A 70,759-nucleotide genomic window follows, 5' to 3' on the forward strand; every position below is an offset into this window, starting at 1 on the left:
GCAGATAACAAAGATTTTTTTTTTTGTTTTTGTCATTTTGAACAAGAAACACGGATTGGGGAAAGGCTGCTTTTACTTTTACTGCGTTGTGTAGTTGTGTTTTCTCCTCTTTTTGCTTCTGTTTGCACTAAATGTCATTTGAAATGAGATACAGCATGAAACATTCTACCTATATGGGTACAGATACTCTCACACCATACAGTACCATCATTTTGTAACCCCCCCCCCTCCATGGGAAAAATAAATAAACAGCTGGTGCCGCTGTACACTTCACTCCAGTGTATTAACCTGCACATTAACCGCTGGGAAAGTATAGCTGCTGTAGGATACTGTGCACAAACATATCAGTGCTTTATCGTGCTGTGAGGCATTGATATGTCCAATGCAGATTGTTACTGTGTGCTTGCAGCTCTGCCCCAGAGGTGAACTCACAGGATAATACAGCCGGATTATGGTTGTTGTACAGCTAAAAAAAAAAAGAAAGAAAGAAAGAAGCTTTTTGAAAGTGAGTGCCTGGGATGTGAATGAACCAAACAGCACAGTAACACAACAGAGACAGAGGACCGTGGCTGCTGATGAGTTCTGTTAAAAGTTTGGGTTTTCTAAAGATCGCTAAGAATCAAGGTGAACACAACAAAAAAGAAGCCGTCAATGTCGACTGCACCGTGGCGCTTCGATACTTGCAACGCCAGTCGTTTTGTCATTTTTTTTCTTTTTAATCGTAGCTGTTTCGCAATCACAAACTGACTACTACAGGTATGCAATTTATGAGTAAAATTCAATTCAGTTTTTAAAAAAATAGCACTTTTCAGAATAAAACCAATGAAGAAGCACATGGAGTTTGTGACGATGAAAATCATTTAACTCCCAAAGTTGCTCTCAATCTTCAGGTGTGATGGTTTAAAAAAAAAAAAAAAGGGTGTTTGTGTGTCTGAAAATAGCAGAAATTAGCAGTTTCACGTCTAACCAAAGAGCTTTGGGAGGTTGTTTGTCTGAATTAACAGATGGTGGCGACCGTGTATTTGCACAAATATGCATAAGATACTTTAAAGGCAATATCTTGTTGTTTGTGCAGTTAGTGGAGAGCATTTTTCCTTTCAGACGTGCTGACTGAAGGCGACGCTGACAGAAGCAGGCGCAAGGGACTCCTAGTTTCCTCTTTTGTACGCTAACAGAATGGTGGGAACGTTTTGATCTCCGCGTTGTTCACAGTGTCGTGTTTGTAGAGACCCAGGTGCATTCTGGGAGTCACGGGGATGACTTCTACCAGCAGTTTTGACCCATTTCCCGTCTACACTGCGTCTACGTGTGTTTATTCTGAGGACTCTGGGAATATCACATCAGTCCATTCCTATCCATTCCCTCTCAGTTACAATATTTACTGTCTCTGCAGGAAGCGCTGCAATGGATCGTGGGTAAAACCAAGCTAGCAAACTTTGCCATGCGAATTTGTCAGTCAATCGGTGAGTTGTAGGGCTGCACATGCTGGCAGACACGACTACAGGGAACCCGATACGTACAGTGTTTGTTGTTAAAATCACTTCCTGGATGAGTTCTGTGTAACACAACAGGTCTTTGCTTTGTAAAAGTCAGGAAGTGCTGCAGAAAAAAGGACAAACAGCTGGAACAAACTGTTGACGTGTAGTGCGGCACGCAGTCTACGTCTGCGCTGCCGATTTGACCGTGAAACCAGAGAAAATGATGAACCGAAGCGAATCGTCTGGCTACACATCGAATAACTGCTCTGTACAACAATGCCAGCTACCTCTGCCTCCTCCGGGTAAAAAAATAAAATGAAAAAATAAAAAAATTCAGTCATCGTTTCGACAAATGATCATTTTGATTTGGAGTAATAAGTCCTTGTCGGCTCAACAAAAAGAGGAAAAAATAAAAAAATAGAGAAACACCATGAAATCCTCCCCCCAAACCAAACACGGTGGTGAGATGTGTCCACTTTGGTGCAAAATCGTGACGTCACAATGTCCTTCGCTCCGTCCACCGCTGCGAGTGGAGCCGTCTGACTTTGTAGCGCTGCGTGATCACGTTTTGTGTGCGTTTAAATTAAGACCATCAAGAGAAACAAACCTTGCCTCAACTACTCTGCAACTCACCGATTGAACTAAATCAATGACCGCTGCTGATCAAGTCACATGTGCCTAAACGTTTTCTGCTACTCTGCTTTCCTGTCGCTCGTCGCCTTGCCTGCTTTTGTTTTTTGTTTTTTTTTTGTTAGTTTTTTAGTTTTTTTGCTTTATGCATGAGTGTGATTTATTTTTGTCTGAGGATCACTGTGTGTGTGTGGGGGTGGGGTTTAGGGGAAGCAGGGTGTCGGTCAGGGAGGGTATCGGGACGTGAAATAGGGCTGAAGAGGTTTAGACAGCCAGGTCGCTCGGCCTGGCCCTGATGCTGCTGCTCTTGCTGGCCCGACTGAGCCGCCGAGGGTCTGTGCTGACCGTTACTGGCGGCTCGTGCATCTCCACCGTGGTGGTGGTGACGTGACCTTCGTCCGGGTCGCTCTTCCCCCCGCCCCAGCTGCCTGCGTTGGAGGGAGCGCCGGGGCTGCTGCCGCTGCTGCTGCTGCTGCTGCTGCTGGAGGCAGCAGTGGCGGTTGTGTTGGTGATGTTGGTGTTACTGGTGGTGTTGCTGGTGGGAAGGAGCAGTGCAGCGTCGACAGGCTGCGGCTGCTGCTGCTCCTTGTCGGCGCTGGTGGAGGAAGAGGATGATGGGGAGGGGGAGGTGGCCTTCATCTCCCGAGTCTGCTGCTCGGTGGCCAGGTTGGCCCAGTTCTGCTGCGTGGCCAGCCTGTGGTTGTTGTTGTTGCTGATGTAGTAGTGGGAAGAGTGGGAGGGCTGGCGGAGGGACTGCTCCTGCTGGTGGTCGCTCATCTTGAACTCCGCCGCTGAGGGCACGGCCGCCGGGCTCATGGGCGGCAGGAACGCCCCGCTGCCTGCCATCACATCCGTGTAGTTGGTAGTGTAGTTGGATGGGGCAGTTCTGGAGGCCGAGGCCAAACACTCAGGCTCCGCAATGTCGACGCGGCGCAGCGACTCGTGGTCGGGGGCAAACTCGTTCGTCATGCCCTGTTTAACTTTCTTCCATCCAAGGTGATAGATCTCTAACAAATTCAGCAAAAGAGACACGCAAGCCACCACAAGCATAAATATGATAAAAATAGTCTTTTCAGTGGGCCTCGATATGAAGCAGTCAACGGTGTTAGGGCAGGGCCAACGTGCACACTTGTACAGGGGCCTCAGCTGGAAGCCATAGAGGAAATACTGGCCCAAAATGAATCCCACTTCAAACAGGGTTTTGAAAATAATGTTGAACACATAGGTTCGCAGCAATGCGCCCCTGATACGGATTTTGCCATGCTCGTCCCTGATTGGCGGCTTCACCTTCTTGCCGCCACCGCCGCCGCCGCCTCCTCCGGCTTCGCCACCATTTCTATAAGGGAGTTCTTTCTCCTCTTGGAACCTGTTTGCTTTACGCATCTCCTCCTCCTTCTCTTTCCGCTTCTCCTCCATGCGGACGATGTGCAGCACATGGCCCAGGTAGATGAGCGTCGGCGTGGACACGAAGATGATCTGCAGCACCCAGAAGCGGATGTGCGAGATGGGGAAGGCCTCGTCGTAGCAGACGTTCTCGCAACCGGGCTGTTGGGTGTTGCAGGTGAAGTCGGACTGCTCGTCGCCCCAGACCTCTTCGGCGGCGGCCCCCAGCACCAGGATCCTGAAGATGAAGAGGACAGTCAGCCAGACTTTGCCGATGACCGTTGAGTGCTCCTGAGCGTTCTCCAACAGCCGCCCCAGAAAGCTCCAGTCGCCCATGCTTCAAGATTTCTAGCCTATGGAGAAAGTACAGGCTGGACGGGAGGACGGGAGGGGAGGCGGCACACAAAGAGGAGGAAGAGAGACAGAAGAGAGAGGAAGTTAAAGAAACGTTTATGGATCTGCTGAAAGTTCGTCTGAACATTTGTCAGTGCAAAACATCACATTATTGGCCTTACCCCGAGGTTAAACACCGAACACACACGGACACACACAGACACGAGGACACTGGAGAGAGTGGAGGCGTCGGCTCGACTCCGACATGTTTCTCTGTTTCATTAAACGCTCAGCGGAACGAGGCCTGTGTAGAAAATGTGCCATGTAGGCGTCGGACATCGATAACAAATCGAAACGACACAGTCGCCTCAAACACACGCTTTTTAGCAGCTCGTACACTGTATAGGCCACCTGTTTGACTGAACCCTGGTTCACTCTCCCTTTCTCTCTCTCTCTCTCTCTCTCTCTCTCTCTCTCTCTCTCTCTCTCTATGTCTCTCTCTATGTCTCTCTCTCACCTGCTCGCTCCGCTGCCCAGCAGGCATGTGCTGAGATCAACATTATAATGGTCGAAAACAGCATTTAGCAGAGATGGGGCTCTGGTGTGGCCGTGCACACACACACACACACACACACACACACACACACACACACACACACACACAAATAAATACTGACACACACACACACACACACACACCCTCCCTCTCTCTCTGTCAACTGTAAGACTAAACCCACGGGGATTTAATAGAGAAAAATTACTGTAACCACAGTAAAAGATCATAATATAATTACTGTGAGACAAAACTCTGAGATTTTAAGCTGTTTTAAGTTTTACAAACTCTCAAAGTGGAGATTTAAATTAGAAAAGACTTGATTATTTTCATTATTAATCATTTTTTGCATTTTTTCCCTTTTTATTATTTGGCCTTTTAAAATGTCACAAAAATAACCGTCATGATTTCCCAGGGCCTGAGTTGATGTCTTCAACTTTGTTTTATTTGTTCAGTAAACAGTCCAAACTTTAAATATATTCAAAAGCAAAGATATAAAACAGTAAAATGAGAATATCCTCACAGGTGAAAAGCTGGAACCAGAGGATTTTGGCCAGTTTTGCTTGATTTTCAGCGATTTCTTTTGACTCTGCAGCGCTACATCTGATCTTTGACATCTTAGATTTAATACAAAAGTGTGGATCAGCCATTTAAACAGACCTTTTAAACTACATTTTACAGTTTAAGTAACTCAGACGTCTATTATGTCCTCTAATGGGACAGGCAGGCGATAAATGGGTTTACAGCAAAGTGCCGCCTGTTATTCTACATTTGTAGACAGTATTATGCATTCAACACACACACACACACACACACAGGGCAGAAACTTACTAAAATATTCTTGTATTAAAGGTAATAAATCCATCGACTAGGGTTCACAATATGTATGACACCTGGAAGAGAAAAACACAAGTCAAACAACAACTCATTTCCTTTTTTTTTTTTTGGCTCTTTGAATGAAAGAGACAGCAGCTCAAAACCAGCCGAGCAAACAAAAGAACACATAAAAGTTAGTTTGGTTCATATTTTGATAAAGAATTAAAACTAATCCACGTTATAGCAATAAAAAACAAACTCAAAACCAGCTGAAAACACTCTAAAAGCTTAATTTTGTGACCTCTGGGTGTAAATAATGGGGTATAAGTGGTAGTGGAGGGTGCAGGGAGACTAAGAAGTGCTGTTTGACCATGTGGTGACTTCATAGTTAGTGGCAAACTTTTGAGCACATTTTTCTCGCAGGTATTTGAGGCATTTCTGTCGGATGGAACAGACAAGTTCAGATACAAAGCCATTCCTGACAATACAGAGTGTGCCAGAGTGCCCAGACTCCCTGTGAGCTTTGTCAGGCTTTTGTCTCACTCTTGTCAAGTAAAGAAGAATCAATAAATGGATCAACTCCTAATTACCTGGTGACAACACGCCGCTCTTCATTAACTTGGTCTTAATTTTACTCCCAGTTTAAGCACAGGGGGGGATATTCACAGCAGTGTGTATCCGTCATACCTTTAGAGCGGAGATGTCATACTTAAAAACGAAAAGCAAATCCATCTGCCATCGTCGGTGCCATCGTTTGAGTGCGGTGAAAAGCGCGGAGACCTCCCTGCTGGCTGCAGCGACCCTCCCTCCTCTGTCTCCCTGATCCCAAACCCGCAACCTGTCTCTCAAACTCTCTTTTTCTCTTTTTAAATGCTGCCTCACAAACTCATTCGTGCACAAGCTGCTCCAGGCGTGCGGTCTCTCTGTCCCGGGCCCGTTTACGCGCGCAGAGGAGACTTCTTTCCCCCCCAACTTGTTTAGTTTTTGGAGGCGGCTTGGAGTCGGAGATGGGGCTCGGACAAACGGAGCTGCCTCCCGTTTCCAGCCATGTCTGGACTGTCACATTGTGTGACCATGCATGAGTGAATCCACAGAGTCATCAGCCTGTCCGGAGTCACACCACGCCCCTGCCAACCTCCCCAAAACCTCCCCAAAATTTGTGCGCAAAAGTGGCCGAAAATGTGCCCCAAACTTTTTTTTTTCTCCCCCCCCCCCCAAAAAAACCCTGGACATTACTCTCCAAAACCACTTGGAAACATTCCCAAAACTTTGCCCCAAATCCTTCAAACTCCAACAGTCAATCTACAATTTAAAAACAGTCATAGCTGTTGTATTTTAAGAGAAAAAACGCACCATTAAATAGTCAAAAAGTCACTTTAAACTCAAGGTTGACCATAAAAACACTCTGTTGTCTCTGTTCCAATAAGATGTCACATTCAGAGATTCGTGAAAACCTGATATCAGGTGACTAAAAGGAACAAAAGACATTCAGAGCTCTCTGGGCAGATTAAAACTTCAGGGCATCACCCAGAAAATTAAAAATAAACGGAGGATCCCACCTAACAGGTGGTGAGAAGGAGGCCTGGCATCATATGAAGCAATGTGAAACACACAGAGAGACAGACAGACAGACAGGCAGGCAGACAGACAGACAGACTGCACACAAAATGATGAACCACCAGGTTTTTTTTAGTTTTTACTGATTTATGAAAAAAAGTTTCAAAAGGCACAAAAGACATCAAGGATCAAAGTGCGGCTGTAATAAAAACATCTTGGGTACAAAAAAAAAACAAAAAACACACAAACCAACATTTAATTTCTTCATTTCGTGCTCAGAAAGCTGTCAGTTCATTAGTTTGCTGTTAATAAAACAATAAAAAAAAGATCTAAACTTCAATTTTTGGAGGAAATCTGAAGAGAAAAACGTTAAAAACATCACACATGTAGCGTCACAACAGAGAGGTCAAAGGTCACTCAACACCACTTTTATAAATCACACAACGTCTTTTTGGATCTTTGGTCAAAAATGTCAACATTACACTTCATCAGTCATGAACAGAATCTCTCCTAACCACCAAATCTCTGCTCCACGTCCACGTACGGTGATTTTTTTTTTTTTTTTGGCTAATTTGCGACTAATCCGACTCGGCTATTCCTGGACGAAGGGAGGACAAAGACATTTTCACTTTGAGACGGGCCGTGGTTCCTCACATTGGGAGGGCGAGCGGTGTGATTAGCGTTGTGGCTAAAATAAGGCACATGCTGAAAGCTGATACAGCCAGCTGGGGTCAGTACACCCTGCTGCAGCAGCAGCAACAACACAGGAGGCGGTCTGAGTCCAGCAGGACCACTTCTGGACGGAGACTCAAAGCAGGACTGAACAATCCCACTACAGGGTTTTTTTTTTATAAAGTTGTGTCTCTCGTCTGATAATCCTGCTTTTTGAAATAAAACTCTTGGAGGCTAAAAGTGTCACCAGGAGGGGAAGAACCAAATATTACAAAATGCAGAAATATTCACTGATCTTCTCCGCATTTCACCACAAGACTGATTTTTGGTGTCAAAATATCGTCTGCGTGTTTGAACGGCACTCAGAGTTCCTGATTTAATGCTTCAGCTCATGCAGCGTTTTGTTTCCTTCTTTAGACTCTGACACAAGTAAATAAAAACACTTCTTATTTTGTATTTCTATGTGCAGACGTGATTAATGAGCAAACTAAAGACACACTTGTATAGTTAATATAGTTAAATGGACTTGACTGCCCTGTTTTCAGACACCATTAACATGCACTTAAGTTTATTTAAGCACAACTTTATTTATAACTTTATTATAAGTTAATCAAAAAGTGAATTATATTATATTTAAAATGTTTTTCACACATTTTAATTAAATTACTACTATTTTTCTCATAAATTTTAAGCGTATTAAGAGTTAAAATAGTGAAAAACTGCTTTGAAATAAACTTCAACTTGTAAAAAAAGCACATTAGTTAAAAGTACAGTAGTACAAAAGACACACTGGAGTATCTGCATCTTAAAGGTGTCTATTCAGTAGCATTAATGACATCATTTACATAATTAAATACATTGTTAGTGCATCAGAAATGGCACATTTTAGTACATTAATCACACGTGCACATGGAAACAACGTATATTTAAAATAAGAATATACTAGAGTGTATTTAGTTCACAATTATGCAACTTTTTTTTTAGACTTTATTGTCCAGATAAACTTCACACTTAATTTAAGTGTACTTCCATGATTAATGTACTCACAATGTACTTAAGATACATTTAAATACAGTTAAATCGCACTTTTAGATGCACTTAAGTATATTTAACTACATCTTTTTTGTTTCAACTGTACGTTTGCCTCAATTATATTTTAATTGCTCATTAAAGTCACCAAAAAGCCAATTAAATTATACTCACTATGTATTTGTTACACATTTGAATTAAATTACTAATAAATTTCTCATAAATTATAAGTGTATTAAGAGTTACAAATACACTTCAACTCCTAAAAAAAAGCAAATATTTTAAAAGTTCAGCATTAGTACAAAAGTTATATTTAAGTTTATTTACGTGCTTCTTAATGGTGTCTAGTTAATTTAAAGTGTGTCTTCAGTAGCATTAATGACTATAATTAACACATTAAATACATTGATCATGAATGCACTAGGAGATACACAAGTTTACTTAAATTAAATGTATACTTGTTTTTACGGGTTCACAATTGTGCAACATGATCTGTTTTTCAGGTTTCTGGAAGATTAAAAACATCTTTTACAGTCCAAACATATGAACTTATCATCTGTCATTAAGTGTGTTTAGGTTATTTAACTCTACATACACACACACACACACACACACACACACCAGTTCAAGTAAAAGACAAAAGACTGATTCTGATTTGATCGAACAGCAAAGAGCATCAAATCAATCAAACCTCGGCGGCCTGACGGGTCAGATTTCACCGCTACTTCTAAACACACAAAGTTAAAAAGTCACAGAAAGTCATTTAACGGTAAATTTTCCAAACTTCACTACAAACTACAGTCACGTGATTCGACAACAGGATCATAAAAACTTTTATCAATTACTGTAAAACTGTAAAATCAAACACCGGCTCTTGTAAACTAGACACTAAAACTTGATCACAAAGGCTCTCTGTGGACCTTCTTCTTCACTTTTTAATGACTCCATCTGTCTTTGACTCTGAATAAACCGTTCAAGGCTTTGGGGGTCTCGTGCTCCGAGCGGTTCCTCTGTGAACCACTAGGTGTCAGCGCACGCTCACTCTTCTTCTCTGCTCCAAAACCAGCAGACTCTCACCACATTCAAGCCACTTCTTCAAACCTGTGAACCAATAAATAAAACCGACAGTCAGCCGACTCACTAAAAAGTAAGGAGACACTTGTGATGATGATGATGATGATGATGATGATGGGGGGGAGGGGGGGTAAAGATGGCGGCTTTAGATGTGTTTGGAGAACGTCTGGCTGCCTTTAGTGCCAAATTTGAGGCCGTTTGTAGGCAGACAGAGCAAAAATACGCTTATTAGAATAAAACAGGTCGCCCAAACTACACAGGCTACCTCTCTCTCTCTGGCTAAGCTACTTTCTGGTGTCGTTTTAAGCTCCCACGGTCTCAAAATCTGCTTCACCTTCACAACTCTGGCGGCTGCTCACATTTAGAGCCTAATTACCAAACTGTAGACACAAACTACGACTGTTATTTGAAGTTTTGACTCTTCAACACATGGTTTTGTTGCTGGACGAATCCGTGGTGGGAGACAGCAGCATCTCGTTCTTCTTGTTCTGCAGAAGGGCATTGTCCCGCGTCACGCTGTCCGTGTTGGTGTACGGGTGGCTCCTCGCCTTCGTCCTGGTGGAGCACCTCAGGAGCGCCTTGGCGATGAGGTAGCACAGCTCGGCCACGTTCAGCACCATGCAGATGGTGGACGACGCCACCATGAAGATGGTGAAGATGGTCTTCTCTGTCGGCCTGGAGATGAAGCAGTCCACCTTGTTGGGGCACGGCCACTGCTCGCACTTCACCAGCCGGGGCATCTGGAAGCCGTCGTAGACGAAGTACAGGGCGTACATGAACCCGCCCTCGAAGATGAGCCGGAAGAACAAGCTGCAGGTGTAGGTCCACCACAGCGGGCCTGTGATGGGCAGACGCCTCCTCTTCAGCGTCTCCAGGTCGGTATCTGTGGTCCTGTCGGTGCCGTTGGAGGCCAGCATGGTTCTCTTATCCCCACGCTTCCTGTAGGCAACGTGCATGGCCACCAGCAGGGCCGGCGTGGACACGAAGATCAGCTGAAGGCACCACAAGCGGATGTGCGACACGGGGAAGAAGTGGTCGTAGCAGACGTTTTTGCAGCCGGGCTGCTGCGTGTTGCACGTGAAGTCCGACTGCTCGTCGCCCCAGACGCTCTCGGCAGCCAGAACCAGGATGGTGATGCGGAAGATGAAGAGGACGGAGAGCCAGATCTTTCCCAGACTGGTGGAGTGCTTGTTGACGCCGCCCAGCTGGGCGTAGAGCGCCCCCCAACTCATCGTGGCGAATACGACTCTGGAAGCTCAGACAACCTGCAGGAAGCAAGAATTTAAAAACAAACACATTCAGTGTGTTGATGGAGGACGTTTGAGCATCTAACTTCCTCACAGAACAAAACAAACACTAAGACCAACATACAGTGTTTGTGTTCACATAGTTATTGTGAAAATATAGAATAGAAACACATTTAAACCCAAAGAACCATATAAAACAGACTTAAAGAAGGTTTCAAGGTGCATTTTTAAAGCCTCAGCAGCCTCAGTGGGTCCAACAGGGACATTTATTGTGGAGAGTAAAATCAGTGTTGAGTCTTTAAATCACTTTTGAAGATGGGGTGGACACGTTTATAATCGATTCAGCACTTTACAGCCAAACAGAGTTGGAGAAACCAGCTTTATAAAGCTGTGAGCTGTGTTTTAATTTGGGAACTTTTGATCCTATTTAAAGTTTTAATTCTTAGTTATTGATACAAGCAGCACGGAAGATGTGTTATTTGTCTTCTGAGAGCAGAGACTTCATCATATTTCACTTGATATGATCACTGCTAATATTAGATTATTATTTAAGAGTCAGTGGTTCATCATTAGCGTCGCTGCCTCTTTGAAAACGTATTAAACTGTGATTTACTCTCAAGTTTCAGGTTTTCTCCAAACTAATTCGTGGCAGTGACTTTTTTTTTTTTAATGTGGCCTACAGATGTTAAAGTTAAATCACAAAAAGGTTTTTTCCCTTAAAATACTAATTCTTCTTAATCCTGAAACACTTTAAAATCTTTCCTGTCATCTTAATCGTCGCTAATCCTCCCTGGCTCAACAGTAACAGCTTTAAAGACGAGAAAAGATTTATTTTAACCGGATTTTACCTTCAACAAATGTAAAATAAAGATACTATTATTTTCCTCTGGGATAATAAGGGAACACATGAGTGTTTTGGTGACAGGACATGTGCCTGTTATTGCCGAATCACGTTTTAATCACGCTGAATTCTGGGATTATCGACTAATTAAGGAGACTGGCATTATAATTAGTGTTCAATATCGTTAAATTGTCATTATTATTAGTTTTATTATTATTATTATTATTAGTCTTCCGCAGAACTACACTGAGAGTTTGGTGCAAAACGCGCACAAATCTCACAGAGATTTCACAAATCTGAGATCACAAATCTGAACATTTGAAGCCCAAGAACTCACCTGTCTGAAGAGGTAATCCAGGAAATAAGATCAATAATCCTCCATGAGGGGAAACAGTCGGTCCTTCGGTTCTCCGGTGATCGGAGGGAAATTGATCCCTGTAGAGTTTCACTCGATAAGTTTGACTCGTCCCGTCGCTCAGCTGACTGAGACTCACCTGAGAGCTCAGAGGTTTTAGACCAAGCAGGCGGGGAGGAGCCAGACCATCAGGAGCCAGACCATCAGGAGCGGGACCATCAGGAGCCAGACCATCAGGAGCGGGACCATCAGGAGCGGATCAGGAGCCAGACCATCAGGAGCGGATCAGGAGCCAGACCATCAGGAGCGGGATCATCAGGAGCAGGACCAGGATCAGGAGCCAGACCATCTGGAGCAGGATCATCAGGAGCCAGACTATCAGGAGCGGGATCATCAGGAGCAGGACCAGGATCAGGAGCCAGACCATCAGGAGCGGGATCAGGAGCCAGACCATCAGGAGCGGGACCAGGATCAGGAGCCAGACCATCAGGAGCGGGACCATCAGGAGCGGGACCAGGATCAGGAGCCAGACCATCAGGAGCCAGACCATCAGGAGCGGGATCATCAGGAGCAGGACCAGGATCAGGAGCCAGACCATCTGGAGCAGGATCATCAGGAGCCAGACTATCAGGAGCGGGATCATCAGGAGCAGGACCAGGATCAGGAGCCAGACCATCAGGAGCGGGATCAGGAGCCAGACCATCAGGAGCGGGACCAGGATCAGGAGCCAGACCATCAGGAGCGGGACCATCAGGAGCGGGACCAGGATCAGGAGCCAGACCATCAGGAGCCAGACCATCAGGAGCGGGATCATCAGGAGCAGGACCAGGATCAGGAGCCAGACCATCAGGAGCGGGACCAGGATCAGGAGCCAGACCATCAGGAGCGGGACCAGGATCAGGAGCCAGACCATCTGGAGCAGGATCATCAGGAGCAGGACCAGGACCAGGATCAGGAGCCAGACCATCTGGAGCGGGAGCCAGACTATCAGGGCCAGGATCAGGTGCAGGAGCAGGAGCACCAGGAGCAGGAGCAGGACCAGGATCAGGATCAGGGCCACCAGGAGCAGGAGCAGACCCAGAATCAGGATCGGGACCAGGAGCAGGATTAGGATCAGGAGTAGGAGCAGGATGAGGGTCAGACCAAGACCCAGAATCAGGATCAGGCTCAGACCCAGGCTCAGGATCAGGTATAGGAGACTTAAAGGGTAGTTCCGTCATTTTTACTGGGCCCAGTTTTTCATATGTTGGCTCCAAAGTGACTGGTAGGTGCAGACTGTTGGTCCAGTCGATCACTTCAGCCAGAACTGCACCTGATCACAGATCACAGATCAGAGATCTACCTGGGAGATCCTTTAAGATTTAACTAGAAATAGCTGCAATAAAACAGTAATTTCACACAGACGCTGATGAAAAAACACTACAAACCCCAAATTAATCCGATAAATACTATAAAAATTAAGAATAAAATTATTATAAATAAATAATATAAAAATTGTCTGCTGTACAAAACAACACACTGTATTCACTTATATATATAATATAGTAATATAATATTCAACCTTTTTTAAGACAGTAATCAGTGCCAATCTAATATATTGATATAGTGATTAACGGCCCCACTCTTCACACAGTCTAGAATTGATCCTGTGAGCTGTTGGGCCTTTGAGCATGTTTAGATTTCCTGTTTTGGAGGTGTGGACTCGCTCGGTACGACCATGTGACGCCTGATGTCGCTGTGAAATGAAATCACGAGCGGAGCAGAAATGTCACAGCAGGTCCAGCAGGGCTCTCGTGACAAGTTTCACTTCATAGTTTCCTGGGATTCAGGACGCTATCGGTGACCAATCGATCAATCGATCGAATCATCGATTTGTTTTGCTGGACTCAACAGAGGCCACGTTAATACTCACCCAGACGGCATTTGAGTTAGATTTGAATCAAACTTACGCTGTGTTAAGTGAATATATATAAAAACATATATATACACGTGTGATTTCCATTATTTTTATTGATCAAAACACAATTTCCACATTTTTCAGACAAATTAATTTACACAGAGCAACATGATTGATTTTAATTCAGCCTCTTAATCGCCTCAATACTGGTCCTGATCGTCTTATCTGTCCGCCACATTTCATGGATTCTTCTTTTCTTATTTTGTGCTGGAATAACACTCAGGAAGCTGAGAAGAGTTTAAAAAAGGACACGTTCACACTGATGATGTGAATTAAAATGGCTCCTGTTATCAGTCGGCGGTCACCGTCGTGTTTTCTTGACTTCGGGCCGCCGCCTGCTGATCTCGGGGTTATTTCTTCAGCTTGGCCAGACCCATGAGGAGCTGGTCCCTCCGCTCCATCCGGGCCGACAGATGCTGCTTGTCGGCGGGAATCAGCTCAGACATCTCCTGCGGACGGCGGGGAAGGAAACAAACCATGAGCACGAGCTTATGTACACCTGAGGTTTAATGAGATGCACGATCAGTTTGAGCAGCAGCTCGCTGAGTGTGACTGATCTTTGGCTTTGTGCAATTTTATTTTGTTTTCATTGTGTTTTATGTCTGAACTTGAAAGGTGCTACATGTTTAAAGTTACTTAACACACACACAAAAACCATTCAGAACCATTATCACAGTTTCTTTGCTGCCTTCAGAGCTTTAATCACAACTTGACCGGCTGATATTCAGTATCCTCGAGGCAAAAAGCACCAGAAAACTAGAGCGGGCACCAGTCCTCTCTCAGCTAGTCCACTTTAAACTATTTATTGCACTGATAAATTCCTCACACGATGACCTTGTGTGGCTAACTTTTAAACCGCCTGTGACGGCATGTGACTGGGTAACGCCTGCTGCAGGAGGGAGCTCTTTAGTGTCCGGTGAGAAGGAACTCTTTGACTTTCAGTCACGCAGAACTAAAGACACCATCAACAAACAATCTCTTCATCCGACTGGATCAGAAGTCATAAAATCAGGCACCATCATCTGCTTTGATTGATATTATTTACATATATTATGTGTGTGCCCACACTCACATCAACGATGCTCTTGGCTCCCTCGCCGCAGAAGTCTGGTACAGGCCCGAAGGAGGTCAGGACCCTCTGTATTCCCTCTCCGTACCGTTTCATATAGTCTCCCAAACCTGTGGGAGGACAGGTGATCAGACGGGGGAGGGGGAGACAAATCTTCGGCCAGGTGGCTTTAACGGTGGCAGTGATGACCTTCTTTAAAGATGTTGATGAGATTCAGACGTCCTCCTGACACACAGGACTGTACAACCAGTGTTCACCTCCAATTAGATTCAGATTCAGGCAACTTTATTCGTCCCCAAGGGGCCAATTAATTTGTAGCTCTAACAGTACATAGATCCATACATACAATAGACTACCAATAAATCAATAAGTCAAGGGACAAGAGACAGTAGGAGGGACAAGTTACTACAAGAACCCTAAAAATACCCCGAAGTATGAAGAACAGTCATTTAAAATGGTACGTTCTGTGTTCAGCAGCTTAATGGCAGAAGAGATAAAAGACTAAAGAGTATTGATTAGTTCAACAGATCAAAATGAAATTATGTGATCTGGTTTTACCCACCTACCCCCCCCCCACACCCCACAACACCCTCCTCTGTGACACAGACAGACCTGCAAACACACAACGTCTAAACACCAACACATTCATCCAGTACAGTCGATTGTAAATTTAAAATATAAAAGCCTCAGTATCTTCCCATCATGGGAAGAATCTGTGTAATTGATTAATCTTTAATAATTTATCTGTGATGTAGGCGACACGGACTTTGGCTGATGAATGATTTATGTGCTGCTCAAATAAACTGTTAAAGATTAGTAAATGAGGGCTCTGGATTTCCTGCTAATGAGCTACACAGAAGGTAGAAAACTAGCACTTCTACTGAAACCTATGGACTAAAACTCTATTAACTGAGCTGCAAATGAATTAAAATTAACGTAAAAACAGTTTTGATATCCCACTTCATAAAATCCTCATATATGTCTGACGAGCCCCATTCATTAACGGATGTTTCTGATAATTAAGACCAGCATGCAACCAAATGATTGTGGGTCAAATAACGTTTGAATTTGGACGTAAAAAGAATGACAAAACACAGCTAATGATCCGTGAGGCGTCTCGGGTCCCCATAACAGCTAATGACCCGACTAAAGATATCGTAAAGAGGGCTCGCCGTGTGGTTTATTGACATTCCTGTGATAAGAAACGCGGCGGGTGAGGACTCAGATCTTTGAGGCCATATAAAGTCGGTGTGGAGCAATCTGGAAAAAAAGAACAACGTCCCCAAATTACTTCACACCAGCTCTTTAATGAAGGCAGGTCAGAGGGCGTCCAGTTAAAGCAGTTCTGTCGCACTGAAATGAAGTTTCACACCAAAGATTTAAAAGTGTGACACATTATTTAAAACATATATAAGATGACGATGTAGCCAGAAAACTGAACACTTAAACGGTTTAAAAGTCATTTCACTATCCCATGTTTTATCCCAAGTGTTTACATGAAACTATACGGTGTGTGACACGGCGGTGCGATAAGTACCATCCACCCTCAACCAAACAACAGACTGTGTGTGGGAGGAAGACGCAAATGTTATTTATAAATGTTTGTGTGCCGTTGGTGAGAATAAAGCATCGAGGATCAAGCTCGGCAGCATCACACGTGGCCACGGTTCATGTTCAGAGAGGATGAGTCCAGTGAACAGCAGACTTCTAAAAAACAAAAACTCTGCAGACGTGAAAATGAGTAAAAAAAATCACAAATCTCAGCTTGTTACAGCTGAGATTCGTTGCACTGATTATGTTTTGTAATATGGCACCATTATTTTGAACGGGGCGATAATCAGAATTTATACAGTTAATGTAAAGAGCATATTTCTCCCAATATGGTCTCATTCCAATTGTAGGAATTTCCGATTATGATGTGAGAGATGCTGATGTTATTCAGGTTTTTGGAGCTTTATTATCTAGTTTATTATCTATTATCTATTATCTAGTTTGGGACACGCAGAGCTGTGACCGTAAACTCGGCCTCTTTCCAGTTTATGGTCGGCTGTGTGTGCCACCAGTCTGCAGGGCTGCAGGTAGAGATGCTGCACAAACACACCTGCTGCTAAACATGGACATCATCAGGTTTTTGGACGTGTGCAAACATCTCAACTCTGACGTTTTCAAGAGGCTGGTTGAACGAGGATGCGTTTCCACTTGATGTGATAAACAACACATTAATTATTCTGCTCGGCTTAGTGGAATATTAATCTTCATTAGCCATGGAATCAGCTTACTGTAGTAGGAATGTTGTGCAAAAACTGGAAGACTTTGTGCATGTAAATGTAGTCAGTGGTTTCCAAAGGTCACCCGAGTGTCCATAAACACATCTGTTCTGCTCATAAGCCTCCTCTCTGCTGTCCAGGATGTTCTTAACATTAGCCGTACTAGCGCTGTTAGCCGTAGCTTCAGCTTTTGCTTGTATTGGCTGACGTCGCTATTCGGTGGAGAAACTGGATCACCGTAAAAGAGCATCCTGCAAACATTTCAGGATTTCAGCATGTTTTTCTGTGGATTAGCCCTTTAAATGATAATACTATTCTGTACAGGTCCACGGTTTACAAAAGCCAAGTGATTCAGGCAGCGTAGAGAGAGACAGACAGGCGGAGAGAGAGAGACGGGGAGCCTGAGTGCTCCGGTATCTGATTGGAATGATTTAAGGACGGGAAGTCACATCAGGAGTAGGTTTTAACAATCTGTAGAGAACACGATCATGCTACTAAAAAAAACCCAGTTAGAAAGTAACTACAGGTAGGGCTGGCACCTGGTCTGAAGGCTGCGATGTGGGCTCTGCGAGTTTTAGATTACTGGTGTGAGGGAGTGCATTCATCGCTTCCCATCAAAAGGCCGCTTTGTTCTGCGTGTGTACACAGCCAGGGTTACTCTGGGTTTCACACTCCCCTTTGATATTCTCCATCTCCCTGAGGTTTCTCTCTCTCTCTCTCTCTCTCTCTCTGTCCGACACACAGCACACGTATGTTGAGCCGACACACGTGAGTCATGTGAGACTCCAGTTTGTTTTGAAGTCATTATTTTATGTAAATGAATGGAAATCAAAGCTGCAAATACATGCTGGAATTAAACAGTTGTGATTGTGTTGGAATAACTGATATTACGACTCGTTATCTCTATTTCGTGTGACATCGTCCGCCCCCTTACCAAGAAAGAAAGATTTTAGTAAAACCTACTGACCCATTTGTTTATTTCTTATTTCACACAGACAGATAAAAAACATGTAAAGGAAACATCTGTAATGGCTAAAATGAGAAACCACATCTCAAAAACAAGCAACAGAAGCGTGGCCTCCTGACCTGAGACCTGAACCTGAACAATGACATTATTTGCTGCTTAGTTTGAATTGGAAGGATTTTTTGTTGCTGTTAAACATGAAATTAAAAGGCCAAGAGTTCCTATTTTTATTAATCAAAAACCTGATTTCATCGTTACGCCTTGGTGATACTGTTGTCGTCTTTCCTTCTCTTTACTGTTCCGTCTCTCAAATTAAGAAATAAACACTCAAAACTAAATATTCAAGAAGTATGTTGGGCGTTGAGCTTCAGGTTATTTGAGCGAAAACTGGGAGCAGAGAGGGATTTTTACCTTCAGGTGCGTTGAGGTGCATTGTTTCCATCGGACCGATGAAGGCGTAGCGCATTCCCAGCCCCTCTGACATCACCAGGTCGATGTCCTTTACGGAGATAACGCCGTCCTGAAAGAGCAGGAAAAAAAACAAATCAAATCAAAACTTACAAGCAAACACTTTGGCTCCTTTTTACCAACTTCATTTACAAGAATCTCCCTTTGCATTCCTGACAAAAAAGGTACGAATCAGTCAGTAAATGTGCGACTGGATCTAAAGACAAATACTTTTGTAGGAGGATTTAATGGTGATGGAGTTAGAAACAAGCAAACGTAACTCTGTTTTGAGTAAAACTGCAGCTCAAAATTTAGTCTAAAGGCTCAAGAGCATATTTTTCTTGGCAGTTGAGCAGAGTCATAGCTTCTTACCCCCCGAGGTTTGTTCCCTTTGATCCCATCAGACTGCTCTCACCATATAAAGTTTCCCTAATCAGCCAATTGTGTGTAATCAGGATTATTATGGCGGAGCAGTGAGGATGGAGGGATGGATGGAGGGACAGACAGAGGGAGCAGTTCAGGTATCTTTGGGTTAGAGATACCTGTTGGCCGAGCACAGAGGAAATCAAAGCTTGGATACGGAGACAGAGAGCGGGGTGAGCAGGAGGAGAGGGACAGGGTCGTCTTTGTTTGCGTCCCGCGTCCAACAACGGGCCTGTTATCTGAGCAAAGCGGCCCGGTGGGTGGGGTCTTTTCTCCACGGTAATCACTGGGGGCGACCGGCCGCTTTCTCAGCCGCTCTGCTTTCTGTCGCTGGCCCTGACTCAAGGCCCGTTTTCTGAGTGTGTGGTTGTGTTTGGAAGGGTGAGGGGGGCGTCCCTGTTACGTAAGACGGACCGCAAGGCCTCGGCGCTCAGTGCCGAACCTCTGGTCACATCTGACGTTCTGAGCTGTAGACAAAGATGCAGCCCTGTTGTTAAGCGCATATCGAACACCCTGAAGAAAGACACATTAGTGACAAAGAAGTTACTGTTAGTGACCGACCACACCAAACAACGGCTTAGTGGAACTAATTCTTACCACATAGGTGGTTCTGGATGACTGGTGAAGGAAAACTAAACTTGCTTTTAATGATGTCAAAATGTCTTGTGGTTCCTACTTTCTCTCGGCTGCCTCGACGAACTGAAGCGGCGCCTCGGTTCTTACGCTCGTGTTCAGTAACGTAGGAGACCAGAGATTAGTGGAAGGAAATGGATGAACGGATGGGAAGGACTAACCTTTTTGCACGTTAAAACATTATCAATATTATTACTTTTTCTAATCTTTCATTTTTCAATTCATCAGTGCTGAAACGTGAATCTGGTCCAGCATATTCTGATAATCCACCTTCTCCCCCAACTACAGTGTAAATACTTTCACTTTAGACACATGCAGCAGGACAGTGAGGTGGAGCTCAGGTCAGCTGGTTCATCTGGTTCACCTGCTCTGTGCTCACGCAGCAGCACAGATTCACAGCTTATCTCTGTCTCCAGTGGGGACAAAAATAAAAGAGGCATGCCTTTGACATCCAACATGACTTTATAAGAGCCGGGCCCAGATACCCGACGACTGAGGCTGACGAATGTTCAGGATTTACCTGTTCATCAACTTTAACAGGGGGAGCTGTCTAAGAGGCAGGAAGGTCATTCCTGTCGCGCAAGTTTGTCAACAGTGCTCAAAATCTGCTTAAAATTCTGAGCAGCAGTCAGGGGATGTTTCTTATGTTAACTAAACCTCTACTAGAGAGTCAGAAACCACAGGATGACCGCTGGTTCTGTTGAAAAGAGGCCAGCAGGTTGTTTATTACGTCACCATGAAGGAATGCTCTGCAGGTTCACATGGCTGTGACGATGACGCCCTTAATATTACTGTGTCACCGTCACCCAAACCTTTTGTTCAAACCTCGTCAGAAAAGAACCAGCTGTGTTTTAGGAGGTCCATGTCATTGGTTCAAAAGTCAGTAAAAACACATTTGAACTGTTCCTCGTCCACACTTGGCTCTACATTATAAAATGACCTCTGTGTGGTTTGATTTGTGATCCTGTTTTTCCATTGTCGCCTCTTTGTTGTCCTTTAGACTTTTTTAGACAGCATCGTAAAACTTAACTGAGTTGAGTCCGTCCCTTAGCTCGATTATTTTGCTCTCAAATAGGCAGCCATTTTGAAAGTTAAACCTTCTCATGTGTGATTTTAAAGTTAAAACTGGATCACATTTTAAATTGGAGTTTAAAGTTTTGGTGCAACAGCATTAAACCTAATCCAGGTTTACAACTGTAAGGAGAGGTCTATATTTAATCCTTCATTTTAAGATAGTTTTAAAGTTTGTGCAACATAATTTAAAGTTAAACCAGGATTTAACCTGGTTTAAACATGAATCCTTGTTAGTGCAGCGCTGCCTTGTGAACAGTTTGAGGTGATCAGGACACCCAGGAGGAGCTCCCTCCAGGCCAAAGTCTGACACTTAAACAGCAAAGTGGCGTTTGTGTCAGGTTGGACCGAAGAGTGCCCTAGGGGGTTAATTCTCCTCAAGAGAGTGATCCGCACACACACGATATGGACTGTCATGTAGCTGTGAGTCTGAGCTTCCACAGGCCCGTGTGAAGACACAAATATCACATGCATGGATGCTATGTTACAGCCAGGAGACTCAGGAGGGCCGGGGACGAAGTAATCTCTGCTTCATTTCCTCGAAGTACACCCACCGCTGTGATTCTCAGAAGAGATGTTATGTTACTCGCAGTAAATGCCGTTTTCTTGGCTGAACTATGGAGGGCTCTCAGCAGACTGTGGACCCACTTGGCTCATCAGTGAACCACAAAGTTCCTCTGTTCATCTGTGCAACACCTGAACTTCCTCTGCAAACTCTCCGCAAACAACTCTTATCGCTTTCATTTTTTGAAAACAGATGTCAAAGACTTTGTCACTTTTCCTCCCATAATGCCCGTTACTCTATAATATCTGTATCTAACAAATACAACCAACAATATGATTTAATAAAACTCTGCCTTAGACGGCGGTCGGCCATCAGCTGATGTGGGGCCGTTCCATGGCTTTGGCTTTTCGGCTGTTCAGCATGTTGAAACTATGAACAAAAGTGGTGTGAAAATGGTTAAGAAACGCTGCTTTGTTTCTGGTTTGTATATCTGCAGCCTCTGGGTTTTCCCTTTATGAATATGACTTAATTATTTGGTGGATTTTAAGTTTTGTAATTTTAGTTGTTTAAGAGATTTTGTTAGTAATTTTATGTCTGGGGAAAACGTTGATACTCCCAACGGCCGCACACTTCCTGCATTAGCATGATGTTACCCACTTGCTAGCTTAAGCTTAATTATTGGTCTCGGTTGGCCTCTGGACGCCGACAGTACCGGTGTTTCAGTGAGGAGCCTTTTGGCGTCCATGTTGCCTAGCGGCGCTGCCTCAATGGTGTTATCACAACATTAGACGGGGACAGACAGACAGCCAGACAGACTACTGCCACCTGCTGGTGTGGAGACTTATGCAGGTGCTCATGTGCTAGTTGGCCATTAGCTGTGGTGTTTGAGGTTAAAGACCAGACACAGGCGACGTGAGGGGGCGCAGCAGTCGGCCTTCGTCACTGCTTCATGTCGGGTTGGTGTGTCAGGAAACTTAAGAAGAACTTCCATGACAGAAAAAAACCATTAAATATTCATGTTCTATATCTAATATTCAGTATAAACAAGAAATGTGTCTATAGATCCTTTTCAGCTGCACACATTTTGATTTGTCCATACCATTAAGTGTACCAGCCATGTCATGTGAGTGAGCATGCACGACACCAGATCCCTGGAACTGGCTCGACTAAATGGAATGCAGCCATGATTGATGCTATGGTTTGACAAGCCAGCATGTCTGCCAGACAAAGGGTCTACTGAGGAGGCTGAAATATTTGATTTGGTATGAAAATACACCTGCGATTAAATAAGAAATTAGTATCAAGCAGAAGGAAGTCAGAGGAATCATTAAAGACGGTACAATTCATCCTCTGAGGACCATGAATGTTTCATGGCAGATCTCTGATAGTCTGGATAAAAGTGTTGGACTAACAGACCAACAGACACACGTCTCTGACAGTCCCAACAAATCTGGAAGTAAGTACGTTTCTCACAGGTAGAATTTACTGCAGGCTCACCGTGCTGAATTACATTTGTTCTTATCTTAAGAAGCCTGAGAAAAATTCACCCTGCAGTCGATAGACGGATATCAGATGTGACTCTAAATCAGCTGTGACACAAACAAAGTGGAAGTTATGGTTTCCCTTTCCTTCTGTGAACACGTTAATGTCATGTTAGACGCATGTTTCCACAGGCTACTGCACAACCTCAGCAGGACATGCTTGTCAGTTTAAGACATCATTCAGTTGGCGAGTCTTGGAGATTCACTAGGCGATGGCTCGACTTTAAGAACAGTATTGTAATGATCCTTAAAGAACGCATGTGCCATAGAGATGAACGTTACCCAGAAGGTGATCAGGTTTACCCGCCTATTCTAACAGTTTGTGCTCTTTCCGATCACGGTTGCGGTCACGACAAGCCGCAGACACGCTCACCTCACTTGTTTGCTTACACAGATTAATTTCACCCACACACATTATCATCACACTTTTTGTTTGATTTGGAAGCTGTTCAATTGCTTTTAAGCTTGCATTGTTTCACATGGAGTGCTGTCAGTTCATGACTTCCCTCAGTGATCTTTGGCAGAGTGGAGTCATTAACCCTTTCAATCACAGAGGTCACTGCAGTGTGCAGCTATTCAAACGCTGTTTTCTTGTATACGCATGACTTTTGATGGCATAGTTGCACATCAGCCACTACAGTGAAGCTACTGCATCATCTCATACACTGACTGCTACCCAGTGGGAAGCCAAGATGGCCGACAGACAGCCAGAAACACCAAGGTGCTCATTTTCTTCTGTTCAAACCTTCTAGAAAAACAAGCCCTTGCAGGTAAAAGTGTGGAAATTATGATTAATCACATGTCCACTGAAGTGTACATCATGCATCACTGGCTATATTTCAACTACTGGACATGTAAATATATCTTTATAAAATATAGGTTTAAAATCATGCCTAAAGATGAATAAATAAATAAAAATCCTGACTGAGGTTATCATAATTCATGCATGAAAGGGACAACTAGTCGCTACTTCTGGTGCAATTTGAAGCATTAACTGAGGGTGGGAGCAATCAGCTCTGATGGAAAAGACCATGTTGTCAGTTTTCTAAATGAAACACCCCCTGCACACTCACAATTGCACTCATAATCCCGTAACTTCATTGATATTATTTAATAATTGGTGGCGCCAAGCTGTCAGTTTAACATCACTGATGACAAAAGGTTCACTTTCACTTTAGCCTCATGTCTGTAGGCTACAGCACAACAATGTAGGAATAACTACTGGGGAATAACATTTAAAAGTCCAAAAGAAGGAAATGAAGCTGCTTGCACACACCTCATCGACAGCTAAACTGGAAAATGAAGGATAGTCTGATGAGAAGGAAACAATGAAGCAGCAAAAGCAAAAGAAACAAGCGCAGCCTCGTCCCTCTGTCGCCATAAAATCGTGTGAAGAACTGTAAACGCACATGATGAACCAGCCCGATCATTAGTGCTACAGAGCAGGAACGTCCCCTGCATGCATTCATCCTCCATCAGGGCTGCAAATAATTCTTTCTAGGGTGTAAAAATCATTCAAGCTTAAAGTCACATCAGTTTCTGGTGTCTGTAGTCATCCTGTAGTGTTCCACCATTGGCAAGTAAAATATATTTTTCAATATGCGTCTGTCTTTATCCTATTTAGTGTTTTCTCAGCTGTCGTTACACTTACAAGGTCACGTACATGATTTCATTTTAATATCTGTCACTGTGGTTTCTTATTTCATCCATTTCATCTCATTCCTTTCCTGGCTAAATAAAAAGTTCTATGTTTATATTGGCTTTCAATGACATATTTCTTGCTCTTGTTTCATTTTCTTTTTAATTAATTGATATTTCCTTGTTCCTTTAGTGGCCTCTCCTTCCGAGATAACTGACAACATCGCGTGTTCAGCCTCTTTTTGCTGTGTGTCATGATTAATGTAGTTTCAGTCAAGTCTTTGCTTTGTGGAGTTTTGTTGCTACGTGCAGCTGACTTATCGTGTGTGTGTGTGTGTGTGTGTGTGTGTGTGTGTGTGTGTGTGTGTGTGTGTGTGTGTGTGTGTGTGTGTGTGTGTGTGTGTGTGTGTGTGTGTGTGTGAGGCTCACACTCGTGTCCATCTGGTGCAGTGACACACTGTAACTTAGTAGATTACAGTAATGTCAGGGACGAGGACACAATGGGCTGATTGAGCTGTGAAAGGGCTCTCTGAGTTACACAGTTCCTCTTCAGGGTCACACAGGGGATGAAACAACACTCGGCCTGCAGATATCAGGGGAGCTGCCTCACTAAATATTTCTAAACAAAGCTAAAAACCTATTTTTTTCACTTTGGCCTTTAACTACCTCTGTCTGGTACTGGCACGTTTTGAACTTTGCTTTCTTTCTTTTTGTTTCAAGCCATCCTCCCAGCTCCAACATGTCTTTGTCTATTAAGGAAATGTCTCTTGGCCAAAACAGAGACATACCAATCAACAAATCAAATGCTTTTACAAAAATCTGACAAAAAAAGGAAACAAAAAACACGTCAGTTGCTGTTAAAGCATTTTGTTTTGTCGAAATGCCTGTCTACCTGTCCGTGAACCTACTGCACGTGATCAAAGTCGAGTAGCGTTGGAGTTACTCAACATGAAGAACACATGATTCTCAAATCTGTGGACAGGCCGTCGTTCAGTGAGCTAAACTGTTAACACAAAGCCTTTACATCTTACAACAATATGCATATTCTATAACTTTGTTATTCAATCCTGGCATTATTAATTTATGTAACGTAATGTAATGAATTAATGGGGCATGTCATGGAAAATCAGGGAATTAAAAATGTGTTTGTTCACCAAACAAATAACTTTTTAGTAATGTTAACAATTTTCTAATGTCATGTTCCATTTCTAGATTCAACTCTTTATTCCTGGACAGTGGTGGAAAAGTTGGGTAATTTTATGTTTGACTTAGAGGAGGAACCCTGAATTTAAAAGCCCTTTAAAAAAGGACCAAAAACAGCCAAAAAGGCAGGAACTCCTGCAAAAGAAAGAAGCAAGAGACAAAGAACGAATCACCAAATATTTGGTAGAGAAGTTAAAGTACAAAGTCCTGCTGTCACATATACATAAGGAGGTAATGTGAGGTAACTGAGGGCAACTTGAAACCTGAATCACAGTGATTCAGTCCATGTGAGTTCAGTTCAGGTAACGATCGTCACGATCACACTCATCTTCCTCATCATCATCCTGAACATTTCTTCCTTGAGTGATCCGGTAATGGCGCCTGTCATCAGAGGCTAAAGCTCGTTTACTCTCATTGCGTTCCTTTTTTCGTGAGGATGCCGTGGAGATTATAGCAGAGGTGAGCTGACAAGCAGCTTCCTCTTTTCTGCCTCCATTTCAAAAAAACCATCAGCCACACAAAGCCTGACTGAGACTCGTCCAGGATTCATAACAAACATGCACACATACACTCCTGTGGGATGTTCTGAGGTCCTGCGCCTGACAGCGTTGAAATGACGAACCAAAATGTTCTGTTTTTACTGGAAACTGATTTTTAGTATTGTGTAGTTATGACATTTATCAAATCTTATACACTTAAAGACAAATCAAGCTGATTGAAGTCAGATTTAAGGAGCTGGGAACTAAAAAGTTTAAAACTAGTCTGGGTCTTAAATTGTCAGATTAGATTAGATTGTCATGAATATTAAGACTTAATTGGAGGTAGGAGAGTCAGCCGGCTCTCCCCCTGGCTAAGCTGGGCTCAGGCTGCGCTCCAAATGTTAGCATCAGTCTTATTTTATGTGGCGTTTTATTGGCTGACGCACTGAGGTCATTAATCATGTTACTGACTGTCACTGACTGCAGAGGTGTGGTTACCAAGACGAAAGCTCTTTGTGTGGCAGAGAAACTCCATCCCGACCATTCGTTTCACTAAACAGCTCAGTAATGAGTGAAATAAAACATGTCAGTCTTCCACTCCTAAGTGTCACTGTTGCAGCCGCCATTTTGTGTCTTCAGTAATGTATCTTATTTTACCCATAATGCATTGCACAACAGGCCAACAGGCGTCTTACATTATTATTATTATTACATTATATTTAAGTGTCTACAGCAAGTCTGGCTTTACGTATACTTTAAGTCAGAGTTTCTTTTTATGCAACTGACCGCTGGTGTTTAAGTGCAGCTTTGTTAAATAAGCATATTACCAACAATGTGCTATTTAGTAAAAAAAAACCAAATCACTCAATCACAATAATTCAAACCTCCATCCTGACTTGGTATCAAACAAGGTTAAAAGGAAAAATGAGCAAACACATGGTAATGTGTCACCGCCTGGGTAATATTTTCAGGTGTGATTCAAACCGCTGTCAGAGGTAAAGCAGTGCAGAATTACTGCCTCGTGATTTCTACGTCTCCACCAAACCATCCATGTCTGTCCAAACCCCGAGGTTAGAGTCACTGATGATGGTGAAATGTGAAATAAGGTCACAACCTCCATCTCTGTTCTCTGAGTGACAAAACATCCAGAAAAATGTTTCTGCAGAATATTTTGAGTTTGCAGTTAAGTCGACCTTTGATATTTTGGATATAAAAAGTCACTACTTTATCTTATTATTAGACATTTGTGTGAAATTTTGTCATAATTAGCGTAACAATTCCAATTCGACGTTTGTGCCAAATTTGAAGGATTTTCCTCAACGTTCCTGAAACATCGCGTCAAAACACAATGTCGCCAACGTGCAGGCATAAAAAAACATGGCTGGTTTACTTACGGGTCAAAACGAGACCACGTTTGTGACCAAAATCACTCACTAGTGATTCACCATTTTGTATAGCTGTCTGAATGTATAGTGAGAATCTTTACAGAAAGTGTTCCACAGTGCATCGTCAGAAGTACACCAACAATCACTATATACCATCATGCACTGCGTGGAAAGAAGATGGGCCTAATTAGCGGCACAGCATTAATTATGTCCGTCGTGTCCGATAGTAGCTCCCTGTACAGTCCTCGACACTGAACCCCCTGGATACTGGACCCGGAGACCACCGAGACACTGACCTGGACCAGCCTCCAGGACTCTGCGATAATGGCCGCCTGCACTCTGTTGAGGGCGAAGCCGTCGATCTCTCTCTTCAGCCGGACGGGCACCTGGTCGACCTGAACCGAGACACAACCGTCACGTCAATGAGATTCTGTTTGACATGATTTTCATTACTGCCTCCTTCCAGGAAGTCAGTGAATTCCTTCTATTTCAGCCACAGACTGTATAAAAGAAGTGGACGAAGAATCAGAGTCTGAACAGTGAAGCCTTAAAGCTGCATCCTCTCTACTGTCCAGCAGGGGGCGACTCCACTGGCTCCAAACAGAAGTCTGATTGGATGGAAGTCAATGAGGAAATGATTTATCGGCTCAGTGAACATTTTCCTGATGAGTTTCTGCTCTCAGTCTCTAGTTTACAGTCTTCTTCAGCACAGCAGGATGTTCTTTTAGTAAATTATGGTCCATTTAGAGGAAAATAGATGATGAAGCAGGGCATGCTTTAGGATGGGACTATGTTGTCACTAGCCAATCAGAGGCGCCACTTCTGGCTCCGTAAAACCAAGATGGCGACGCCCGTGAAGCAAAACTCGAGGCTTCAAACCACAAACCAACGGATGATGTCACGATGGCCACTTCTTATATACAGTCTATGATTTCACCGAGATTCAGCCTGCAGAGACTTTGAGACTATAGTGACAATACCAGACTTGAGAGACAAATAATCCATGCTGAGATGGTGATTCTGTTCATTTTAAACATTTTAAAATTGAAATATACAAGTTAACTTGTATTTTCAGTTTTCAGACGCAGTTTGGTTAGGTTTAGGCACCTAAAGTACATGGTTAGGTTTAGGAAAAGGTCACGGTTTGGGTTAAAATAATAAGCCAAATATAAAAGGCAGTGTTAATTAAAGACAAAATATCTTCTTTACCTTTTTTTTTTTTAACCCCACTGATAACTTTTGTTATCTGAGTGTCTGAGTGTCTTTGATGCCTCATAACTTTGATAAGTAATAATTTGTTAGGTTGCTGTGTCGGCCAGGTCTTCCTTGTAAAAGAGGACCATCGAAATATCAATAAGATAAAACTCTGCATCTCTTCTGCAGGTTCGATTGTGTAATGTGGGATCTTTACCTTGGTCATTAGGGAATGGGTGGTGTCCATAACAGTCGCCGCTGTCTCTGGGTGAGGCACCAGCTCCACCAGTTTGACGTAGTAGGGTGGGTTTACCTGTGAATCACAGGACAATCACACATCATTCAGTGGGTGCTGCTGCTGCTACGGGTTACTGTGATACACACTTGTTACAACCTGTTTAAATCTCAGTTCACCACACACCACCTTTCTAAACTAAAATACATCAATGTCACCGTCAGAAACAGACGCACTGACAGAAAAAACAGGACAGAGCACTTGTGGAGTGACGGCTAATCCCAGCAGTCATTTTAACTCACAGTGTCGCAGCGTTTGTTAACACGCCGAGTGCTGGAAATCTTAGAAAATAAAGTTTTTATCATCAGAAGTGTCTGACAGCCCCTCTGATTAGTCACTAAGACAGTAAAATGCAATTATTAACCCTCCAGGTCTGGTTTATTATGCTGAAAGCCCGTCTCTGGACTGCAGCAGCACTAACCGGATGGGAGACGAGGCAGCGACTCTTGTTCTGGACTTTGGAGAAGACGTTGCTCGGCACCAGACAGGAAGTGGAGCTGCTCAGGATGACGTCTTTTCCCACATGGCGCTCTATGTCCTGGAAGACGCTCTGCTTCACCTCCAGCTGCTCAAACACACACTCCTGGACAACACACACACACATACATACATATGGGGAAAATGTCACTTACAGATGCTCACAAACACAAGGTGGGTTGTGGAGGGAAACGCAGCTTAACCATCATTTAATTTCCTGAAACACAGCAAGTAAATGTTACTTCTGGCCGTTTTGTTCTGTCCTCGAGTGTGATTTTGAGGTATTCACAGTTTTCTTAAGTGATTTTACAACTTTATACCTCTACTCTACTGCATTTTAGAGGATTAATAACGTTTTACTCCTTTAACACCTTTAGTAATTAGTTAAAAAAACAAACTTATGATAAGCTTTTAAAATACAGTTTGCTACAGATGAAACCAGTGGCTGGTCCTGTTCGGCCCCGCTGTCCTTTCTCAAATGTCTCTGAGGTGTTGATGTGAGTTTTCCTCCTCTAATCCTTCAGATCCTTTCACTAAAATAACTGAATCCCAAAGAGATCAAATTATCCATGAAGATCAAAGAAAGTCCAAAATGTGAACAGACTTTTGTCTCATCTCAGGACCCCTCAGATTTATTTTGTGACCTTTCGGAGAGATACGACTCCTCAGCTGGGATCCACCGGTTTAAACTACCGAACTTCACTGTCATTAAAAATTAAGATAATTTAAATTATCTCCACTTACTGCTACGGTGGCAGTGATTCATCAGTATTAAGGCGAAACACAACATGCAAAAACATGGGTTTTTCATGCACTGGTCACTTTTTATATTTTGTGCTTCCATAACACGTCTTCTTTCAGACTAGTGAGAAGAAAACGTCCGAAACACATCTAGGGGTTTATTCCACTGCACTTTGTCCACGTGTCTGCAGATTTCTCCTAAATTCATATCTTTAAAGGCCATTTCCTCAAAATGACTTTTTTTTCTCACTCAGCAGTATTATTCCTCTCTGTATTCTGAACGATTTTACAGATATATATCATATATCATTCAGAGCCTGATTCATATACAACACATTCTATTCCTAAAAACAAGTCATGTTGTCAGAGTTTTCTGATTTATGGAGGAATAAAAGGAACATTTCCACTGTAAAAACCTTTTGGTTCTAAAATGTCAATACAAAACAGAATTTTGAACTTTAATCTGAACTTTATCCAAAGTTCAGATTTCTGTTCTGGAAATGTGCTCATATTTTAGTAAAATAGTAACTCATTTGCATATTCAAACATAAACTGTGAGAAAACTTGTGATACAAAATATAATTGTCTTAATGTAAGTAATAAACCAGAGGAGGTTTCATGGTGATATCCACTTAATAATCTAATAATATAACATAATAAAATGTAATCTGCTGAACGAGTAAATTTTAATATTTTAGGTACATTTTGTCTATAACACTTCTGTGCTTTTACTTTCTGTAATTTGAGTGAACCCTTGAGTTTGTACACTTGTCAATCTTTCTTGACGGGACATCACAGCAAAGATACGAACTTAAATAATCACAGCAAGAAATAAACATTACGTACGCTGTTTCTATGGTAAGTAAACAGCAAGACAACCAAACATGTTGAAGTCATACTGTCACACTTTCTACCACTAACTATCCACCACCCTGACAGAGTGCTGTGCTGGAAAGGAGTGGCTGTGAGTGCTAATAAGGTCTTAAAATGGCATCCATCAAGCGCGTAGAACTGCTACAACTGGCTGGGCGAGCGGCATAGCTGCGTAATAATAATGTGATGCTCCGCTCATTAACAGTACGAGTATGTACGAAGGTTTTTACGTTCAACAAAAACAACACAAGTAATCCAAAACAGACTTTTACACATAAAATCACATCCAGTCCTTAAATAAAGTCTGAAATCTGTTTTATTCTATATACTGTCCTGTATTTTATGTATCTGAGGAGTGAGGTGAGGTGGTGGTATGTCCTGTACTGTGCTCCTGCACCTGTCAGACCATGCAGCTAGCAGGCGATGACGGATTATCAATATCAGCCTTTACACGAGCAGCCGTGATCAATATCAGGGTGAAACATGCATCAGATGGTGTCACGCTATCAGGAAACGTGGAGGTGACTACCTGAGAAGGAAAGCTTCACATTTTCTACCTGCCATTTCCCTGTTCCTAATAAGTCCTCTATTGTTTCTTGTGAGGATGAACTCAGAGTGCAGAGGATTGATTTATTTTGGCCCCATCTGCCCCCTTTGTGCTCCGAGCAGCTCTACTGCGATGAAGAGCGCTATTGTCTGCCTTCAGTCACTCAGGGTGCCGTACAGGAGATTTTCTTGGCTTAAAAAGTTAACTTTGCATTTTTTTTTTGGCAGATCGTGTGATGAAGCAAGTCTCCATTGTTGGGTCTGTGTTTTTCATCATCACGACAGGGACGAGACGAGTGATGTTAAAATGTTGTGTAATGATTTCAGCAGCAGAGCAGCTCTGGAGAAGGAGCTCTGACTGTGTTCAGCTTCAACTCTGGACCCTTCTCTACTGCTTTCTGTTAAATGATCTAATGACTCTAATCTTTTCCTTTCATGTGTTTTCCCCCTCTTTTATTCTTATTCCTGTTCTTTGAATTGCAGATGTGTATAAATCACCTTTTGTAAAGTGTCTGAGTTCCTCGAAAAGCACAATATAAATAAAATATATTATTTTGAACTGTGTGAATACAAATTAAATAAACTTGCTGTAACAACCTCCTCTTGAGCCTGTTGTTAAAGGAAAACTCTACATTTGTTAGTTTATATGACAGACAGTTCATGAATGTCCCAGAAAACTTTGAAAGTTTTGATTTGAAGCAGCAAAAAGTCGTATACAGAAAAGTGCCTTTTAATGCTGTGATGCTTTATAGTTTAAAAATAAAAAACATGCACAATCTGAGGTCAGTCGTGATTTCTGTGGTAAACCATCACGTTATTTCGTGAATAACATGCAGTAATTAGTCTGTGGCTGCCTGAAACATTTCATACTAAGTACCAAAACCCAGCTGTGGGATGTGCCAAGGTTTACTCAGGATGTGATCAGCAGTGGCTGAGACATCCTACAATATGTGCCACTGATAAACCAATGATGCTGCTCCCCCTGGAGGATAATTAGTGCAGCTTTAGAAGCCAGAACATGGTGCACTGAGCTCACTGAGCTCACTGAGCTCGCTTTGACTTTTATTTAGAGTGCACGACTTAACGGTGTGATGAAATAATAAATAAACTGTTACAGTATATTTATATATTTAATGAGTGTTTTTAAGTGTCTTTGAGCTTTAAGAAAAGCGCTCTATAAATAAAATACTAAAAATATATACTATTATTATCATTATTATTATTATAGTGTTCCCATTGGGTCACACATTTGAACACGTGTACGCTGAAGTGACGGGTGGCACCACGTTCCCAGTCCGACCACAGCCAGGATCCACGTGTCAAATGTGTGAATGATGAAGACAAAGAAATCAGCAGGGACTAATCTGCCTGTCGCCCCCCCTTGGCCTCAGCGTGCAGGGGGACACACAGACAGGATGGCCTGTGCTGGAGGGTCACCTGGACAAAGAAGGCTCCCTCCAGCGCCCGGGTCAGGTCGTCGTGGCTGCTGAGCAGGGCGAGCTGCTGCGCGGCGCTCAGCTCTCCTCTCAGCATGCCGGCTTCCCCGAGCTCCTCCAGCTGCTTCCTGAGCCGACGCAGAGAGAGAGAGAAACTTTACAGGAAACACAATATCCTGTATGACATGTAACACGACTCCTTTAATGTCTGAGGGATTGTCACCAAGATATAAACTCCGGATGGTTGTGAACAGGTTGAGCCATTGAGCCAGAAACCTTCAAAGTAAATTCTTTTTAAATGTTTGTTTGTGATTAATGCCTGAATGCTGTCAGGTTGGTTCTTTTGCCAAAATACAAACCAAAATTAACTGGCAGCTGCCCACAGTAGCAGCTTTTATCCTGAGGATATAGTATCAGAGGAGTTAGCAGTATTGGAGATTTGATTTGATTGATTTGTTTGTAAATTATGTTCCTCACAGCTTGTTGGGCAAGAAACCAGCTCAGTGACTCCGTCTACTGGTCAACAGACAAGTGTGAGCAGATATATTATATTTATATACAAGATGAATTGAAGTTAAATTAATGGAGTTCCTGCTTCACAGTTTTTCAAGTGCTGTAGAACTTCTTCATATTAGATTGTTTTCTGATGGTAGTTTTCACCAAAAGCCCTTTGTCACTCCACAGTAATGTTTAACTAGCAGAGATGAGTTTTTAGGCCAGAGCATGTGTTTGTGCATGTGGTCCTATAGGAAAAGGAAGTTGCTGATCATGTGATGGCCGTGTGGAGGGAGGGCCCACGTGAGCCAGGAGAGGCCAGAGGTGGCTGGTCAGTAAGTCTTGTTAATGTTCTCTTCGTGTTGTGCAGCCAAAGACGCCTGTTGACTCGAAAGGCAACAAGTGTTGAGGAGATCACAGAGCTGTGGTGTAAAATCATCCCATGATAAAGAGTCTCTAAAGTCAGCTTGTGTTATTTCTCCTCTTCTCAGGATTTAAGTCTTAAATTCTCTTTTCACATTATTAAACTTATTTGGACAAATGTTCTTTAACCTAACAAGTTATTGTCATTTTGTTGTACGTGTTATTTTTAACTGACAGCATATGTATTCACTATATTTTTACATTTGATCTTTATGTTTATTGCAAAATAAGTTTAACTAAAACTAAAAAGCCTTAAATTGAACTTGCTGATGTAGACGGACTGTTGCTTGACTGTATATATTGGCTGCAGCTCTACCTGATAACTGGAACTCAGTGGGATTTTGTTTGTGGTGCTTAAAAAACACCACAAATATAATGACATGGTTGTTTAGAATCGAGGTGCTCTGAGCACCACACAGCAAAAGGAATCCAGCTCCCCTGCACTGGCACAGACTACAGTTTATTTTCCTATATTTCCTCTGCAAAAGGCACTAAAACTCTAACAGGAGGGAGATAACTGTCCCTTTAATGTTTTTATCAATGTAACAACTATGAGCTAAATCAAATCAGATACTGTGACCAACCATATTGTAAATTTCTCTGCAATTCAGAGCACATTTTATCTTTATAAACGGGGAATCTTTGCTATTATAACATAAAATAACACTAATTCCTTAAACACACTGTTCCTATTCACTCAACCTTCCAGACAAGTCGTCTAAAGTTAATTTGTAGAGGCCAAAATAACGTACATGGTCTCAGCAGGCTTCATAATGTAATCCAAATGCAGAGAGAAAGATGAGTGTGCCTATAACTAACATAAGTGGGAACATTACATTGAATAAGACTGCGTTACATGACGGTTTATGCTGGACAGAGGCTGCAGTGTTGTGTAGTCGGACTGACCTGATCTCCGTGATGGCCTTGGCAGCCTGGCCCGGTTGGTTGTCGTAGATCTTCACGCTGTAGCCTCCACTGACAAACACCATGGCCCAGGAGCGGCCTATAAGTCCACTGAAACACACACACAACATGGACACTTAGGATGCTTGATCTGTGTGTGTGAACCAAAATCCCATTAAACAATCTGTAAATATAAAACACTTCACATCCTCCATGGACACTCTTAAATATACATAAATACATTAAATATACATACATACCAGCTCATGCTGCACAGTTAGAGAGGTAAGAGAAGGAGAACTAATCGAAACTCTAAGTCCTTCATCCCTTCTCCCATTAAGCTGCAGGTCACATCACTCATTTTAAATGACTGTTATTTTAGAGGATTTTAATGAGATATTGTCTTTTATTTATTGCTTTGTTATTGTTGCTCTTATCTCTATATTTAGGGTTCTTATGTAACTTATTATAACCCGTCCCTCCTACTAATATGCTTTCCTTGACATACTTGCCCTGCAGGTTTTGCTGTTGCTCTGTTTAAGAGTCTGGGTGGTGATATCCTTGTCTGCATATTACTGAAGAATTTTGCATGTTTTTGCAAGTCACAAACTGCAAGTAACTCTGAAAACTTGTGACAGGAGGAGTGAATATTTAGCTGTGACGTTTAGTATTTACTTTCCAGGTTTACGAGAGTTCACTTCAGAGGTCTGAGTGTGTAGAAATAATGCACAGGGAGCAGAAAATACACACATGTCTGCATAAAGGAGGCTCTAATGTTGCAGCCTCAATGCAGCTATTAGTCTATTAGCAAGGAAGATAATGAAAAGTCAATGAGAGGGCAGCTGCAAAGGTGTCAAGAGGTCAGGAAATCAGCTTGGTTAGCTGAAAAAGCAGCTGCAAAGGAATCTAAACATGCATTCATGATAGTCCACAGAAGTGTTTTAAGCATGAAACTATACAATACAGTCAGTAAACTAAAGTTACCTGCAAAATAACTAAACAAAACAAACAAACAAACAGGACGAACAGCGTTACAGTCAAACTAGCATAAAAACCTGGGAGCAGAGTTTAACATCACGAACATTTCTAGCTCACCTGCCGACCACAGTAATGATCTTCATGTCAGAGGAGCTCATTATTACAAGAAGCAGTGAGATCAGCTCAGATTCACTCACTATTTTTCTATTAAAACTGTTGCACCGCCCCTCCGGAGTCACGCTGCTAAACACCGGTACGGGAACCTACAAGGACCAAACAAGCCAAAAGAAGCGAAATACACATCAAAACATCAAACATCGCCAAAATAACACACAAACTACATATTCGCCGTTAATTAGCTGCTATTGTTAAGCGAATTGCTATCAAGCTGTTTAAGACGACACTGAAATTAAAAATGGTGCTTCAGAGGGAAAAGTTAGTTACACGTGTATCCTAGCAACAGATAAAATCAGCTCCAGCCAATTACGTTCGTGTTCACTGATGAGTGACGAGTAGGTAACCAATCAGAGGCTGGCAAGCTCAGCCGTCCCGCCCACGCCGCTTTGAATTGTGGGATTGATCTCCCGAAACGACAACAAACAATTTTTTGCTTGTTAGCACGCACAGATAACTTTTTTTATTTCCCCATTTTCAGGAGAATTTCGTCAAACCACCTCACTGGAGACGGAGAAATGGAAAATGTGCATCTGGCCGTGGAGGAGGATGATATTTATTCGGGCTACAACGACTACAATCCAACATTTGACTCCGAGGTGAGTTAGCTTCTATGCTATATTAGCTAGCTCTTAGGTTGGCAGCTTCCGAGCCAACTATTATACACTTATTGCTGCATGCGATATGAGATGGAGGGGTGGCGAACCACAACACGAGTAATTTCAATATATCAATTTACTCGTGCAAATGGGTATGCAAAGAAAAAAAGTCTAATTGATGAACCGTTTCAAGGAGTTGGAGAACGATGTGGGCTTCCAGCAAGCCGTGAGGACAAGTCATGGAAGAAGACCACCGGTGAGTATGACACTTCTCTGTCTGTCTGTCTGCCTGTCTGCCTGTCTGTCTGTCTGTCAACATGCCACAGCCTGAGGGACAGGGAATGACAGACACACAGCTGTTGAAAAATGTAGTTAGAAGATACAAATGTAAGGATATACTGTTTGCATTTTATTATCTAATTAATTTTAATGTCATATTAATATTTATATGAATGCTTACTGTCCAAACTATTGGACAAATTATATTTCGCTGTTCTTTTTTTTTTAATGCTTTGGTCCTGGACTGGTCACCAGTCAATCACAGGGCCGACACATAGAGACAGACAACTGTTCACACTCACAGGCAAATTAGAGACACCAATTAAGCTAACCCACATGTCTTTGGGCTGTGGGAGGAAGGTGGAGAACCCTGAGAAAACCCCTCTCAAACATGGGGAGACCATGCCAACTCCACACAGAAAGGTTCAAACCAGTTAACCAGCGGGTTTGAACCTGGGACCTTCTCGCTGTGAGGCACCACCGTGCTGCCGTGTTCATACTAATGTTTCATATTAATATTTTGATGCTTTGGCAGCATTGCTCCTGAAACGTTCATGTCAGTAAAGCTCCATTGATCTGAAGTGAAATGAGAGACAGAGAGACAGTGAGGGGATGGAGAGAGGGAGAACAAATCATGTCCTCATTGTTAATTTTTATTTGTTAATCCTCATGGAAAATGTCTTTATTGATCCAGATGACCGCTAAATTTCCTGGCACTGCCATTGGAGCTCGGCCTTTAGCTACTTCCTTTGGAGTAAGTACAATAAAATGGATTAATTTTCTGAAGACAATGATCGTTTTCATTATGATCACACAACAACATACATTCACAATGACTAATATATCTATGAGAAGCACTTTGAATATACACTCTAATTAAGTGCTTTTGTCTTATTTGCATGATAAATGCCATTGCCAGCTAAAAGTGTTTAACTTGTTCTTGTTGTTCCATGAAGTCTCGGATCCCTATGGCCTCCTCAATGGGCAGACCCATGACTGGAGCTGTGCAGGTGAGCGTGATTGACCACAGATACGTGCATTTAAGGTCCTGCATAGTTCTTATTATACATTATCTGACAGTATTTAATCTCATGTACTCAATACTTAATGTGTAGTGATTTTAATAGGACCAATATATGTTTTTCTTGAAGGTTTTACTGTTGGTTTGTATGTTCATGACTGTTCAACATCATGTATTTAATCAGTTCAACAAAAACCTCATGCTGTTAACAAAACTGTGTGAAACTGAAGCATCACTACATGCTGTGTTTTCTTTTTGCTGTTTTCAAATGTGACAGGATGGAGCAGCCCGACCAATGACTGCTGTCAGAGCAGCAGGTTACACCTCCTCCCTGACCCGAGGTGAGTTTAAGGGAGTCACAAACAGAAACCTTCTAAGGTCTGTCTTGTGGAGGGCTCATTGTATAAGCACCTTTATGTTACTTTTTATATTTATGTGCCCCATATATAGATCTTTACAAATCTTTATTTTATTTCTATTTCTATTTTTTTTTATATATCTTTCAGTAAACCTCTTGAATCTTGAACTTTGCATGTAGAAAATGCTCTCAATCAACAATGTAAACTTCAAGTCTCCTTTTAAAAAAATGCACAGTACAACTACTACAAAATATGATAGTGGAAAACTACATGAATATTGCAAAATGCAATATTGCTCAAATCCTACGCTCTGCTTTTGATCGCTTTTGAAGGCGACTTGCAGGTTACATGTTTGAATGAGATCCTTTTCCATCCATGCAACGAGTCCTTCACAAGACAGAAAAAGCACAGTACACCTGGAGTATCCAAAGAGTGATCCAGCAGCGCTTCTGCTCCATTGTCGTCACTCTCTATTGTCTAATTGTAAAAGAGTGAGTCGCCCCTCTGCATGTGTTTTGGCTGTGGGTGGACTAAGCTTTTGCTGTTACTGTGAATTTCTCCCCCTCGTGTCCACGTGTTGTTGTTTTGTTTTGTGTGTGTTGTTTTGGATCATCACGTGATGAGGCTTCAGGTTGTGACTGTCTGGTTGCTCCGTTTTCTTGCGTCGGCATTGTGGAAGTTATTTTTGTTCATTTATGATGATGTGTTTGGATTAAAGAGCTGTTTTTAGGATTGTTTTTGCTCCGTTTTTATGTTTGTATGTCTTGTGCTTCTTCTTTGTCTTCTTGGCACCAAGTTGGAAATAAGTGTTTTCACTTTAATGTATTATCCTGTAGATTTTTTTTTGTTTCTGTATCTGATAATCCATAAATGAAATCAATCAAATTAGTCATTTTTCCTTTAATAGACAGTTGTGGAGCTCTATAAAGTATAATCTGTATTTCCAGGCTCGAACTTTGACCCTCTGGGCCAGTCCAAAGGCCCTGCACCTCCACTTGAGGCAAAGAATGATGACACGTGAGTTGTCACTGTCTCTTTAAAGATTATCCCTGCCTTAATCAATATGACTGTTTTCTCGTTAGCGATGCACGAGTTACAGGCCTGCATGTTAAGAAACGGTCTCTAAGGAGCAGGTGGACCGAGGCCGTGTTGTGTTTTCACTTTCTGTCGCCTGTGGTTTTGCAGGCCCGAGGAGAAGATCAAGATCCTGGAGAAGAAAGTGAACGACCTGATAGAGGAGAGCTGCATGGCCCACAGCATTGGAGCCTCACAACTGGTCAGACTCTGTCATTCTCTAACACACTGTTTAGGGATAATGGTCATTTGGATTTGAAGACAAGTGAAGGAATAAACAGAGATTAATTTTTCATTGTGTCAGCTCTGTTATATTGTAAAAATTTACATTTTCTACCAAGTTTAACACTGTAATTAAGCTTTTTTAGTTTAGACTCACCTGCTGAGACTTGTTAAGCCTAAAAGGTGGTAGGCCAAAATACCCAAATCAGAGCTTTTTCCATATCAATCAATCAATCAGATTTTATTTATATAGCACTGTTCATACAAACAAAATGCAACACAAAGTGCTTTATAGATAACAATCACTAAAAAGGTAGGTCTTGAGTTTGCTTTAAAAAATATCAACACTCCCTGCTGCCCTCAGGTCTTCTGGTTGGCTGTTCCCAGGCTGTAATAGCACAATGCTGCCTCATCATAGGTTTTTGTTCTGGTTTTAGGTTTAATTAAAAAAAGCCACTACCAGAAGACCTGAGGGTCCTAGAGGGTTCATAAGATAAAAGCAAATCGGATAAATATAAGGGGCCAAGACCATTAAGAACTTTATAAACTAATAAAAGGATCTTAAAATCAATTCTAAAGGAGACAGATAACCAGTGCAGAGACTTTAAAACGTGTGCCATATCTTACCGAATTAGAAAACAGATTGAGTTTTTAATTCATCATATAGTGCAACAGAAATCTATTACAGCTGAAGTGGACATACATGTTGGTGTCACTACTGCTGACCTGTGTGTGTGTCTGTGTGTCTACAGGCTCTTGAAAAGGCCAAAGAGGCAGGGAGGAAGGAGCGAGCACTGGTGAAACAGAGGGAACAGTCTGGCAGTGCGGAACACATCAATTTAGACCTCACCTACTCTGTAAGTGCAGCTGCTGCATGGATAGACTGTGTAAAAGAAGTGGACGTGTGAGGGATTGTAATTATGGGTCTGAACAGTGAAGCGGGGCTACCTGCTCTTTAACCAGTCAGACGCAGAGGTCACTTCTAGTTCCCAAACCAAGATGACAACGGCCAAAATGTCAAACTTGGCACTCCACAAACCAACGAGTGCCTTCGCCAGCTTCTACATACAGTCTGTGGCTTTATATCAGTTGTTGTTCCAGTGTGTGTAAATGAAATTATTGAGCATTTCCTTCTTACACTCTTGAGGTGGAGCACATTACAACAACTTTTGACTATTTAGCTGCTTGCGTTTTTATTTTCTTTTACACACAATTTTAATGTTTTTCGGTTTAATTTTAATGTCCATGTAAAGCACTTTGAATTACCTTGTGTCTGAATGGTGCAGTGAGCCATCTTGTGTGTATTTTTTTCATAACACAAACCGTACATAGTGTTTTTTTAATTTATTTTAATTTAAGAAGACCGTGGGAATTTCATTTCTTTGAACGTTAAGTGTTTTTTTTTTTTACTCATTCAGGGGGAGGCACAGTAAATCTGTCAAGATTTAACACTCAACACACAAGTTTGATTTCAGAGGCAGCTATGTGGGCACAGCTCTCAGAGGACAAAGGAAAATTTAAAATTAGATTCAGTTAATTAGTTCCTGACATAATTGTCTATTTTTATTATTTGATCAATGAAAAAAATGAATATTTCTGTCATTACCAGGTTTTGCTCAACCTTGCCAACCAGTATGCAAACAATGAAATGTACCCAGAGGCCCTGAACACCTACCAGGTCATCGTGAAGAACAAGATGTTCAATAACGCAGGTGAGCAGAGCTTCATTCAAGTTCAGCAGCCTTTCTGAATTCACTCATGGTGTAGTGTTTTATTCTGCTCATTGTCAGGTTCATACTTGTATTTGGGATCCTACCAGAGCAGAACACTAGTTTAGCGGCATGCTAAAGTTAACCAGCAAAACAACATAAAGAGACAAAACTTCCAAACGCTCAGAAACGGCCAGTATTGATCCATCCAGCAGTCTGGTCCTCACCTCCTCAGATGGAGGGAGGACATGAGGATTGTTGTTTTATGTTGAAAAGACATTAAAAAGTGCATTTTGCAAAATATGCCCCCTTTTTATATGGATATTGGATGAAAGAGGATGTTCCTTACTATGATTCTGGACTGATGGTGCAGCACGTCTGCCCTTGTGTCTCGTTAACCTCCTCTTCAATAATTGTTTTCAGCGCTGTCTTGTTTTTGCACCAATAAGAGGAAAAAAAGAGGAAGGAAAACAAGAAAGACCGTTAACTAGCATCTACTTCATTATGTAGAGTTTTATAAGTGTAACAGTCTTCCAGCTTTAAGATCACCACTACTTTGCTTTGTGCTTGTCATATCTGTGTTTGTTGTATGTTTTTATTCCTTGAACTACACATGTTCTGCTCCTCCAGGCCGCCTGAAAGTCAACATGGCCAACATCTACGTCAAACAGAAGAACTACCCCAAAGCCATCAAGTTCTACCGAATGGCTCTGGACCAGATCTCCAACGCTCACAAGGAAATGAGGATCAAGATCATGCAGAACATCGGCGTGGTCTTCGTCCGCATGGGCCAGTACTCGGACGCCATAACGTCCTTCGAGCACATCATGAGCGAGAGCCCCAACATCAAGACGGGCTTCAACCTCATCCTGTGCTACTACGCCATCGGAGACAGGGAGAGGATGAAGAAGGCCTTCCAGAAGCTCATCTCCGTTCCTCTGGGGATCGACGATGAAGACAAGTACATCCCGTCTAATGTGAGTCACGCTAATATACGTTTACTGATAAGCATGTGAAAATCTTTAGCATTTAGTTGGTGCCTTTTCTCTGTGTGTGTGAGTGTCGACATTCTTTGTCTGTCTTCATTCCAAGGAGTAAGACATCTTTCTCAATACAATACAAATCTAAGCACGCTGTATAGATAGTCTGTACTGAATACTTTTAAATCCTGTCATATCCACAGACTTGAATTATATATAGTAAACTGCACAATATCATCCCATAATTAATCAACCATTAGATGTTGATGTTGGTGCAGTTGCGCTAAAGACTGTATCAAAGAAGTGGTAATGTAGCCACCATGACGTCACCCGCTGGTTTGTTAACCACCGTTATGATGAACTAATGTGTTAAAGCACCAAAGTAACAGCAGCTAGAACAACAGCGAGGTATAACAAGTACTGACTGTGGTGCCTGTAATAACATCTTCATGTAAACGCCGTCCTGTCGTCTCTCTCAGGAAGACACCAGTTCAAATATGGTCATCGAGGCCATCAAGAACGACAAACTTCACCAGATGGAGAGAGATTTGTAAGAAAAATGTCACACAACACAAACACACACGTTTGTCTTCATCCTAACAAGCCACTGTATTTTAAATCCTTTTCTTTAATATTTGGGGTTTTTCTCTCCTTAATTCCTGTCTCATTTTCTCCCTGTTCACATAGAAAAGTCCTGGCTGAGAAGTACATCATGACTGCAGCCAAGCTCATCGCTCCGGCTATTGAGACTTCTTTTGCTACTGGATTTGACTGGTTTGTTGCTGTTGTGTTTTTTTGAAATCTTAAATAATAACTAATAATAAGTATTTTTAAACCTGGGCCCTATTTTAAGTGCTTGTTTGATCCACTGACAGGCTCAGATTGTTATTCTAAGTGTGTGACAGCATCATGGAAAGGATCCCTACAGAGAGAGACCTGGAAGATCCTTTTGGTTTAACCACAAACAGCACACACACCAGACTACATTCACTAAAACAGGGATTTTACCTCACAGAACACAGCAGGGAGTTGCTGGTCTACTGCTGCCTCGATCAGTTAGTTTGTTTGAGTTGTGACTTTGGTGTTTTGAAAGAATAAGTTCTGATCCAAACTAATGTCTTAAAACACCGAAGTCACAGAAACTAGACCAGGAACTCCTGTGGTCTCTGAGTTAAAATGGCCATATTTGTCAATGGAGTCTGGTGGCCCTGCACCGAGCGATATAACAGCTGTTTCTGGTTGAACAAAAACACTTCTGTCTTTTTAGGGATCCATATTGTTGTCAGACACTCAGAATAACAATCTGAGCCTGTCAGTGGTTAAAAACAAGCACCTTTAGTGGATGTACTTGGATTATAGTACAGCCGAAAAACAGGCTGCAATGGCTACTGGACCAATTCCAAAAGGTTTTGTACCTACGAGTCATTTCAAATCCAAATCATGTAAAAATAGGGCCCAGTTTTAAAAACACCAGAGTTATCCTCTAAGATCTTAACACCAGAGGGCACACAGTGTACAGGGGAACTGCAGATCCATGAGAGTCCTCTTAAGGACTCTGATTACACCTGAAGATCTGCTGCCACCTTGAAAACTACATTTGTGTTTCTGAGATTTGACAAGTTTTTTTTTTTTTCCTTTGACGTAATTTTTCTTCAGATTAAGATTTTTCCACCCAGTTAGGTCAGTCTGAAGTCAAATATGAAAACAACAATACAAGATTAATTTTCCCCTCCTGTGTTTAAACCCTAAAAATTATGAAATAATTATTATATAATAATAGTTAAACATGTTTGCAGAGACGATGAAATGTTGTGATACGTTAACTGTGTTTTAGGTGTGTGGACATGGTGAAGAGCTCTCAGTACGTGGAGCTTGCCAACGATCTGGAGATAAACAAAGCCATCACCTACCTCAGACAGAAGGACTTCAACCAGGTCACTGTTTGTCTCAACACTGTAAAGGGCAATACCACTCAATTTAGACATCTCACTCCTTTTTTTTACTGTGTGCTTTTATGGAAGGCGAACTACAAACTTTATACGTCCCACTGTTAATATTTTACCTCCAAATCTATGTTTAGAGCTTAATAGAAGATCCAAATAATCCCTCCTGACTCACAAAAGTGGCCGCTATGGTAGACTAACTGATATTTGTATTAGAATATTTTTGAACATGCATAAAAATGATAATAATTCCCAGTTTAAAGCCAGAAGCTCAAACCAAACATTTCTCATGTCTCAGTTCTACATAATTACTAAAGTATAAATAAACCAGTATATAGATATATAGATTTCTTTTTATATCATCACTGCTGTATAATTGTGTTGTGAATTCTGAACTTGGGGGGGAAACTTTCTCTCATTAAAGCTCAAACTGTATGTTTCAGTAGCAGGCCCATTTTTTAACAGTTAAATTGAGTGGTATTTCCCTTTTTTTAAATGTATGTAACATGTGGATGATCTGTTTTCTCCTGCTAAGGCTGTTTCAGCCATGTGAATTTTCCCCTTTTCTCATTGCCCTCCATTCTCTCTTGCTTTTGTCTTGTTTCCTTCCCATCTGCATGCCTAAGGTTGAGGTATGTGTGCCTTTTGTTTCCACAATCGTTTATCTTGTGTTGTTTTATTTATTTCCCTGACATGTTATTACCTCAGCATGCTTTTTTTTTTAAATCCTGGTTTCTCCTTTAACAACACACCACTGATCTCTCAGGGAAAATGAATGAGACTTTTCCAATAACATAAAACTGCCGAAACCAACTTCCTTGCACTGACGGGCCTTACATCTGTGGACCCCAAAATGTTCAATAATAAATACATGCAAAAGACATTATGAAATAGATAATCATTCACATAAGTTGTGTGTAATATTATTTATTAATGAGCCAACAACTTGTGAAATGTTTGAAGGAATCATCAAAACTCAACATCATTTATTTTCATAATAATTTAATTATTTTTTTGGTGTCTTTTGCTTCATTATAGACATTTTATTTCAAAATGTCCTTTTACAATCATGGCATGTTTTTCCTTATAACACATTTCATATCAACTTTTACTTCATAATGCCTTTTTTAATAATGAAATAAAATTTTTTTATTTCACAATGTCACTTGAAAGAGGACGACACCTTTCAGCCAATCACGTACCTTCTGTCTCTGTACATTAAATTTAGCCAGTTAGCTCCTGTTAGCTAACGTAAGTTTTCATTTGTCAACTAGAAGCTGCTGCACAGACACAGTAACCAGATATCTTTTAGCGTTAGCGTGTTTGTTTAGCATAACAAGGCGCTTTAGTCAAAATCAGAATCAGGTATGTTTTCAAGTATGTTTTCACGTTACGAGGAATTTTCCTCTGCACATAAAGATATAAGAATATAAATTAAATAGAGATGTTTACAAGATTTAGACAGAATATTGAAAAAAATTTACACTATTTTTTTTCAAATGAAAGATATAGATAAGGAATAATAAGTGCATATACATATCTATCAATAGTTCAATATTGCACAGGAAACTCAAAGATTGTTGTTTAATATTGAACTCTTTGGAGGTCCACATACATCTGATGCACGTGTGTGGTGCTTTAACGCTCCTTCCAGACGACGGTGGTGGTGTAACCTGCAGCATCAGTGTAGCTGTAGTCTAGCTGGTGGTTTGTCAAAGTGGCTTTTACACACTAACACTGCAGGAAACTGTCCCCAGTATGAAATACACTTACAAGAGTTTAATTCAAATCAATCATCTGCTTTTTGGACCTTTTAATGGTTTGTGGTGGTTCTTTCACTTGTCAGCTTTGTCTCCCAAAAAATACATTAAACTACATCATAAATGAGCCTTGCTGACATGAGGAATAATGATAAGCTATTTATTGAAGCAATGATGGCTCAGCTTCAGATCACTGGAGTTGAGAAAATCACTGAGTTTTAATTGATTTATTTAATTCAGAGTGTATGATAATGTTTGTTGCACTGATGATGATTTATTTATCTTTGTGTCAACCCTCATGGGTTTACAAGACACCAGAATTACAGCTGCAGTGCTCAAACACTCAGTCCATTACAAAATTACTACATTATTAATTATTTTATAGCTCAGTCTTATTCTGCCTTTTCTTCTAAAGTCTCCCTCCTAAAGCTTAACTCAAGTTTTTCATCGTGATCCAGCCAAAAGAAATCAGCAAAAACATTTGGCACTTTACTAAAAACATCTCTTTCGTCCATGTAAACTTTCAGCAGAACAAAAAAAGAAGTTTCACTTGCAGCTCGCATAACAAACAAAGTCTGACCTCCTCTGGGGGACGTTAAGCCTTCTGGTCTTTGGGGCCAGTGTTTCTGAACAGAACATTTTTATCCATATCGTACGTCCAAAGTAGTCTGCAAGGAAACAGGTGGCTGAAAATGAAAAGATATTATTGTACAATAAGAGGAGACGCATGAGTCTCACTGAAGCATCTTTTATTTTATATCTCCAAAAAACAACAACATGTCTCCATACAGTCATGTGATACATACAACAACAACACGTGACACACATGATACTTTTGAAGACCCACGCAGGTCAAATACAGTTCAGTACAAACCAAAGCACCTCTGTGATAAACCTCTGTGCTTTAATTTCACAGTTTTTTCTTTATACCCAGCGAACATTTTGTAGGTGTGTTACATACTGGGGGGAAATTGGCTTGTTCTTATGGGAAATTGTACCGTACTGCTGTGTAACCTTCTATAATGTGCTGTCAGGCGGTGGAAACGCTGAAGACGTTTGAGAAGAAGGACAGCAGAGTGAAGAGTGCTGCAGCCACCAACCTCTCCTTCCTCTACTTCCTGGTGAGTTCCTCTCTTTCACCAATCAAAAAGCCCTCAGATTTCCTTTTTAAGAGCTTAATGCCTGAATAAGATGAAATATTGGGCCCAGGGGTCAGTAGCCAACAGTACTATTCACACCCGGATCTTTTCCTAAACCTATCTGCAACTGAAAACTGCTAACTTAAATTTCATTTTCTTTATTAACTCGGTCTACAATTTAGTTTGACTGCTTGTCCAACATTTATTGTATAAAGAAAATAACTTTTTAAATCAATAAAATCCTTTTTAAATCAGTATTTTGTGTCAAATTGTTGAACTTTCATCAAAGATTAAATGTTCAGGCGTACAACAATCAATAAATAAATATTTAAGACTGCTTGATCCTTTTTGAGGCCTTTTATTAGCTAATTAGCTAACCTGTAGCCGCCATGGAACCTGTTTTTAATAATCCATACCTCGCTCATCAGTATTACTGTATCGATCTACTGATATTAATCATTCATCTGGTTATTTTTCATGTCTTTTTCTTTAGTAAAGAACTTTGTAGCTTGTCTTTGTTCGTTATAAATAAAGCTATTTTTATAATTTGAAGATAAACTTTCACGGCCACTATTCTGTGTACGAACCCGTTACAGGAGAAGGACTTCGAGCAGGCTGACAGATACGCCGACCTCGCCATGAACGCCGATCGCTACAACCCGGCAGCGCTCATCAACAAAGGCAACACGGTGTTCGTCAAGCAAGACTACGAAAAGGCTGCGGAGTTCTACAAAGAGGCTCTGAGGAACGACTCGTCCTGCACCGAGGCTCTCTACAACCTGGGTAACCGCCTTCTCCATGATACAGTAACACAGTGGGGGCTGATGCAGAGACTCAATGAGCAGCTTTGGATGATGCTTTTAGTCTCTCGTGTTGGTTGGACACCATCAAAGGTTGTAGCTGAAAACAGACGTTTAACTTTAACAGGCTGGAAACTTAAATGTTAAATTGAGGCTGTTTTCAGCCAGCAAAGGTTAAAAATGTCCACTTAATGTATGTCAGATACACTGTAAAGACCCTTTTGGTGTCCGTGGAATATGTGAGGCTCCGTTCAGACCCTTAGACATTAATTACATGCGTCTTTTGTGATCCAATCTTAAGTGCGCAGCTCCAAGTAGAGGTGTGAATGCACCCAAGATGCAGTGAGGACACACTGACATCTGATGGCTCAGACCACATTTGTCTGGGCTCCATATGACCACATTCTGTACACGTATGCAGTCGGTCTCCACTTCCTGTCTCCTGAGTGGGCGTGGCCTCCTGGTGGTGTGGATGGAGGGAAGCAGATGAGGCTGCTGGAGCATCAATAATCCATCTGAACATCAACTAGTTTTCTATTAGAAAACAGCTTCAGAGTCACAGAGGACTTTAGTTTGTCTTTGGCTGCTGTTCAAACACACAATGCTTCTATTTATTGTTAGTGAATGTGGTTATACTTCAACAGCCTCCCACTGGAGACAGAGGCAGGTCTCACACAGAGTTCATTTCCTCCTCATGTGTCCGTCTCTAAAATCCATGTTAGTGTCTCAGTGTTCAGAAGATCTGTGTCCTGTGAAAACTGCCTCCAGTATTCACTTTGGTGACTTTGGGGCCAAAGAATTGGTCAGAATCACGTTCACGTCTCCCATCGGACTGAACAGGTGGAATAAAACGTCTCTAATAAATGTTTAATGCCATTTTATGTCAGATGTATTTAAAGAATCACTGAGACGCATGCTAACACCAGCTCTGAATGGGGCCTGTGGGTGTCACATTTGCTGTGGTACCTAAAAGTTGTTTATTTAAATTATTTTATTTTTATTTATTTTTGCCTCCGTCCACTTGAACCAGGTCTGACCTATAAGAGACTGAACCGTCTGGAGGAGGGGCTGGACTGCTTCCTGAAGCTCCACGCCATCCTGAGGAACAGCGCCCAGGTCATGTACCAGCTGGCCAACCTGTATCCTACCGATGAGGAGATTAGTGAATCTGTCCGTCCGTCCGTAATGTGATTTTATCTTGTCATGTTTTTAAATGATTGTCTGCCTAACACTGTTTTCTAAGCTCTTCTCTGGTTCAGCTGCTATGTGTCCTACTTTCTACAGTTTTTATTTCACTTTGCATGTTATTATCATGGCTAATTTAACCTCTGGCTAAGGGACAGCAGTTGAAAATTAGACTTTTGGCACAACACTGTCACATTTACAGTGATGATCAATTATCACTGCAAAATAAATAAAACCGCAAAAATGTATTATTATTTATTTCTTGAACATTTCTGGTACAGGACATAAATGCTCCACCTCAGACTCCACAACTCAAAACTTTCAAAAATACTAACAGTTATCACAAATCGGCTCTATAATTATACAAAACATCCCTTATTGACCAGAATTGATCCCATCTATTCTTGAAACAGTTAACTGAAGGAGCCCACACGACATCCTGTGGAAGCTCATTTCAGGCTTTTACAGCACAAAGTGTAAAAAAAGTTATTGTAGTTTTATTAACATCTCTTCATGTGACATTTCTTTCACATCTGGGATCAGTTCACTTGCTCTTCTGTGAAGCTTTTCTATATATTTAAATCTATAAGGGCACCAGACCGAACTTGTTATTTCAAGATGATTCAAACCTGCTTCTGTTGGTCCTTGACTCACTGGCTTCATCTATGAGCTCCTGGAGGATCCCCAGCAGGCGATCGAGTGGCTGATGCAGGTCATCAGTGTGACTCCCACCGACCCCCAGGTATTGGCCAAACTGGGAGAGCTGTATGACGCGGAGGGAGACAAGTCCCAGGCTTTCCAGCACTACTACGAGGTACGAGAAGCTCGACTGAGTGTTTGTTCTTTTTACGTATTGATTGATTTAACAGTGGTTACCTACACGTGCTCTGATGTTGTTGGGTCGTGTTGCTGCTCAGTCCTTCAGGTACTTCCCCTCCAACATCGACGTGATCGAGTGGCTCGGGGCTTATTACATCGAGACTCAGTTCTGCGAGAAGGCCATTCAGTACTTCGAGAGAGCCACGCTCATACAGTGAGTAACCTTTAGTGACCCTAAGACAACAGGACGGAAGGTAAAGCCACCTCTACCTGTGCGTGACGACTACCTCATGGAGCTGCTGCGGTCGCCGTCCTGTCTTTGCCTTGTTAACAAATGAAGGAAAACTTTTAATTTGTTGGTTACAGAAAGAGAAAAATATTTTTCTAAGTCTGTGACTAATTCTACAGTAATTATGCTTCTTCTTTCTCTTTTTCTTCTTCTCCATCTTCTGCTGCCACCTCCTCTGTTGTTTTGTGAAGCACTTTTAATCATTATCACTGAAACATTACCATTGTTAAGAAAAGACAAACAAAAGTTCTACATAAATTAATTTTATCATATTATTACTATCATGAATAGATGTGTGTGGGACTGATATTAATGTCAGCTGGCAGCAGTTTGTATCCGACATAATACCAAAAAATGTGTTTTTTGGCAGAATCGAGCCCCAAGAGTTGTTTTATCGTCTGTGAACTGATGTTATTTCTGCTGTTTTCTGACTTGATGAAGTGATTTGCGTCGTATTTCACTTTGTTTCTGTGTTTGCATCTGGAGGTAGTTTCTCTCTGAACAAAGAGGACAGATTATTTGGTTTTGTTTGCCCTCCAGATGAATTCACAATTGTTTTTTTTTACCAATATCATCTTCATTTTCTTCTTCTTCTTCTGCTTCTTTGTTTTCTTTCTCTCTTTTCTTCTCTCTTTCTTTCTACTGATTCGATCGTCTCTCTGCTGTGTCTCTTCTCAGACCGACTCAGGTGAAGTGGCAGCTGATGGTGGCGAGCTGCTACAGACGAAGCGGTGAGACCGGTTCTGTTCTTTACCTGTCACGGTGAAGGAAAACAGCATATTGGCACACGTTTGATACTGAAAATAAGATAATAGAAAAGTAGATTCACTCCACACTGGAAGTCCCAAACTGATTTAGTCATTAAAACGATAAAACAGCAGAAAGCAGAACAATTATCCCTGGGGTTCTTGTTAATGTGTTTTTAGTAGAAAAATGTGTTTTATTTAGTTGTCATTACAGATAATTTTCTTTTTTCTTCATAGGAAACTACCAGAAAGCTCTGGAAACGTATAAAGACATCCATCGCAAGTTTCCAGAAAATGTGGAATGTAAGTTTCCCTGCTTGTTGGACAGTTTTCAGAAAACCAGCAGCAGATGATCGTCTGACTGGAGTGTTAAGAAAATAAAAAATTGAGTGTGTGTGTGTGTTTTTGTCCAGGTCTGCGGTTCTTGGTGAGGCTGTGCACGGACATGGGGTTGAAGGAAGTCCAAGAATACGCCACAAGGCTGAAGAAGGTGGAGAAGATGAAGGAGATGAGAGAACAGGTGTGTATCTGGGCCGTCACGCCTTCACAGCTAATAAATAAACACCTGTTCTTGTGTTTTTATCACCACGTGCTACAACCTGGTGGCGATTCACCCTGTAGACATTTAATAAAAACTTTCATCACAGATATTTATGTTGTGTCTTTGGTTTGTTTGGAACAAACCGAAGATGAGGTTGGTGGTTAGCAGGAACCTTGATAACTAGCACACCCTAACCCTAACCATATGCTTTTAAAGATATAACTCATACATATATAATTGTTTAGTGAGTCTAAAGTGTAATTTAAGCATCTCTAGTATGTTGCCTTCAGATTTACTTAAGACCTGGGCCCTATATTTACATATTTTGCGTTTGAAATGACTGATAGATACAAAAACTTGACCAGAGACAGCCATTGTATCGCCCTATTCAAGCTTACCAGACTCCATTAAGAAAAACAGTAATTTTATCTCGCAGAACACGCGACTTGCTGGTCTACTGCTGCCTTGATTGGTTAGTCTGTCTGTTTTGTTGTGTGTCACACAAATATTGTGTTGGATCCGAACTATCGATTTAAAACGGCAAAGTCACACAATAACATAAATGAAGGAACTGATTGGCACAGCTGTAGATCTGCAACTCCTGTGTAAAATTACTGTTTTTGTCAATGGAGTCTGGTGGCTTTGAACCGGGCGCTATAATGGCTGTTTCTTGTTAAACCGAAAGGATCTTCCAGGTCTCTCTCTGTAGGGATCCTTTTTGTAATGTCGTCAGACACTTGGAATAACAATCTGAACACTAAAACACTTTTATTGGACGTGTTTTAATACAGAAACATTACATTACAGCCATTATTGGCTGAGACCATCTACTGGACCATTCCAATGTACCTACCAGTCATTTTAAACCCAGAATATGTGACATTAGGGCCCATGTTTAAAAATATTTATCCTTTAACTAACCTCATACAAGCAGCATAGTTTAATATTATAACATTTCAATCATGTAATACGTCTGAATAATATTAACATTTTGCAGCCTAATAAATGGCCGGCTTGTTTTGAACTCTCATATTACAGATTCTTTTGTGAGTTTTCATTAATCATCTTTTCCTCACTGAGGTCTTGGCGTCCTGTCGTCTGTTCCTGGACAAGAACACACAGATTGAAAGCATACACACACGTCCTTTTGCCATAAAATGGGCAGTGGCCACTGCAGCTCCAGAAATGCATGAAAAACAGCTGTTATTTTTTCCTCCCCTGTTGATTTTTATCAGGGAACTGGAGCTACGGCTTGTGAAAGACTTTAGATTTTGGTTGCAAAACGCATGAAAATATAAATGAATGGTCATTTTTTTTTATTTAGCACATGGCCGTGTGTATAAGTGTATAATGCTCTTCGAGGTGTCCGGTTCTCTGCCTCCACGTGGTCCATTAATTCCTGATAATGGACACCTCGTCGGCCATTATGCCTTAATAAATATCCTCCAAACTAACATTACCTGTAGGTTTTTGCTGGATTTAGCTCTGATCTTCATTAACACTGCTGGACTCACAATGAGCAGTTTAAACTCTGTGCAGCAGAATCAGAGATATCGTCTGTTTTATTTCACACCTCCTTCTTCCTCCTTCACCGATTATACATCATCATCACAGCAATGTTTGGCTGAAGTTCCCCTTTTTAAATGGTAAATCAAGATCACAGGAATATTCTGTAACATCTGTTGTCTTATTCCTGATTCATGATTTTCACTCCATTCATGCTCTGATGATTAAAACCCCAAATATCACATAATTTAAATTAACCTTATCTTTTGAAGATGCACTAACTCTTATCTGCGATCGCTCCCAAACTTGAGGCCCTTGAAAACGACTCCCTCTTTTCTTGGAGGAGATTCAGAGTAACAGAGTCGTCTTTGTCAAATCAGAAGCAGCTGCTCTTAAATCAGCCCAGAGACGTTGTTGGAGCAGAGAAACGATCCTACAGATATTTTCCAAACTGCACGACAGTGAAAAAACAACTACTGATATAACTGCATGTTAGAATTAGAAGTATTAGAGGGATTAGAAGCAAACACTCCTATATGTAGAGGGTTAAACCACTGCTCCGTGTGCTCATGTTAAAGGAGAAATATCAGTACAAATAAACCTTTATCTTATGAAATTCTGCATTTAAATCTAAATTTCCTCTTTCTCTCTTCCTGCAGAGGGTGAAGTCGGGGCGGGAGGGCAGCGGCCGAGGTCGAAAAGACGGGAGAGAGAGCAGCGCCGGGAGTGGTGGTGAGTCAGTTGTTTCCATAACATACAAAGTTTCTGCTTTGCACACACGTGTGGGAATGTTTGTACCTACGTAACTCCACATGTTTACGGTTTTTAGACATGTAGACATCTAACAGCACAAACACAGATCTTCAAATTATCTTCAAGTTGAACATCTGGTGTGGACGTGATTGAAGTTAGAGGTGTAAATAAACCCTGAACATTACATGTCACCATTGTGTCGCTGTGTTTCTCAATACTTTTTGGTACAGTTAGTAATGTGAACAGGCTGCTTTCTCTCAGATTCTGTCTCTTAAATTATGTTTTTATTCTGCTGCTTGTGTTAAAGGACTTTTTTTTTCTGTTTCTGTGAAATGAAAACTAGATAATAACTAGAAATAAATGAAATTCACAGTGTGAATTTAATTATAAAAGAATGTTCAAAGAGGAGATTTAAAAGCAGTCATAGATTTTGTTTTATTGTTGCTGTTGTATTGCGCAGTTCAAACCCACCAATCTCCATTGAGAAAAGTACTAATTTTACTTTGTAGAGCACAGTGTTGGCTGGTCTGCTGCTGCCTTGATTGTTTAGCTTGTTTGTGTTATCGTGTGTTAGAAAATTTTTTGTTGGCTCTGAACTCTCCAAAGTCTCACAATAACACAAACTAGCTAACTGATCGAGACAACGGTAGACCAGCAACTCCTGTGTAAAATTACTGTTTTTGCCAATGGAGTCTGGTGGCTTGGAAAGGGCTGTTTCCAGTTAAACAAAAAAGATCTTAAAGATTCTTTTTCTATCTCTGTTAAATGAAAACTGATATTAAAGAAAGACATGTTTATATTCCTCAAATTAAGCTTTGGAAAATAGTATTGTTTTGGTAGCAATAGCATTAAAACATGCCCAGCCTTAAAGGGAAGATGCTTTTAATTGAAATCAAAGCTGTGTAGCTAATCCTCATCACCTCCCTCTGCCTCCTGTCTGTTGTCCACACATGCTGCTGGGCAGCAGGCGTCTCCACACCTGTCCTCACCTCTCCTAAGAAGGCCAGCGTCACGGGTATACCTCGATACACCACACTGAGTCCATGTCCTGTTACAAGTCTGATTACTTTCCTTAAAAGGAACTGTTGTGGGGTCTGGATGTGTAACTGTAGCTCCCCATCTAATCCCAAAATGGGAGGCCGAACTAACTGTTTGGGTCAGAATAACTGAAGCATCCTAAGTCTTTGTAGGATGAGAGTGTTTAGGACCCCTGAGCGCACTCCGCAGAGGACAGACTTCCACAGTTTTAGCTCTCCTTCACTACAGATCCACAACAAATACAGACACACACTCTAGACTGGCTCCCACACTGGAAAGCTGGCTCATCAGCACATTTCAAACGCAGTCCAGACAAACTAGAGAGCTGCCAAAAACTGTAACGAGCCCCAGCTTTGCTCTCTCGTGCGGCTGAACGTCTGTCCTGAACGTTGTGTAGTTTAGTGTGTGTGTGTGTGTGTGTGTGTGTAATCAGGTACCTGTTAATGCGCCAAGAGTTCATTTATTCCCCTGAGTCCTGATAAACTCAATTAGATGTGCTTTTACTGCTCCATTTTGTCTCCTATTGCCTGAGCTGTAACTCCATCTGTTTAAAAAGAGGCTTCTCGCTGTCTGAGGAGCTGTTTGATGCTTGAATTTTGCTTTTTACGATAACTCCAAACCTCTTTCTTTCTTTATTTCTTTCTTACGCCACATCAGAGACGGATGTAAAATCAGGTGAGAGAACAAACGGTCATGAAAAAATTTAATTCTCATCAGCTCCCATCACACATGCCAGCGTAACTTGGTTTCTCCATTGTGTGTAATAACTTGTAGTCCAGCTCTGTCTCTATTTTCTTTTCCTTTCATGCTTCATCTTTTATTCTCGCTCTTTTTATTCTCTTTGCCGCCCAGTATCTCAGTCTGAGTCTAAACGACTCAGTCCGCTGTTGGACTCGGGGAGAGGTACGTAACACCCTCTGAAAACTGTAAATTTGTAGGATTGTGCTTCTGGTCAGACACATGGACAATGAAACTAGAGCTAGCTTGTTTCGTTTCAATAATTCTGCCGGTTACTGCCTTCCAGAGTTTCTGATTAATCTGCAGCTTCACAAACTGCTCCAGAATGAAACAGAGCATCAGGTATCTTTTAAAAACAGGGTGTTCATTCGGTTAGATTATTGCCTTCCTCTTCCTCTTCCTCCTCCTCTGCAGTGAGCAGCTGAACCACGACGACAAATTATGTTACTCTTGGACTTGAAGTGGCTTTTAACCACAGCAGTATCATTTGGGTGGTCTTTCCCTCTGTGCAATCAAGCAAAACTTTATTTATACTTCATTTATACAAGAGCCACATTCCAACAGAAAAATGGACAAAATGTGGACAGTTTCATTGGCTTGATGGCAGCGTTTTAACCTTTTGTGTTGTGCTTTATAAAACCACTGCATGTGCACAGAAATGTTATGCAAGTCCTTTTTGCTACTCAGTAAAATCGAAGTGACCTTTGCATTATTTCCCACAGTACACGTGAGTGGTTGGAGCAGTTCACTGTGGCGAAACGCTCAAGTTAAGACACCTAAGTGTAGTGTTTCAGTCAAAACACCTGAAACCGGTCCAGAAATCTCCTGACAGGCAGCTGTGATGTTGGACTGTGGCGTCCAAACCTCTTTCAGATATTTGAGAAATCCTCTAGTGCACCTGAGAGTTTTCCCTCTTTTCTGTAAAGTCTGCATATTTTGACTTCACTGTAAGTTTGAGTTTGTGTGCGTCGCAGCAGAGAAGTTCGTCTCTCACGCTTCCAGATCTGCTTCGTTCTTTAATCTAAGTGTCTGACAACATTATGGAAAGGATCCCTACAGATCCCTACTTTTTATGTAACCTTTTCTGTAATGGAAACTATTCAAACCCACCAGACTCCAGTGAGAAAAACATAAATTTTACCTTGCAGAACACAGGAGTTGCAGGTCTACTGCTGCCTTGATCAGTTGGTTTGTTTGTGTTATTGTGTGTTACACAAATATTGTGTTGGATCTAAACTATCCGTTCAAAACACCAAGGTCACGCAGTAACACAAACACACTAATTGATTAAGACAACAATAGGCAAGCAGCTCCTGTGTAAAATCCCTGTTTTAGTGAATGTAGTCTGGTGTGTGTGCAGAGAGCGATAGAACGGCTGTTTGTGGTTAAACCAAAAGGATCTTCCAGGTCTCTCTCTGTAGGGATCCTTTCCATGATGCTGTCACACACTTAGAATAACACTCTGAGCCTGTCAGTGGATCAAACAAGCTCTTTTAGTAGATCCATTTTCCCACAGGATCACGTTAAAGCCACTGTAACTCTGCTGCCAGCTTAGGTGATCTACTGGCGATCCAGCCATTTCCACCCCAAAACATATAAAAATAGGGCGCCGGTTTAAATATAGCAGAGTTATCCTTTTCTTTCTGTTCTTCTTTTCTCTGTGCAAATGAATTAGTAGTAAAAGGTTTAGATTAGGGTTCAACATTGATATCATGCTGCAGCTGTTACTATTTGTTGTCTTTACATTTAGCCTATTTACGAGCTTGAAGCTTTGTTATGCTGTTTTTCCAAGTAATTTGCAGGAAAATGAGTTTTAAAAGCCTGGAAGTTGACTCATCGATACCCATTAACATCTCTATCAAACCCTTGCAGGACTATAATGGATATTCGTAAGAAAAACCTACTAATTGAAACTTAAATCGTGGAAACTGTTGCAGTTAGAGTCAACTTAAAGTCTGGCTTCCAACCTGTCGTGTCATCCTTCTTCTCAGTGTCTCCCTGTTGTGTAATATAAAAGGGAAAAAAACAGCACTGAAACCATCCAAGAAAAAAATAGGGAGGAAAAAAAAAGAGAGTCAGTTTTCCAGCAGAAGTTTTCCAGCGGTTTGCGAGGCCTCTTGTGAGATGTTCAGGACCGTGAGGGAAGGTGGGACATCAGGCCTCCTCCTCCTTCCTGTTTTTCTGCTCTCGTCAGTTTCCAAAGCTACCTGGCAGCCAGATGTGGGCTGCTGCTGTCTGTAGTCATGTCTGTCTGTCTGTCCTTCAGCTCAGCACACCGCCTCGGTCATCTGAGCCAGGAACAAACACACACTCCAACATATTCATTACATCTTATGAAGCTCTGTGTCCGAGCTGGTACTGCTATTTAACGTCCTGCTAAAGGGACACACTTTTAAAAATTGTATTTACAAACTTTAAGAACACTGTTCACATATTTAAGAGGAAAATGGGAATTTAAACATCTCAGTGTGAGGCTGATCTGTTGCATATTTCTTATAATGATTACCGATAAACTATCAGCCACATGTGATTGTGTGTGTGTAGACAGCTAAAGGTAAAGAAAAATGGTTGAAACATTCATCTTAGCTCAAAATGGAAAAATATAAACCAGGACTAAACTTTTAATTATTCCAGGAAAGAGTTTTGTACCAATTTCAACTTTTATATGTTTGAATGACGGTCAAGAAAGAAGATTATAGATGAGAAAAGGTTGGAAACACACAGATGCTTCTTGTCTGACTGTCTGTGGGATGAAAATCTCACATCTCCACCATGTTGACTTTTCAGAATGTGAGAAAAGCATGCAGACTTTCAGTTTGACCTCCGACGCCACTCGATACAAACGCAGACAACTCTTCGGACATGTGCTTGAACGTACGGCAAATAGTGCTGGTTTCATTTTGGGGAGAAATAGTCCTAAAAGTGAATTAACAACATTTTTTTTTGACTGGTAGCTACAAAAACGTATAGAGTTGCTCCAGTCGATCACCTTGGATGTGTTTGTGTGTGCGTGTGTGTGTGTGTGTGTGTGTTTTGAGCAGACAGCGGCCACAGCAGCAGCAGCACCAAAGGAGAGCGGCTGAGCGCCAAGATGAGGTCACTTCCTGGTTCGAATGAGCCCTACGAGGCCAGCAGCCCAAAAGACATAGGTGAGGAAACCTTTTCTCTCTTCAATCAATTGCATGACACCAGCTGTCTCACTTATTCTCTTTTATCTTTAAATCCTTTGTCCTTTGCCGTGATTCCCAAAAGGCTCTTTGAATTTAAAATCCAAGATAACTCCAGTATTTTTAAACCTTGACCCTATTTTTACATAATTTATTGTTTGTTTGACCTGTAAGATCCTTTTCGTTTAACCACAAACAGACATTGTGTTGCACTATTCAAACCCACCAGACTCCATAAAGAAAAATAGGAATTTTACTTCTCAGAACATAATATCGCTCTCTTCAAACCACCAGACTCCATTGACAAAAACAGTGATTTTACACAGTAGTTGCTGCTCCACCGCTGTCTCCATCAATTAAGTTTGCTTGTGTTGTTGTGCCACTTTGGTGTTTTTAATGGGTTAGTTTGGATCCAACACAATATTTGTGTAACACACAGCAACACAAGCAAACTAACCGATTAAGGCAGCAGTCAACCAGCAACTCCTGTGATCTGTGAGGTAAAATAACAGTTTTTTTAAATGGAGTCTGGTGGGTTTGTAGCTTGTTCGCCGTCTGTTCCCGGCTGAGGCGATCTACTAGACCAACTCCAAAGGTTTTCATGGTTATCTCATTAATCTCTTAAAAATGTCATTGTTTTAGTTAATTCATAAGTCTATACTTTTATTATGAACGCTGGTGTTTGTTCTAAAGTGTCGTCGCCCTCCTCTTCCTCTTCTTGTCTAACATATTAATCTCTCCTTGCTGATATCCCACCTCTCTGATAACATCATTCTCAGCTTCCGCATGCATTAAAAAGCATTCACGAATAATTAACTATGAGCCCAGGACATTTCATAATGAGTAAATCCTCCTCCTGTGTGTGTAGATGCGTCCTACGTTGACCCCCTGGGGCCTCAGGTGGAGAGACCGAAGACTGGAGCCAAGAAGCGCCTGGATGATGACGACTTTGCAGACGAAGAGCTGGGAGACGACCTGCTGCCCGAGTAGCTGCTTCCACTCTCCACCTTCACAGCGCGGTGGGAACATTTGCTCTTCACCACAAAACATTTTTAAAACTCCTCAAGTGGTGCAGGATAAAGACGACTTTTATTTTTAACGGTTGTTCCACTTCTGAATCCAGGAGTGGGAACCCCTTTCTCTTACAGCTGCAACTACTTGGGACAGTTTAGTTTTGGCTCTGCACTCCAGCACAGTGAATTTGAAACATAACAACCACAATGAGGTTAAAGTGCTGACGTTCAGCTTTAATTTGCATGTGTTTACATTCATCCCAGATGAAGTGTGTAGAAATTATAGACTGTTTGGACATAATGTTCCTCTCAGTGGTAAATGGGGCTACTAGTCCTGTGCTGTTGAGCCAAAATGGACGCCCTAAAGCACCTTGGTGACACACAACAGGCAAAAACACATTTTTTTCATGCACTGGTGTTGAGATTTTGGGCTATTTTACTTCCATAACATGCCGTCTTTGAGACTAGTGGAAAGAAAATGTCCAAAATGCACATTTAGGTGTTTAGGAGTCTACAGATTTCTCCTAAATTCAAATCTCTAAAGGCCGTTTTCTCAAAAAGAGTTTTTTTCTTCTCACTCTGACTCAGAAATCTCCACTTCAGCAGCTCCTACAGACGCCAAACTCTCCAGTTATATTCCTCTCTGTGTTCTGAAGGTTTTTACTGAGGAGGTTTGGTCATTTATCATCCAGAGCCTCATTTATAGAACATTTTATTCCCAAAAAACAAGGCGAAAACTGCTTTTTTTTCTCATTTATTGAGATTAAAAGAAGATATCTGACATTCCTTCAGGTAAAAACCTTTTGGCTCTAATATGTCAACAAAATGAAAAATCATTTTGAACCTGAACCTTCTCTTCAGGAAATGTATGCAAATGAGTCATTCGCATATTTAAACATAAAACTTTACAAAAACACAATATAAAGAAATAATTGTCTTAATGTGTGTTACCAACTGGGGAAGTTGTTTAAATGTATTCACCTGTAGCGTCCTCACTTTAAGTCACTTTAACCTCGCTGTCTCCTTTTTATTTTAAATCCGGTGTCGGCGCTCAGAGCCAAAACTATAAAACACTGACACTTCTGACAGCACTGCATGTTTTCCATGTGTGAGCCTGGAAAACCCATCAATGCACTGATATACACATAAACACACGTAATCCATCCATTTCAGGCCCAACTCTGTTTTTACTAAACACTAAATATACAGCTGAACTTCTACATTTTGTACTTGAAACTGAAACATGTATCTGAAGTTTATTTATTTTTCCGTGTTTGTTCATTTCTGTGTTGTTCGTTATATAATTAAAAGAGAAAATATTTTATCTATTCAAAAACAAACTTGACAGAAACCATGTGGCGTTTTCCTTCACCAAAGCAGCTAAACTGTATTAAATATAGCTTTTATTCACTTTTTATATAGTCATGATGTATTTCTAGCTGTTTGACCATAACACTATAGTTTATCATGTATAGTAGGACGTGGTATTTATTGTATGGAAGAAAAAAAGGCTTTAATAAGTAGATTTTTAACATAATTGGGATGTTTTTTCCTCCAAAATGTTTTTTTATCACCTGTCCCTTGTAGTGGACCTTTCAATCTTTCCCACAAAAAGTATATTGCGAGACACAACTCGTTCTAATTACATGAATTTTTTTAAACAGATATGAAACACATTTTAAGTCCTACTGTACTGCCAGGTTCTCTTCATCCTACAGCTTCAATATCTGACTCTCCCTCACTAATTTGTACCACAATATTTACTGTTATACCAGAAACAGCCGTTGTCGCTCTCTTCAAAGCCACCAGGCTCCATTGAGAAAAATAGTAATTTTACTTTAACAGATTTAGATGGTGGTAGCCTGACCACTACTGCAGTTTGTTTGTGTTACTGTGTGTCACACGAATGTTGTTGGACCCAAACTAACCCTTTAAAACACCAAAGTCACACAGTAACACAAAGAAATTATCTGATTGAAGCAGCAGTAGAGCAGCAGCTCCTGTGTTGTGTGAGGTAAAATTACTGTTTTTGTCAATGGAGTCTGGTGGGCTTGAGTAGTGCAGTATAACGCCTTGGTCTGCTCTAATAAAAAGGATCTTCCAGGTCTCTCTCTGTAGGGAGCCTTTCCATAATGCTGTCATACACTAGAATAACACTCTGAGCCTGTCAGTGGATCAAACAAGCTCTTTTAGTGGACCTACTGTGATCAGGTGCCCTGCAGCCATTAGATAGATAGATAGATAGATAGATATTCCTTTATTTATCCCATTATAGCTTGTAAGTCCTGCTATCCCCTACTGAGGACTTTAAGGGTTCATTGTTAATCAGTAGAAAGCTCAGGATGTCCCCCTCACTAAAAGGACTCACACTCATGCACCCAAACGCAGGACTAAAATGTCTTGGGAGGGTAATTGTAGGAGGCGTTATAGTACAGAGCAGACTTCAGGGGCTGGACCAGTTCATCTCTCCAGCAGCAGAGCGCACACAGCCAACAGTCTGGACCTCCCCCTGCTGTCATGAAGCCTCTTTTAATGACGGGCCTTCACCTGTCGGTGCTTCAGCTTGATTTGGACTCCTTCTGAAAGGTGGATCTAGTTGTTTTCCGCGGCTCCATCGGGTTTTACGCACGCATCACCAACAGGAAAACGCTCTGGGTGGCATTTTTTTCTCGTCTTAAACCAAAAAACGGCAGGTGTTTAAACTCCCAACTGGGTACTAGTTTCTAATTCTGAGGGAATAAGTGCTCCTGGCGACGCCGTGGACGTGTTGTGCCAAAATGTTTCCGCGCTTTCACTGGCGGCGCGCCTGTGCTTCGGTTTCCAAGTCGAGACTGTGGACTGTTCGCCTGCCGCTGACTCTCCGACTCCTCCGACATTTTACAGGATTATATCAGAGGAAAGTGGCCTAAACAGCGCTCACCTCTGTTCTCATAACCTGCTGGTCGTCTTTAAGGGAACATAAGAGCAGCGCAGGCGGTACCACAGCGCGCAAAGACGCTTTTTTCTGATCAGCATTTTGGCACAACACCGCGCACTGTGATGGCGCATCGGATCCGCGTCCTGCTGCTGCACCTGGCCGTGCTCCTCCTGCTGGGCTGGTCGGCCGGGAGCACCCGGGTCCGAAAGAAGGCCACCAGGACCCGGTCCTGCCTGGACCTGCCGGAGGAGATCCTGGAGCAGATGTTCGGGCGGCTCTCGGTGGGAGTGATGAGCGCTTTCCATCACGCTCTGCAGCTGGAGCCGCAGGACAAACTCAACCGGAGCTGCCCGAGTACCGCACGGACCCCGGCCGACGGCAAGACCCGCCCCCCGGTCAACCTGCTCAGCGTGTCCCCCTGGGCCTACAGGTGAGCTCAGGTGCAGCGTTAAAGGGGTATTGCACCCTTTGAAAAAGCTTGGAAATCACTACTTTTACTTACGTTGACTTTTATTAGACTGGAGAAAAGTAAAATATTGATAAATTGGCTTTTACTCCAAATCTTTAAGTATTTCCTCATGACAATGTTTCCATAACTTGTTGAGCTGTTTCTATTGTTAATAATGTAATTCAGTGTTGGTATCAAGGTTATTTTAACACTTGAATTACAGTGAAAAGCCTCCTGATCAGATCAGCTTCATGACTGACGGACGTCTTCAATCAAAACAACTTATAAAAACACTAATATCAGACATTTTGCTCTGTAATCTAAGTATAAAGTGAGAGTAATGTGGTGTAATACTACACCTGTTAACAGGCTGCTCATTCAAAACAGGTACATTATAGCTACAGAACATGTTTTTATTTGCTTCTATATTCAAAAATATGACAAATCTACAAATGTAAGACTTTCCAAGTCACTTATTTTTGTCACAACACATGGAAGTTTGAGTGTAAATAAGGTTTCTTTTGGTCAGACACAAACTAATTTTGACACATATCAGTGTGACATATCCGTTTATTAGGTGATAAAGTGATGCATGATGTCAGAAGCTATGGAGGTCCATTTCTATCATGGTGATGGGGAAAAAAAGATCCTGTCCGTCATTTTTATGGAAGATAATGTCAAAATAACGAGACAGTATCCTAAAATACTGGTTTAGTATCTCAAAAGTGACTTCTTTCTGTATTTATTTTGAGATCGTCTCTCCTTATACTCAATTAGAGGATATTTTTTTCATCACAGTGGTGAAAATGGGCTTCCGTGAGTAGATTAAAGTAAATCCTTCAAGATTTTAATCAACTGAAGGAAAAATCTAACCAGTCTGAGCAAAGATTGTACTCTTTATTTCCATGTATCACTTTAGCATCATTACTGTGCTGTCTGCTGGCTTCAGGAGCTTTCTGTACTCTTGTTAATTAGTGTTTTAATTTAAGAAAACCAACACTGTGCAACTGCTGGCAAATTACACAAGAACTGAAAATCTGTTTCTTAGAAAGTTTGCAGGAATATGTTCATTGTGCTTAAGCTGTAATTATGTCATCCTGAAAGCATCAATCAGCTCAAAGAGTCTCAAATCTGTTCCTGCAAAGGAAAAATGTGTTGAATTATTGTTTTTGTCTTTGCAGGATCTCCTACGACCCGACCAGGTACCCCCGCCACATCCCAGAGGCCTACTGCCTGTGTAAGGGCTGTCTGACGGGGCCCCGCGGCGAGGAGAGCGACCGGTATCGCAGCACGCCGGTCTACGCTCCGTCCGTCATCCTGAGGAGGCTGGGCTCCTGTGTCGGCGGCCGCCACTCCTACACCGAGCGCTACGTGTCCATCGCCGTGGGGTGCACCTGCGTGCCGCTGCTGGAGAAGGAGCGGGACGGCCGCAGCAGCAACCAGAGTCTGGAGGGAGCGGAGCCCAAAGCGAGGGCCCGACCGCTCGCCTCGACGGGAAGGAAAGTATGAAGGCTGCGGTTCTCCAGAGGGCTTCTCACGCTGCCTGCTCTCAGTCCCTTCAACACACTCAGCATTAATCCAGACTAAACCTGAGCTCAGTGCTGCACAATCTTAGTTCCTTTAGTTCCCCACATCTTTAAGTTGTAGTTTGTAGTGTAAACTCAGCACTAACCTGCTCCTGATCAGGGCCAGATAGTCCTGGGAGCATAAGACTGTATATAAGAAGTGGACGTAGCTTCTGGTTCTGAAAAGTGAAGCCAGTGCGACTCTGCTGGCTCCAAACTGAAGTCTGATTGGATGGAAGTCAGTGAGAAAATGTTTTATTAAAGTAGGGGAGGCTGTAGGGCGGGGCTACACTGTGACTAATCAATCAGAGGCGGTCTTGAACGTCACTTCTGGAGCCAAAAAAAACAAGATGGCGACGCCCGTATAGCTGAACAAGAGGCTTCAAAAAGGCGGTCCACACACCAATGTGTGGCGTCACAGCTGTTACGTCAACTTCTTATATACAGTCTGTGATTTGGAATCAAACCTTCAAGCTCTGAGGCAAAACCGTGTGATTAAAACAGCGGCGTCCAAAAAGACTTTTATCCGTAGACTTGCATTGTAAAAGTGATGTCTGTCAGTCAGTGGATACACTGTTATGAGCATCACAACACACAAAATAAGTAGTTTCACCATCAGAATTTGATCCATTCGGTCCGATAACATTTGGAAAGTCCTATTATCCCCATTCAAGTTAGCGGAGGACTAACAGGAAGTTAGCCAGCTCAATTCAAGTCAATGCACCACTGAGCACCTTTCATAGGAATGAATGAAGCCTCCAACACTGTTTCCAGGTCTCTTAATAGATCCATGCTTGGAGTGTGAGGGTGTTTTAAGCCCATGGTAAAGGGAGCTATTAGCCCCGAGCTAAGTGCAGCGTGAAAAGCCCTCAGATTGGATCCACATTTGGACTTTGGACAAACGAGGACTTTGTCTGTTTTGGTCTCTAATTGGATTGATTATGGCACCTTTTGGACCTAAACTGTGGACTCTTGACTACACTCGTGAACAGAGATGTAAAATTGAACGAACAGCAGACTGAATCTGCAGAGAAAAACCTCAAAGACACAGCAGGTCTCTCTAAACCAAGCACAGCCATCACCTGCATGGATGGACACAACTAGTCATTTGGGGGGAGCAACTCTTTGGAAATCAGAGCAAACAAAAATGTACCCTTATAGAATAAAGCGCCCCAATGATCTGGTCAACAACGCCACCTACTGGTGTAAAAAAATAACATCTGTTAAATTATTCTGACCCACTTTAACAACCTGTCTTCAAAACATTATTGTAATTATCAGAAATCTGTAAATCTGTGACTTTTGTTGACACTGCAGAGAATCGGCCCACATCTCTCAGTAACTGTACAACAAAAACTGTAGCTCTTGTATGTTTCAGTCTCATTCAGGATACAGACACTGGATCCAGTTTCAAAATCCCAACATAGACTGGATTAACGGCATCAGGGGGGGTAAGAAAATAAACACGCCTACTACAAAAATACAGTCCTTCCTTCCTTCTTCTTGTTGTTGTTGCTGCTTCTTTCTCGTTAGACGTCGATCAACCTCAGAAGGCTTCGTACAGCAGCCTTCAGAGGCTGAGCAGTGACCCACGTGGTGAGTACGCTGAGCTTTTGAGTGTAAAACCGGTGAAGTTACCCTTTAATTCACTGATATAGAACAATCAATAGATCATTCAGAGTTTATAAAATAACAGAAAATAATTACACCTGTTTTCTGAGAAGATAATTAAATTAAATTAATTTTAAAATATCAGGCACAGAAAAGCAAAAATAGGGTAAATGTGGCTAAGCTCTGGTGTAGAACATAGTACATTTTGTGTTTAATGTGTCCTACCATTTGTATTTGATTTATTATTCTAACCCAAACTGCGACTGAAAACCAATCAGATTAATGCCGGTGTGGTGACTTTGATCCAGAAGAACTGGATTCAAATCCTGTGTGAAAAGTAAAGAACATTAATTTATTTGTAGTTACTTTGTTAACTTCCTTTATTATTTATTAGGTTTAGGAAAGTAATAAGTCAACTACAAACATAAGTAGGGTACATTAAACAGAAAATATACTCTTTATAATGGCCATTTACATCCATTTATAAGTTAACCAAGTCAACAAATCCTTAATCAAAGTCCAGCATCCAAACCAGTTGCTCAGTGAATCCATCTGTGGGATTTATTGTTCTCAATACCAAACAGCATTCGTCTGGCTATTTGGAAAATTAATTGGAGCGTCTAATTTTCCAAACACGTTAAAGTAAATAACCATAAATAATCTCCACTTTCTGGTCGAGTCCCTTCGTCCCTGAGTGTCGGTTCGGTCCGACGTCCTCAGCAGGACAGGAGGACAGACGGGTAGTTGACGAAACAGCGGAACTCGTTGGACAAGTTTCTGTTGTGTCGAGGAAGGAAGTGACACATTTTGACCTCCAGGAGGCTGCAGGCCACTTTGTCCATGATGGCTCCTGGAGAGAGAGCGAGAGAAGAGGGGGAGAGAGAAGTTTAAATCCACATACATCCACACACGCACATGAACACGCGCACACACACACACACACACACTCCTCTCACCTGTGCACAGCAGCACTTTGCCTTTGCTCAGGTACTTGATGGTTTGGGCCACTTTGCTCAGACACTCCTCCGACAGGTACGGAGGGTCTGCGATGACGATGTCGAAGCTCCGGGGAGCCGCGCTGGCCGCCAGAGAGAGCGGCTCATTGTAGTCGTAGAAGATGAAGTCGTCCCCGTAGGCGGCGAAGCGGCGGTCGTACTCCAACACGACGGCAGACACCCGGTCCGAGCCGTCCACCACGCCCTGCTTCAGCTTCTGGTACACGCTGGGGGCGCTGACGCACGCTATCCTGGGGGCAGAAGGAAACATGGTGGAGATGAAACAGACAAGCAAATGCTAGCATTAGCTAACTTCAGCTAACTTAGGTTTCAGTTAAAGTTGTCAAAGCTCCATTTGGACAAGATTAGCTAGCTAGAAAAGCTAGCTTCTGGTAATGTTATACTTGTTAGAGCCCAGTTTTTAGCTGATTAGTTTACATTTTGGCAAACTGAAGCCATTAAAACTGTGCCGAATAAACTATTAGCAGTTCCTGTTTGCAGTGTAGCAGCAGACGTACAGACAAACATCACTGGATGACTTTGGTACTGAAGAAAACCTAAAAATGTGATGAATCTCAAGCAAATTCTGAAGCGTCTGTTTTTCCTCCATTTTCTGTGTGTGTGTGTTTATGGATGTAAAATGGTGATTAAAGTTTAACCAAACTGAAAGATGCACAGTGTGTCATGTTTTGTGTGTTAATTAGTAGTTCAATTAAAGGTAACTGCTCCAGGAAATAAATGGAGTCAATGTAATGTCCTCTGAAATGATGGAGAGGTGACGTCCTACATATGTTTCAGCTCGACTTGACTCAGTTTGGGTCGTTTTCCCTGGCCAATCAGTGGCCTGCAGTCTGGTGATGTCACATTTTCGGCTCGACTCAGCTCGCTTGGAGCCCCGGCAGAGCAGGTACTAAAATAGTACAGGTACTCAATCAAAGAAAGGGCCAAAATTTAAAACAGGGTCTAAATTGTGGGCCAAACAGGCTCAACATTTAGTGAAGACTCTAAAAGTGACTCTTTTATTATAGTATATAATATAATAATATATATTTTATCCAGAAATATGAATTTAAACAAACTTCAACAACTTTTCCTCAATAAAAAACAATTTTTAATCTTTTTTTGTACTATCCTCATGTTTTGTCTCTTAGTGTCGTCTTATATTTATATTCTTTAATTACGGCCACATCAGCTCCACAAACAAGACACACAGGTTCACCTCTGATATCGACAAACAGGTAAAACTCTGCTGAGAAAGTCTCTGTTTTCAAAGTCCACTTTTCGTTTAGCCATTTATTTTTTGGGGGGGGGGGGGGTTTAGCTTAAATGTCACTATAAAGGCGCTGATGATGCATTGATCTGGACTTGTGCGGCAGCTGTTCAGTGCATTGTGGGATTTGTAGTATGAGAGGTGGAAGTGCTGTTTACCGACGGGCCGTTCTTAATAGTCACATGAAATGATCTCGTGGGCCGGATATAATTGAGTTTGACATGTCTGGCCGAGTGGAAAAGCGGCAATAGTGTGATCTGGAACATTTTTGGGAAACATGTAACAGAAATACAGAAATACAGAAGTACCTCTGTGCGTGCGTGTGTGTGTGGTTTTACCTGCCTCCCTCTCCAGCTTCACGGACGACCTCCTCAGCCAACCGAGTCGCCGTCTCGTCGCTGTACCAGAACTGGCTCATCCGCTGGTGGACAGAAACACGACAACATTAAATCTTTAATGCACAACACAGAACAGATCAGCGTCGGCTTCTCTGTGTCCCGTCGGCGAACTCACCCAGTCCTCCTCTACCGCTCCCACGGCGAACTGGGGCGCCGGGGTCGTGCCGTGAGCCGGATCGGTCCTGGTCTCATTGTAAAACTCCTGCAGGGCGGCGAGAGTGTGAGCGGACAGCGTGGGAGCGTCGTCATCGCTGTCGCTCATGGCTGACGAGGAGGAGGAGGAGGAGGAGGAAGAGGAAGAGGAGAACCGCTGTCCTGAATGGATGAATTAAAGCCTTTTTGATGGGAACTGAAAACCTGGAAATAAAAGAGAAATATTGTTATTGATGATAACTTGTTGCCCAAACTAATAAACTAATGGTGAATAAATGGTGACTTCCTCTCTGACTGTTGCTTTCTGTCCAATTGGACCATTTATCATGTGATTTTACACAAAAAACAGCAACATGAAAATACTATTTATACAAGAATATCAATAAAAATCATTATTCTAATATTGTGAAATGGGCTTTTATCATTATTATCATTATTGACCACACATACAGGGCTGGACGAATGATAAATTGACTTTGAAGATTTGTTCATCCATTACTTTGGGCTTTTTGAGGCACTGTTTTGTCACACTTTCTCTTTTAAAAGGCTCTAAGTATCAATCACCATCACAGATATTTTAAATGATTATGTTTCTGTCGCCCAACTTAATATGAGAGTATTTAATAACAGAAATTATTATAGAAATGGACGTAGCCGCCATGACGTCTCCCAGTTAGTTTATAAACTGCTGCCTCAAGTTGAGTATTTTCAAAGATCTGGTGATAAAAAGTATAATTCAGCAACTTTATCTATCTGTCCATTTATCTATCTATCATCTATCTATCTATCATCTATCTATCTATCTATCTATACACACACATATACATGCAGATACATATACACACGTATACATACATATAGCCATTCATATATGTACATACACACATAAATATACGTGTACATATATGTACATACGTATACACATACATATATATACACACATATGTATGTATATATACACAGACACACACACACACACCACTGCAGCTTAACATTTTTTTGATTTTGGAGCCAGAAGTGACGCAGGTCCCCTGCTTCCTCTGATTGGTTAAGCTACGGCAAGACCTGCCTCTGATTGGTTTGTTATAAGTTAGCCCCGCCCCAAATAACACCCCTCTTCCTGGTGTATCTTCCTCTAAATGGACCATAGTTTACTAAAAGAACATCCTGCTGTGCTGAAGAAGACAGTAAACTAGAGACCGAGAGCAGAAACTCATCAGGAAAATGTTCACTGAGCTGATAAATCATTTCCTCATTGACTTCCATCCAGTCGCCCCCTGCTGGACGTTAGAGAGAACAGCTTTGACAGTGGACGTGTTGCACCTCTCTCCACTAAAACTACCTTTTATTCTTCAGTTATTTTACACCAACGTTTCACCACATGTGGGCTAAATACCTGGGGGTTGGATGAGAGCAGCTCGGGTCCCGCACCGGTCCAGTGAACCACTTCTTTACCGCTGCTCCGCCGTCAACCGCCGCAGGAATTAATCACGTAGAGAAGCTCCAAGATGGCGGCCGCGTTAAAACGTCTCCAAACAGCAGCTGCGGTGAAAACAAAGTGCCCTAACAGCACACAGTCTGCGGCTGTAACCATGGATGTGTCACACACATGACCAGCTCACAACACTTCCGGGGTT

At 41.8% G+C, this 70,759-nt stretch overlaps 6 protein-coding genes across 6 annotated transcripts; 2 read left to right on the forward strand and 4 right to left on the reverse strand.

Moving 5' to 3' along the window:
- Positions 1-2,372: 2,372 nt before the first annotated feature.
- gja3 (gap junction protein, alpha 3) lies at positions 2,373-3,827 on the reverse strand. The gene has a single exon (XM_070837543.1). It carries the CDS (start codon positions 3,825-3,827, stop codon positions 2,373-2,375), a length of 1,455 nt encoding a protein of 484 aa, XP_070693644.1.
- A 6,120-nt stretch (positions 3,828-9,947) lies between these two features.
- On the reverse strand, positions 9,948-12,074 carry gjb8 (gap junction protein beta 8). Its single transcript, XM_070837815.1, has 2 exons — positions 11,951-12,074; positions 9,948-10,790 (listed from the first exon to the last, which is right to left on the reverse strand). Exon 2 carries the CDS (start codon positions 10,755-10,757, stop codon positions 9,948-9,950), a length of 810 nt encoding a protein of 269 aa, XP_070693916.1. The 5' UTR covers positions 10,758-10,790; positions 11,951-12,074.
- Positions 12,075-13,960: 1,886 nt separating this feature from the next.
- cryl1 (crystallin, lambda 1) lies at positions 13,961-36,117 on the reverse strand. Its single transcript, XM_070838149.1, has 9 exons — positions 36,029-36,117; positions 34,937-35,044; positions 33,114-33,240; positions 29,461-29,622; positions 28,962-29,057; positions 27,847-27,945; positions 18,637-18,745; positions 14,998-15,104; positions 13,961-14,374 (listed from the first exon to the last, which is right to left on the reverse strand). The coding sequence occupies exons 1-9, from the start codon at positions 36,067-36,069 to the stop codon at positions 14,276-14,278; spliced, it is 948 nt and encodes a 315-aa protein (XP_070694250.1). The 5' UTR covers positions 36,070-36,117; the 3' UTR covers positions 13,961-14,275.
- A 384-nt stretch (positions 36,118-36,501) lies between these two features.
- On the forward strand, positions 36,502-60,531 carry ift88 (intraflagellar transport 88 homolog). The gene is made up of 26 exons (XM_070838176.1): positions 36,502-36,684; positions 36,878-36,940; positions 37,658-37,717; positions 37,920-37,973; positions 38,262-38,325; positions 39,291-39,360; positions 39,529-39,619; positions 40,392-40,496; positions 41,249-41,351; positions 41,979-42,325; positions 42,808-42,878; positions 43,016-43,102; positions 44,163-44,262; positions 47,066-47,152; positions 47,767-47,953; positions 49,001-49,108; positions 49,818-49,969; positions 50,073-50,188; positions 50,942-50,994; positions 51,247-51,312; positions 51,423-51,529; positions 53,716-53,785; positions 55,505-55,522; positions 55,700-55,750; positions 58,627-58,734; positions 59,621-60,531. The coding sequence occupies exons 1-26, from the start codon at positions 36,604-36,606 to the stop codon at positions 59,740-59,742; spliced, it is 2,541 nt and encodes an 846-aa protein (XP_070694277.1). The 5' UTR covers positions 36,502-36,603; the 3' UTR covers positions 59,743-60,531.
- Positions 60,532-62,783: 2,252 nt separating this feature from the next.
- On the forward strand, positions 62,784-64,755 carry il17d (interleukin 17d). Its single transcript, XM_070838175.1, has 2 exons — positions 62,784-63,112; positions 64,312-64,755. The coding sequence occupies exons 1-2, from the start codon at positions 62,805-62,807 to the stop codon at positions 64,637-64,639; spliced, it is 636 nt and encodes a 211-aa protein (XP_070694276.1). The 5' UTR covers positions 62,784-62,804; the 3' UTR covers positions 64,640-64,755.
- Positions 64,756-66,687: 1,932 nt separating this feature from the next.
- eef1akmt1 (EEF1A lysine methyltransferase 1) lies at positions 66,688-70,673 on the reverse strand. Its single transcript, XM_070838446.1, has 5 exons — positions 70,519-70,673; positions 69,085-69,326; positions 68,910-68,992; positions 67,263-67,552; positions 66,688-67,156 (listed from the first exon to the last, which is right to left on the reverse strand). Exons 2-5 carry the CDS (start codon positions 69,229-69,231, stop codon positions 67,023-67,025), a joined length of 654 nt encoding a protein of 217 aa, XP_070694547.1. The 5' UTR covers positions 69,232-69,326; positions 70,519-70,673; the 3' UTR covers positions 66,688-67,022.
- Positions 70,674-70,759: the final 86 nt, after the last annotated feature.

Source organism: Pempheris klunzingeri, chromosome 10 (genome assembly GCF_042242105.1).
Source record: "Pempheris klunzingeri isolate RE-2024b chromosome 10, fPemKlu1.hap1, whole genome shotgun sequence".
In the NCBI taxonomy this organism is placed as follows: Eukaryota; Metazoa; Chordata; class Actinopteri; order Acropomatiformes; family Pempheridae; genus Pempheris; species Pempheris klunzingeri.

Coding starts and splice junctions, on each gene's coding strand:
- gja3 (XM_070837543.1), bottom strand. CDS start 3,827: ATGGGCGACTGGAGCTTTCTGGGGCGGCTGTTGGAGAACGCTCAGGAG.
- gjb8 (XM_070837815.1), bottom strand. CDS start 10,757: ATGAGTTGGGGGGCGCTCTACGCCCAGCTGGGCGGCGTCAACAAGCAC.
- cryl1 (XM_070838149.1), bottom strand. CDS start 36,069: ATGAGCTCCTCTGACATGAAGATCATTACTGTGGTCGGCAG. Junction 33,241..34,936: donor AAGGCCATCACGGAGATCAG/GTCAGTCCGACT, acceptor GCGTCGGCTCAG/GAAGCAGCTGGAGGAGCTCG. Junction 27,946..28,961: donor CCCATTCCCTAATGACCAAG/GTAAAGATCCCA, acceptor GTCTCGGTTCAG/GTCGACCAGGTGCCCGTCCG.
- ift88 (XM_070838176.1), top strand. CDS start 36,604: ATGGAAAATGTGCATCTGGCCGTGGAGGAGGATGATATTTATTCGGGC. Junction 38,326..39,290: donor CACCTCCTCCCTGACCCGAG/GTGAGTTTAAGG, acceptor CTGTATTTCCAG/GCTCGAACTTTGACCCTCTG. Junction 55,751..58,626: donor GCTGTTGGACTCGGGGAGAG/GTACGTAACACC, acceptor TGTTTTGAGCAG/ACAGCGGCCACAGCAGCAGC.
- il17d (XM_070838175.1), top strand. CDS start 62,805: ATGGCGCATCGGATCCGCGTCCTGCTGCTGCACCTGGCCGTGCTCCTC. Junction 63,113..64,311: donor GTGTCCCCCTGGGCCTACAG/GTGAGCTCAGGT, acceptor TTGTCTTTGCAG/GATCTCCTACGACCCGACCA.
- eef1akmt1 (XM_070838446.1), bottom strand. CDS start 69,231: ATGAGCGACAGCGATGACGACGCTCCCACGCTGTCCGCTCACACTCTC. Junction 68,993..69,084: donor GAGCGGTAGAGGAGGACTGG/GTGAGTTCGCCG, acceptor TCTGTCCACCAG/CGGATGAGCCAGTTCTGGTA. Junction 67,157..67,262: donor CAAAGTGCTGCTGTGCACAG/GTGAGAGGAGTG, acceptor CTCTCTCTCCAG/GAGCCATCATGGACAAAGTG.